Source organism: Seriola aureovittata, chromosome 1 (genome assembly GCF_021018895.1).
Source record: "Seriola aureovittata isolate HTS-2021-v1 ecotype China chromosome 1, ASM2101889v1, whole genome shotgun sequence".
NCBI lineage: Eukaryota > Metazoa > Chordata > Actinopteri > Carangiformes > Carangidae > Seriola > Seriola aureovittata.
The window spans coordinates 916,901-971,900 of record NC_079364.1 but is presented as its reverse complement, the minus strand read 5'-3'; the positions used below and the strand labels follow the sequence as shown (position 1 = coordinate 971,900).

Here is a 55,000-nt window from a genome sequence, read left to right as displayed (position 1 = left end):
CTGTTTCACAGCACTACAGAACGACCTGAAATGACTCTGAATACATTAACATGAAGGGGGTGGGGCTTATGAGCTATACTGCAGCCAGCCACCAGGGGGCGGCAGGGATGTTTGGGAGCTGTGATGTCATCCATCTTTATATCAATCCTGATCCAGTTTTTCAGACTAACACCCTGAGTCCTTTAGTACTGAGGATTCACTGATACTGAGTCTTTTTCTTATTCACATTTTATTTACTAATTTATTTTTCACGAGCTCTTTGATCCAAAAAACATTCATCAACATCAAGTGTTGATGTGATTTAGAGGGAAAAGGAAACTTGTGAAGTTGCTGTGACATGTTCAACTAAAGAGAAGACGTCTCACTCTGCTGCAGTTTCAGAGGATGTTACAGAGTGGAGCCAAATAATCGACAATTAATATTAATTAGTTATTTAAAACCTGAAAAGTTTTTAATACCTTTTTTATGTCCAACCCAGTGAAAGAGATGAGAATTATTTATGAATAATTATGTTTCTCTTAATTAATCATGACACACGACCTGGACCTGGACAAGCAGCTGAAACTGACAGATAAATGAATGGATGGGTGAACCAATTAAAAAATTACCTATTCATTTAACAACAGCCCTGAGGATTTCAGACAGTTTTTGCTGAAATGACGACAATGACAAAACATTTTAGAACTAAGATTCCCGCTGACAGAAAAGGCTAGAAAAGCTATTCAAGACTTTTAAATAACTTTAAAAAGCCTTTCAGCAGTTTTTTGAGGAAACTTAAATCAAGACTCACAGATACCCTGCAAGAGGAGAGGAGCTCACAGCTTCGTTGTCTTCGGAGTTTAGTGAATCTATTTTGACAAACTCTGGTGTGACCAAATAAATTCTCACCTTCACACCTTCTCTTCACTCTCATGCAGCAAAATGTTCAGTGTAGAAACTGAAGAAGAAGAACAGAGTTCAGTAAAGAAAGGATCAGATTTTGATCAGGTTTATTTTAGCCTTCAGTTCAAACATCGATCATTAGGATCAAGTCTCTATGTTTCGGACGGAAGCTGTTCATCCCTGCAGCAGAGTCCGGCAGAGTCCAGCAGAGTCCAGCAGAGTCCGGCAGAGTCCAGCAGAGTCCAGCAGAGTCCAGCAGAGTCCAGCAGAGGCCAGCAGAGTCCAGCAGAGTCCAGCAGAGTCCAGCAGAGTCCTGACCTGGAGCTGGAGTCTCATGGTGGAAAATGCCACAAACAGTCGTCAAATTAAAAAACCAGCGTTGAACGAAACACTCACTTTTATTTGATCCTTTCAGAGCTTTTACAAACAAAAGTCAACAAGAATAGAATAGAGTCTGTTCTGATATAAAAATATAACTTTTAAAGGAAGAAGCGACACGGAGGAGCAGCCAAGCACGGGGTCAGAGGTCACATGATCAGACAGGAAGTGCAGGTCAGATATTCTGAAGATAAAACACCAGTGATTGAAGAATCTGCTTCACGTCCACAGCATCTGTTCCAGGTAATAGTCCGTACCCCAGAGAGGGAATCCGTTCCCTCACCTGCCTCCTGTCACTGTCCTCGTATCCTGGCAGAGTCAGATGTCAGGTTGTAGAGGTCAGAGGTCAGGGTCCCTCAGGCGTCGCAAACTTCCTGTTTCGGACCTGAACGACTTCCTTCCTCTCCTTCAGGAAGTTTCCGAAGGCGTCGGTCTCTTTGCTTTCCTCCGTGACTGAAACATGGAGAACAAACGAGTCTGTCGTCTGACGTTCATCAAACTCAAACATGAACCTGGTTTCTGTTCTTAACTTTTATTTCTTGTTTATTCATGTGACTGAGGTTCCTGTGTTTAACGGCGTACACTGCCCTCTACAGGCAGAGAGCAGGAACTACAGAAACACTGCAGCTGAGTTTTCAGTAAGATAGAAAAGTTGTAATCATTTCATTTGTTTTCTTAAAGCTGATTAGTTTTACTTTGATTATTATTTACAGCCCATAATTTCTATTGAAATCAATATGACACTTTCATACAGTTACATCTGTGATTTAAAGCAGTTTAACCACCAAATCACAAAAAGTTTTCTTCTCCAACATGAACTGACTGAGCTGCTGCCTTTTTTAGTTATGTGGATATTTTTCATTTACAGATAACTAAATCAATCAATCAATCAATCAATCAATCAATCAATCAATCCCTCCCAATCTCTCAGCAGTGATGTTCTGTAGTTTAAAGAGATTAAATTACACATTTCTCTGACATAATATATTTAAAAATCAGATACATTTTATTTTGATCAAATATTTAGTTGCTGCATTTTGTACATCTGTGTTTTATTTTTTCTCACCGCCGTGGTCGATGTCGTCCGTGTCACTTTCCTCCCCCTCTTCCTCGCAGTCGTCAGGGTTACCACGTGTCATGATGAGGTCACTGGGTCCGGCGATGTCAACGTCCTCTGTGGACAGGAAGTCAATCAGCCAATTACAATGATAAAGTGAGTTCTCAGAAGAGACGCACAGATCTGATCTGACGGCTCGTCGTAGTTCAGGTGCGATGGATCCATTAATCTGAGCTGCCGACGCCACAGTAATCCCAGCCTACGGTTACCTTCAGGTGATAGTGACTTCCTCCACTGAACCATCAGTTAATTACTTTCTCATTTAATGTATTGATCACTTGGTTTACACAGAGTCAGAAAATATGGTCAAAAATGCCTATTTTCATTTCCCACAGCTCAACGTGACGTTTTTAAATTGTGTATTTTTGTCCCACCCACAGTCCAGAATCTTTACCATCACATATGACAATGAAAAACCTCAAACCCTCACGAGCTGGAACCACCTTGGTTTCAAAACAACTTCCAACAGTTACTGGACCGAATACAAGACGATATAAGTTTCAGCTGCTATTCAACGATATAAAAATGAATTTTTTTGACACCTAAATGATTTATTAACAGTGTTAAAATAAGGATTTAGAGTCATTTTAATTAGTAATTAACTTACTAAAATCACTGGTACATAAGAAAATGAATCAACATGTTGTAATAACATCTGTTCTTCACCCTCCTCGTCCTTGGTGTGAAAAAAGTAAATGAAGAAAAGTCTGAAAAATAAAATAACCAAAGTGGGATTTGGCGCCTCCTGGTGGCTGCAAGCTGCTACTGCCACAACAAATATTTCACATTTTATTTTATAAGTAATTTCTTTAATAACCTCAGAGAAAACTTTTGGGATGAACTTCGGAGCAGACGGACTCTTCCTTTTAAAGTAAAAACTATATTTCTTTTTACCAATAAATCACTTAGTTTAAGCCCTTTTATTTTATGTTGTGAGTATCTGTCGGCCGTACCTGTCGCAGGTGTGTTTGTCATGTCCACAGCTCCCAGGTCCTTCCTGAGACGCTCCATCTGCTCCTGCTGCTTCTTGCTCTGAGCCTCCGCCTGATGGACAGGAAGTCAGTGAAAACATGGAGAGAAAAGACAGAAAACACACTCTGACAGAAACACACTCACCAGCTGTTTGCGGAGTCGTTCATACTCGGGTCGATAGTCTCTGAGGAAGGAGAAGAAGAAGAGTTCAGTTTAATTTTCCGCCGTGACAAGAAAACAAACATGAAGCAGGCGACAGACGAGAAGAGAAACTCTGACACACCGACAGTCGTTTTCATCAACCTCCAGAGTGTGAGTCAGATTCTGTGATAAACGAGTGATGAATGAAAGGAAAAGAGCAGAGACACGTCTTCAGCTTGTCTCATCGCTCTGCTGCTCCAAGGTTTTTTACTTTCTTCTCCATCGTTTGGTTTGTGTGCAGATTGGTTGGTTTGCAGAGATTAGTGATGCTGCCGATACCGATCATTAGTCACGCACTGCGGATGGCACACGTTATATCAGTCTTTGTCTTTTGTCGTAGCAGATCCTAAATTTTGCTGCAGCTCGTCTTTAGCTGCTGCTACTTTATTGTTTTGTCCTAGTCTGGATTTGAACCCACGACCTTTCACACCCACAGAGAGGATCCTACCTCTCAACCAATCACCACACCGCTCAACAGTGACGAGCGTGAGCTTTAACCCCGCCCACTGACCTCTCATACTCCTTGGCTGCATCCTCCACCTGAACGAAGAGCTCGTCCAATCCGCTTCCTGTGACTGCGGACACGCCCACCACCTGCAGAATCACAGACGACAGTGTCAGGACAGATCTGATGGGTTCTACTCATGATTCTAGTGCAGGTTACCATGGTTACCGTAGTGATCTACCCTGGTTATGAGCCAGCTTTGTTAAATCAAGTCAGTATGTCAGTTACACGCCCTTAAAGCAGCTCCTCAGCTGTTTACACTTGACTTCGTGTCACTTCTATTTTATGTATTAAATATAAATAGTTATTTATTTACATATATACACATACAAGTCTGAGTTAAACCCATTTTCATCTGGTACAGGTCTCGGGTCTGTGCCACTCCTCTTACCCGCAGGCTGGTGTAGAACTCGTCCAGGACTAGACTCATCGAGCGAGTCAGGTTGCTCACATACGAGGTTTCCTGGTTCAGGGCGTCCTGGAAAACCTCAAAGTCCTTCATCCACTCCACTGCGAAGCTGTGGTCGATGATGTCGGTCTGCACAAACAACAACAACAACAACAAGTCAACGATGAGCCAACAGGTGATCGTGACTCAACAGCAGAATAAAGTCACGCGGCTGACAGGAAGTGACCTCACCTTGTTCATGACGACGATGAAGGGCAGCTTGGTCTTATAGAGAATACTGCGGGAGAGAAACAGCAGCTGAGACTGACACGACCTCACAGGAAACAGTGAGACATTTGTCCATTTGTCTTTCAAATAAATTGAAGTCCAAAATAAAAATCAAAAGGCTACTGATGCATCATGGGGGATGTAGTTTATGCAGGCAAAATAATATATTGTCCAAATATATCTGCATTTTCTTTTGGATGTATTCATCCAAACAAGCAGCAACCAAGGAGCACAGGCCCACCCAGGTGCATGCTGGTCCTAAACCAGTCCACGTACCTAAATAACCTCATGTGCCCATAGCGTTTCCCAAAACAAACAAAATACTAGTTAACCAAACTAACTTTGCTAGATAAGGAAATAATATGAAGAAACTAACGACTAACAAAAGAGGTTTTCGGACTCGTCTCATGTCTCTGTAGTGATGTCACTGTGATGTCATGTTGATGAGCAGTGATGTCATTACTGACAGACCACACTGCTGTACTGAGGGTGACGAGTTCAGTGTGGTACCTGCAGGCGTAGAGCATGTTGGACATGAACGTGACGGGGCTGACGCTGCGGGACGTGTCCATCACATAAATCACGACACAGGGGAAGGAGGAGGCCTGAAACACACACACACACACACACACACACACACACACACACACACACACACACACACACAATAAACAGAGTGTAATAGCATCAGCAAAGAAACACAAACAGAGACGTGGTGTTCAGACCTACCAGAGCCTCTGTGATGATGGTTCCAGACGCTGACCAGGTGAAGACCTCAATCTGACCTGGGGTGTCAATCAGCACGTACCTGCGGAGGTCAAAGGTCATCAGACACACCAATACACAAGAGAGACAAGGTGAGAGAGGTATCCTGCTCTCATACACCAACATCTCTCTTCTGGTTCTCAGTCATATTCTTATAATGCAAACTGGATTTTTCTGTAAATGTTGCAGCCCACTTTTGTCATTTCCTCATCTACTGATGGTGAATCAAGAAAACACAAAATCACTCATATTTGAAAAGGTAACACTTATTGAAAATGTGACGATCTGTCATTGGTTTACGTAAAAAAAAAAAAAAAAAAAAGAAAAGAAATGCAGCAAGTTGTTTTGCTGCTGGAATTTAAGACCAATCAGCTGCTGCTCCTGCACATTAGACTGAGGACGAGGGTGAGGACACATCTCCGGTCCAGCTGAACTGTATCTACCTGAACACACTCAGCTGTACAGACACACACAGGCTGATACTGACCTGTGGTTCTGCTGCTTCTTCTCTATGAACTGCATCACCTGGAGAACACACACAGACACACCTGTTATTCAGTCTCAGTTTGTTCAGTCTGTTGTTTCTGATGATTTCATCAGACTCTTTGCGTCTGGAAATTAAAACCAAAACTGTTTCATTCAGTTCCAGAGAACAGAGATTATTGTCTCATGTCCCATCCAGACTGGATTTCTGTCTGCAGGATGATTGTCAGAGATTTTAATCCAGTCCAGAGCGTGGGGGTCATTGTCAACCCCCCTACCAAGGTAATAATTTCAGCCCAGATGACTTCCTGCTTTTCTTTGGGAGCAGGAGCCACATCCTGACAGGAGGAGCAACTCGTCCAACTGTCTTCTTCAAATCAGTCCAGTGTGATGTTTGTCAAAAGTGTAATAGCTAAATGTAATAGCTATTCTAAAAGATGGAACCATGCTGACACCAACATACAGACCTGTATGTCCAGACAACAGTTCAGCGCTGTGGTTTTAAAGGTCTATAGTTCTAGATTAAACTCCTCAGTTCTTGACTAGATTATAATGTTCAGACCTTTAAACTAAAATAAACTTTGTGGCAGTTTAAACCAAAGCTGTGGATCATTTTAACAGTCTGGACATTTGCCTCAGATCCGTCAGAGCTGTGTTTTAAGGTTAAAGAGTTCACAGCTTTGGTTTAGTTCATTCAGAGCGTTGATCGAGTCACCTGATCGAAGCGTGTGGCGAACAGGTTGAGTGACGTCACGATGCCGCCGTTCGGTCCGAGACCGTACTGCTTCATCACTTCCTTGTAGTTCACAGTGTCCCTGATGTCTGGGGGGAAGACAAAAACAACAGAGCAATTCTCTACAACAGCACTGTTAAGAATATGTTGTGTGTCCAGGAAATAGACTGCTCCTCACCAATGTTTGCAGGGAAGGGGACTTCGTGGACGGCAGGGTCCAGGTTGATGACGTATGGAGGAGCTTTCAGAGTGTGAAGGTGAGCCGTCAGCCTCTGGAGAAAACACAAACACTCAGATCAGAACAGAGAGCTCCTTTACATAAAACAGACATGATCTTATTTAGGATCTGGTTAATTAAGGTTTCGCAGAAGGAATAATGCTGCGTTTTATATGACACAATCCTTACAGGCCTCGTCAGGAGGGGGAGATTTTTGTCTTTGTCTAAATTCAACATGTCTTTAATTTTAACTTCATGTTTGTTTACAGGTGCATTACTGCTAGATCATGGTGAACGGTTGGACACATAAGCGAGGCATTTAAATACACAAAGGTCATCCGATGTGCTTTAAGCAGTAAAAAGCATAGAAAGAAAACAGAATAATTCTTTTAAAAGCCAGATAGATTTGATCATAGCCACATCCAAAATATTCAACATGGTGTAAACAAAATGATCACATTTCTTTTTTGAATAAAAAAGAAACAGTAGGAATAGCTTCAAATTAAAATCACTCTATGGATAAACTGTAAGTAAGTGCATTTCTTACTGAGTATTTTCACTCTTTTGTCTGATAATGAACAAACTGTTATGGACACGAGTCACCAGTTTCTATAAATCATAGAAATATTTATTTGTCATCAGAAGATTTAGTTTTATCTTCCAGTTATGGTCATAAAGTCTCCTCCTGTCAGAGCTAAGAGAAGAGTAGCAGAGAATCTGTGTTCAGTTCAAATCAAGGTATAATACTAATATATTTATTTAATGTGATAAACTCTCCTCTGTTTGTTAGCAGCTCTGTTTTCAACATCAAAACGATTCGACTCATTTATTAAAATATCTCCTGGACGTTATTATCTAATAACGTAATTGTTAACTGTTTTGTCCCTGTCAGGATCCTGTAGGATTGATTACTCCAGTTCCAGTGATCTGATTGGTCCGTGGCTTTGATCCCATCCTCTGAAGTTAACCTGCTCCGGAGCAGGTCAGGAGTTCAGCGTTGAGTTACCATGGTGATTTACCTCGGTAACAAGTGAGCAACCGTCGTGGGACTGAAAACCCAGAGTCAAACCTGAAGTCATCTCGGTACCTCAAACCCAGCTTCGCGGTACAGGCCTCAGGTGAACAACAAGCCGCGGTAAGTGTTGTAAATCCTACGAGACGTGTGAATGTGAAACTAGTCTGTAAAAGATTCAAATGCTCTGATTAATACAGACATATGAAATGTCCAAACCGTGTTTACTGCAGCTAATATTAGCCTACAACGACAGCTAACGGTGGGAACTAACGAACACGGGGATGTAAACCCGCCATTTTCTGTTCCCAAGTGATGTCCAAGAAGAAGTGGTAGTTTTTAACGTCTTTTAAAACGTTTCCCTCTTTCAGCTCGTCACCTGTTACCCGAAGCAGCTAACTCATGCAGCTAGCCGCCGTTAGCCACACACGCTAACTAACCTGAACGAAGGTGGTTTTCCCGGACCCCGCCATCCCCAGCACGATCAGACACACGGGTTTGTCCCGGGCAGCAGCCCCCGGTGTCCCGCTGTCTTTCCCCGCCGCTGAACCCTCCTGGTTTTCCATCAAAACCTCCTCACGACCGGGACCGGTACGCTGCTCTGCTGCTGCCATGTTGTTTGGGTATTGCAACCGGCTGCCGTAAAGACACAGGTACTGTCGTAAAAATACTGTACACACTTAATACATCAGTGAGAGTACAAACTTGGCACCAGGAGGCGCACACGGGTTTATATGAAAGCTTCTAACAGAGAGAGAGACAAACAGAGAACTTAATAACTGGTTTCCTCAAACGCTTTGATGCAATTCAGAAACATAATTGTCACAACTTTTAATGCAGTTGTCAAACAGGTAATGCATTCCTCAGAAAACTAAATCACCTGTGCAGAGTCTAAAACAAGTAAGACCTTCTTCACACATGTCAAAACATGCAATCAGTCAATCACTTAAACATTGTCACTAATGAATTAAACCTTTTCACCAGAGGTTCAAGACTTAGACGCCAAACATTTGGTAAAAACCTGACTGACTTTAGAAAAAGAACTGCAAAAAATATAGAGTAAAAAATGTTCAGACACAACTCTGCACTCCAGTTACAACAGTAACATGTTGGAAAATAATTATATTCTGTTTCAACATTGCATTGGTGTTCATTATACTGTGTACATTTCAACCTCTCAACAGATCACTGCATGAAAATGAATATGCATATGTATATGCAAGCCTATGGAAAACAAGAGCTTTAGATTTATCACATGGTGCATCCAAACATTATTATACTGAAACGTGTTTGGCATTAGATGCAAATACTTGATTTTTAGATGTTTTTACATTATGATATTTATAATGCAGTGTTTCATTTTACAGCAGATTTGTGGCACTTTGTATTTTGTGTGCAATTTTTGGATTTGTGTGTAGTTTTGTAAAAAAAAGACCTAGTTTAGAAAATGTGTGAAGGCAGCTGAAAAAAACTGCATCAGTGAATTCACATGATTTGACTGCTGTAACTGAGGAAAGCAAAATGATAAACGTGGAGCTCCATAAATCTGAGACCACACGTGAAGACATTTCATTACAAATGATTATCATTTAAACAATCTGAGTAAAAAGTTTAATCTTTGAAAAATGTACATGATTTTCAGAATATTGTAGTATTTATTTAAAATGTTCAGGGGGGCATAGGTCATGTGACTGTGGAGGGAAGTCTGTGACAGTCAGGACTCTTCATAATAATAATAATAACCAGCTTTATTTTTATAGCACCTCTGGGTTACAAAGTGCTTTACAAGACAAGATAAAATTGAGGATGAACACTAAAAAATGAATGATAAAAACAAGTTTAAAATTGTTATAACATTAGGGGCAGGAAAAGTGACAATGAGGTTCAGTAAAAATGAGATAAAACTGTGTAAAACAATTAAATTAATCAATAAGACTTAATATAACAGATTTAAAACATTAGTAGAATTAGACCCCAAGCCCCGAAAAAGCACACCTATAAAATATGTCTTTAAATCCCTGAGATAATTAAAAAAAATTTAAGTGCACTAAAACAACCCTTCAATACATTACGACACACCATTGTATCATCCGTGAACTTTACCGAGGAAAGCAACCCATACCAGCTCTCCCAATGATCATATTTTTATTATGTCCTGGATGTTGAATCGACTCTACGTCACTGTCCACCATTGGGCCGCACCTCTGCGTAGTTCTTAACCAGCTGGGAGATCCTGACCACTCTGATGTCCTCTGGTACCTGATCGTAATCTGCCCACAAGTACTCTGGAGACAGCACCTTGGTTGGTTTGTTGTACAACAGGTACCTGCGTGACAGAGACAGAAAATACTGTAAATAAACATAAAATCACAATTTGAATACAACCCAGTCCCACGTCAGTTCCCGATTATGTGCAGGTACACAACATGTAAACTATTGATTTTGTTACATGAGCATGAATTGTCTTTTTTTTCTTGACAATCGAGGCAACTTAATGTTGTGATTCTTCTAAATTTACAGGATTTTTCTTTTGTTTTTGAGACAGAAAATATCTAATTTTAGTGACTCCAGCATTATTTAACTTTTTAATGGTTCTGTTTAGACTCTCACAGCACTTGGTTAATGTTAGAGAAAGAATATGGTTTGCTTTAAAACAGAGAAAGTTCCCAGTGACTTCAGACACAACGTGTTTATTTATATTTATCCTAAAACACCAACTTTCACTAACCTTAACCACAGTGCTTTTCTTGCCTAAATCGACCGCTGGAGATGAAGTGGTACAAAAATTGAATGTCATGATAACAGTGACCAAAATGATCACGGTTATGAGTATAATCACTACATTGTTAAAACAGATGTCACACCTTGTAGCTGCATCGCCTGATCTAGAGTTTGGGTGTCCTGCCTATTTTTAAGGTGTGACACACACATCTCCCATCAAAAAAAAGACAGAGAAAAGACCTGTTGATGTCATATTATATACATACCCACAACATCACATAAAACTGAATACGATACAGACACAAAATACAAATATATATTTTCAACCATTTTAGCAGCTGCATGTAGAGACAGAGACATTTTAGTGATGTTTTCAGTCAAAAATAAATCAGAAATTTATTTAAAATGAAAAGAAATCCAACATTCAAGTAACCTGAAACTCCATGTAGACGGTTCAGCGACACAGCTGCCACGCACACGCATCAACAGGTCTTTCCTCTGTCTATTTTTGCTGCAACATGTGGGTTGCGTATAGGCGAGGTGTCAAATCTCTAGATCACACGACACAGCGACAAGGTGTGGGACGTGTCAGACAGGTAGTGTGTCTCCCCTAACCTGTTAACATGTGTGGCGACGTTCTGCAGCCGCCACGCACATGCGATGCATCCAGTGGCCTTACAATATCTAACAAGAGTTAAATGAACCACAGTAATTAACCATGGTTATAATGATAGTTAAAATTTAAATGGTCATACTAACCATCTGGCATTTTTACTGTGATTTACCATGAAACTGTTTCATTCTACTGGCCACAGATCAAAATCTGGATGTTTATTTAGGCCTTTGGTCTGAAAGTTGAAACTTTCCACGCCCGCCATCCACTCCAACCTGCCTTCTGTTGACTTTGCAGCCGTTAATGAACGTAGCGCTTCATTCATTCAAAAATTAGTTTCCATTTTGTGCTGTGTCACGAAAAACATGAACAATTCATATCCAGGTACACAAAATCAAATTATTAGCTGCATGTTGAATCAGGGAAACAACAACAACAGAGAAATGAAGGAACTTATGTGGAAATCCATAACACTGTACCTGTTGAGGTGACTCTCTTCCTGCCACACAGCTTCAATATTATTCTTGGCATCTTCCTCTGACTGTTTGTAACAGTACCTGATAAAATAAAAGAGGTACAACTCTGAGACAAAGGTTTTTACCCTTCCACTATCTAAAATCTTACCATATTGTCCCCTCTTGCTCTGGCCTATCATTACTGTGTCTTTCCATTATTCATTGTCTTTTAACTAAAAACACCATGAAAATAACTCGAGGGATAATTTGGTTTTGCTTACTTGACTAGCTTGTACATTTCCTCCAGGTATCCACCCCAGACAGCAGCAGTGTAATAGTAGTCTCCTTCATCAGGAGGGATGTACGCCTTGGACGTGCCCCGACGCTCATATGGAAAATAATTCCTGGTTGTCTGAGGGGAAAAATATTAAATTATGGATTAAACAAGGCAATATCGTTCAACAATAACTGCTCAACACAAAGGTAAAACAAAAGTAAACAAACAAGAACAGACAGTAAGTGAAGACTTCCATTAACTGAAGATAAATACTGTAGGAGGAAGATTAAAACCTTGTAGTAGCCACGGTGAAGCACAGCAGATAGCGGGCTGAGGGACTCTGCTCCGAAGCGGCTGCGGAAGATACTGTCGACGTCCATCATAAAAAGATAATCTGCTTCATTACGGATCTGAAATCATGACAGATGAGATGTAGGGTAAAATCATTATGAACAGCATCGATTAGATAAACTAAAATAAATGATTAAATATAACCAATAAGCAATATGTGTGGGTTTTATTTTATGCACACAAATTAACACAGCCACTATAACCAGATTAAAGTGTCACTAAGTCTCATGCTGTATACAGCCTCCACATTTCACTTCTTACCTGTTTGTCGATGGCGATGGTGGCCCATTTCATCCGGCTCAGTACTACATCCTGCCAGCGGGTGGCACTAGGGACATCGAGAACTGTGATCTTCCGGCCCGTACCCAGTTCAATCTGATCAGTCAGGTGAACAAATAAAACAAATCAAACCAATTCTGATTGTAATTTTTTAGCAACATTGACTTACTGTCAACTATCATCGTCAGTTATCACTTACTGTACAGTACAGAGGTGTAACTAACGATCTATCTGACCCTCTGCTTTGCGTGCTGGGTTAGATGTTAATCTTATCAGAAGTTTGATATGAAAAAGTATAATCATGCAGTGCAGTGAAGAACTACTGTACATTATTAACACAAGCCACGTCAATGCACAATGGACCACTGTTGGTGACAGTAACAACAGAGCTAGACTGACCCTCTCTCTTAAGAAACACTGAGAGCAAAATAAACGTACAAAGTGACTAGAAATTTTATTTTGTAGTATTTACTGGTACATGTTGGGTCGTTTAGCAGTGCCAGGCCCAAATCTACTTTTATACATATTAACAAGCAACAACTCACTTTGGGAACATCTTGTTTATTGTCTGTGAAGATGTAGTAAGTGACCCGGAAGTCAACAAGAAAGTACTTTTCAGCCGACTCCAGAAAGCCTTTCAGGAAACGGGTGTATCTGTACAGATGGAGTGAAGACAAGACAAATACAATACAGATGTTAAGTAGGATTTATAAGGTGGCTTTACATTTTCAGGTTCATAAGGTTTTAGATCTCAGCATCGAGCAGTGGGTCAGGTCAAACCTCACTCCTAATAATAATAATAATAATAATAATAATAATAATAATATCCTGTGTACCTACTTTCCAACAGCGAGAACCACCACAGCCACTCTTGGGTCCAGCCTCTTATAGATTGCATCTATAACCACAGGGTCAAAGGTTCCCTCCCAGACCAGAGGAGCGTTCCAGTTTGTCACTGCGTTCACATCGGTGCGTCTGGGGAGAACAAATAATTGTGGATTCAATTACAATTTGTCCAAAAAGTAACAAAAGCTGCCTACCAGCACCTGTGAAGCACGCTAATAATCACATATATCATTTGTTTAATTGAACAAAATCTTCAGCGTAGAAACGACAGTTCCCTGTTGTAAAGGGGGCAACGTGCCACTGATAAGTAGTTATAGAAGTTATAAAGAGTGGTGAGTAGACCAACGTGCAGGATACTACATCAGACCATCAACCCTTTGCTATTCTGTCCGTTAATAAAGTCTCCTGTATTTCAAGGTCATCTCCCGACGCTCTCCTGTTTTGTTGAAGCCTAAATGTAGGCAGGGATGAATTGGGTTATCAGACACACTCTTTGGCCTTTCTCCCACAAAGACAGTAAAAAGTCTGGTCACTTTAACTGGCTGAATTTTAAGGTGGACTCCAGAAAAGGTTCTGTAATTCAGGTAAAACTTGTACAGAGGCAATGGTCTGTGAGACTGACACAAAGCTAACAGAAGGCACAATGCCGTGTCGTTGGGGGATTGGTTCCTTTGTATAGTGTTCTTCAAATCTCATTCTCACTTGACCGTTGTGTTTACGTGGTTAACTTCATTCTTCTTGTGTTATTTTAATTCCTGTGTGTGCGTATGTGTTGTGTGTTGCATGTGGCATGTTTGTGGATCCCAGTAGAAACCTGGCTTTGCTTCCCACACATTTCATCTTCATTGTAAATGGCCCCAATGCACACTGTGAAGTAAGTTTGCCTTTGTGTATATTTTTTAAATTCTTCTTATTTTGTTGTTTCTGTGGAATTTTAAACAAAATTAAACCCTAAAAGGAATTTTATTTTGAAAGGACATTATATGCTTATAACGTACAGAAATCGACAGAATTAAAAATGGAGTAAACAATGAGCACAGGGTGGGAGTCTAATAACATTAATAACTATCTAACTAACTAACTTAATTTTGTTTGTTTTATTATTTCTTTCTTTTTGGAGCTATCAGCTATCATTAATTTTGCCCTCTTTGTTTAATTTCTGTTTAGCTCTTACATTGGTGTATGAGCTGCAGCAACCAGAGTAAATGGCATTAGACCATCAGGGAAACTCTTACTCTGTTAAGCTAACCTGTTCGCTAGCTGGTTTTCTTCCAACAAACCACCAAGTGTCTGTCTGTCTGTCTCCGCCCCTCCTGCCACAATTTAAGAAGTTTCCGATTCGGCATGTCATTTCCTCATTCACACTGTACAGATCTAAGTGCAGCTCTCTCTCTCACTGCTGCTAAAATAAAAGCATAAAAAGCCCAAAGAAATAATTTTTTTGTTTTCAGTAGCTTACCCTTTCTGTGTGCTGGGCTGCTCATATTTCAGTCTGAAAGAGAAAAGCAAAAAATCAAATCACATTTTATTTCATCATTCAACAGAGGAAGCTCATTTGGCCAGAGGTGCATACAGAGGTAAACACAGCACAAAAAGATCACGGAAAATACATAATAAAACAATAAACTCAACAAAACAAGAGACCAGCTTGTGATGGGACCCGATCAGTGCTCCGACCCACGAGTACTCAGTAGTCATTATTACATACTACATGCGTGCTCAGTAATTACCAGAGGTGGACAAAATACACAGCTCCATTACTTGAGTCACAGTACTTCTCTCTGTTAGTGAATAGATTCTCACCCAGTTTGCATTTTTAGGTCTCCGATCGTCCAGCGGCCTTTTTCTGAGCAACCTTCTATCTCTACAAACTTCAGTTCTGGCTCACAGTTGTTATCACATGGCTTACAAAAGCTGAAAAAGAAAAACACCCAATAATTATTAAGGAAATGGAGAATGAAATCATTTGAAAATAGCTTCAGGATGAAACTTGGAATAATTGTGTGGTGACAGGATTAATTAATACCTTTCATTGTCTCTCACCTGGTGGATGGGATTGGATATCCTGAGTATATGTAGATGACTCTGTGAAGACACCCCAGTAAAATAAGATAACACTTTATCAATCAGAGTGTTCCAGCACCTTACGTTCATGATAGCCGGATACGAAGTCGTATGAGTTAAGCAAGGAGCACACTCGATGAGTGGCGTGTGCGTCATGGTTAAGGAACATCTTGGTTTTCATTTCGACGCCCATGTTAACAGGTTAGAGCATCTCGCTTATTTTTCACACATTACGCACATATCTCCCAGCAACAATACACCTGTCGCACCTGCAGCATCACATCAAACTAACACCTTCCTCGACAGTTGTCTCTGTCGAGGCTGAATCTTAATATGATACGAACACCAATAAAATATAAATATATTTTTAACCATTTTAGCAGCTGCATGTGGAGACAGTCGTAATTTGATAGATGTGATTTTTGTACAAATATACTGTAAATAATTTGTGTTCTGTACATAAATCCATAATCCATAATTAACATTGTCAGTTAAATACATAAAATTGTAAAAAGAAAGTTTTACACTTTTCCTTTAACCTCCAGTCTGGGGGGAAAAGGGGAAACTGTTTTTTTCACTGTCACCACAGATCACTCCATTCCATAAATTCAAAAGTTCAAACTTCAGTTTTTATTTGTTTTTTTAAATCTATATTATGCCATTTATCTTCCAATAGCTCATGTATTATTTTTCAATTCCTATTATTTATTATCTCTGTGTCTTGGAACATATCTTGAAATATGCAGATTGATGGGTTCAAGTTAAATTTCATCCCCAATACCTCTGATAACCAATGTTCTGAATTCAACAAAACAAAATCTTCAACATAATTCAAGTACATTTATTAATTTTCTCACTTGTACAGTTGGTTTTGTACATTATCTTATGGCTGAGAATGTAATCTAGATTACAGACAAAGTGACCGCAGGATGTGATTTCTGCTACGTGTCTTTGAACTTTACTGTTAATTTATTCCAAATGAATGTAAATCAAAGGTTAGGGATACATTGTTTATAATATTAATGTAGACCATCTTACTTTTGAAGAACTATCCAAGGATTATTCCATGAAGTTTTTATGGGACTGATATCAACTCTCTCAAAATGCTCCAAATTTTTCTCCAGGTTTCTTAATATAAAGTTTTAAACTTTGAAAATATATAAGAAAAAATGTTTTGACAAGAGACAGTTTCAACTTGAATCCATTGCTCCTGTACTGTGTTAGGTAAAGTGCTTGACTAGCAAGGTAATCTAATGAAATCCCTCTTTTTATAAGATTTATAAGACCAAAACAAAAAAGCCAGTGAAGACGATCAGATGTTTTTTCAGCATCAACATCTACCACTCATAAATCTCCATGGTAGTTTTTTGCGTATTGCATTACGCCAAAGCATTTGCTTGTATTTGTTTATAGGCTGAGTGCCTGTTTTAGCATTTGTTTAGGAAATGCTGCAAATTTGGTGGAGGGACAGGGAGTGGACCACATTCAAACGTTGGGGGAGACCTTTCTTTTAATCACTTCTCTGAACATTGGGAGAGTTTTCAACACTTTCTTAAATTTCTGAGGAAGCTAGTAGAGCACTCATGTTGTTCCTGGTCCACACCCATCCCTCCAGCAAGTTCGGTGCAAATCAGGTTGATCAGTTATTTCGACAAACAAACAAACAAACAAACAAACAAACAAACAAACATAATTCCCTTGCTGCAGGTAATTATAAACATGTTTATAATTTAATAAAAGTTACTTCTATAAAAGTTTATTTTCTCACTTCCATATCATCTGGATCTTTATTATAATGCAGTTTCATTAAAAAAAACCCACTTGTTGGTAATGTGATGTATTTTCTCTCATCAAAAACTTTAGTGAAGTCCCTCAATTGTCAGTTACTTTGGATAAAAGCCTCTGCCAGATTAATACATGTAAATGTATGTAAAAAAGTAAAAGCCTTTAACATATAACTTAGTATAATTAGCAGAGTGGTTAAAAAGAAAAGAGAAAGACTTACCCCAAAATGATGAGAAGGGAGGCACAACCACAGAAAAGATGGGTCCTGGAAATGGAGCGTAACATTACTCTCATAATTCACTGGATTACTTCCAAGCTACTGCCTGACCAGGCTGTTTTTACAAAGCCTACTACTGCACAGGTGGAGGTCCTCCTGATTGTGAGGTGAAACCATTCAACTATAAGAGAGAGGAGGAAGGGGGAAAGGGAGCCCAGTGTGAGACTAAAATCACTCTCATGCAAGTCTAGGCAACTGTATTTGTATAGCACATTATCATAAACAGAGGTCATTCAATGTGCTTAACAGAAATAAAATCATAAATCATAAATAAGAAAGCATAACAAGAAAGCAGTATAAAACAATAATATCTAAGAGATAGGCAGAGGAGAACACAGCAGTTTCAGCATCTGTCTAAAGGCTGGGGCAGATTGGATCTCCATTGGGGGGCTGGTTCCAGCAGGGGGCAGCATAGAGGCTGAAAGCCATGTCACCCTGTTAAGTTTTAAGTCCAGGCTCCACTGACTGACCAGCTCCTGCTGATCTGAAAGACCTGTTGGCTCATAAACATGGAACATTTCTGAAATATATCAAGGGCCCAGACCATTTAGTGACTTACAGACAATGGGTACAACTTTGAATTGAACTCCCTATCTGACTGGAAACCACAGCACAGACCTGAGAACTGGAGTACCGTTCTGTTTTCTTAGTTTGAGTAATAACCTGAGCAGCAGCATCTGAATAAGCTGTAGCTGTCTAATGGTTTTATTTGATAAACCAGTGAGGAGAGTGTCGCAGTTATGGACTCTGGAGGATATGAAGGCATGGATGAGTTTCTCTCACTCTTGGTCAGACACAGTCTCTGACCCTGGCTCTTTTTAAGATGCCAAAATGCTGATTTATTTATGTCTTTGATGTGGTCACTGACACTAAGATCCTCATCCATAATTATACTGAGATTTCTAACGAGACACACTAAGTTGTAACCTTCCTTCTTTGTTACCAGATAGAACAATCTCAGTCTGCTCTTTATTTAACTGCAGGAAGTTTTGTTGCATCCAACCATTCACTTTGTCAAGGTACCAGACACAGAGAGTCAGTGGAGCTGAAATCATTAGGTGAGACAGCTATATAAAGCTGTGTTTTGTTAAGTCATTGCTCGACAGAGTGGAGCTAATACTTGCTCTAATGTTTTTGATTTTCTGAAAAATAAGCAAACTCATTACACTTTCCAGCCGATATAAACTCTTGAAGTAACTGTGTTGGGGGACGAGTGTTGTTAGCATTCCCATGAACGTTAACGGGGTGGACAGTAACAAAGTACATATACTTACAGTATATTTTAGGTTTGTGGATAGTTCTCCCTTTCGCAGCTGTCCACGGCTGTTTTCTGTACAGGAGTTGAAGAGGACAATAATGCGATGCAAAGGAAGACTGCTTTGCCTGCTCCTGATATAAAGTATTTCCTTTTATGTTTTATGAGGGGACATAGGGCAGCCAACCTTTACAACCTTCCCTTTTGCAGTTTCTTTTTTGTACTGTCCACTTCGCTGATAACATTGCAAATTTCCCCACTGTGGGACTCTGCGCTTACTAAGCACTTCTTTAATACACTCTCCTTGTACTTAATAAATATATGTAGTATTTAATCTTTACAATAAGGTTCCTACTGCACTGAAGCTTTACTGATGTTGCTTTGGATAAAAGTGTCTGCCAAATGAGTAAATGTATGTAAATGTAAAGGACTGCCTTATCTTATTTCTAACAATACTAGGCTCTTATCTAAATGACTGGAGAGTCTCATTTTCACTTTCAATGGTCGGCAGGTCATCAACACTGCATGTATACAATCACCAGTCAAATGGTGCTTTAAGATGTTTGGTGACTTTGCCCCAAAATAAAGTTTAAAGGGGACATATTATGGTCCTTTTCAACAAGTTTGAATAAGTCTCAGAGGTCCCCAAAACATGTCTTTGAAGCTTCTTGCTAAAAAATCCACTCCGATCCTTTATTTCAGCATGCCTGTAAACCCCTCTGTTTCAGCCCTGTTCAGAACAGGCTGTTTCTGTAGCTTTAAATGCAAATGAGCTGTGCCTGACCACGCCCCTCTCCGGAAGGGGATGCGGCTTGGGCTTCTGGCACCATGCTCTAATGTTTACGATGACCGTGAGCGGCGACCTGGCGTCGGTAGCGATTTGGTTCAACCACACGACTTTTATCCAGAATCTGAGCCAGAGGGAGAGGCTGCTGAAGAAGTTCAAACTCTACAACTGCAGCAGGACGTTTCTGAATGGTTGGTAACCAATTTTGTGTATTTTGACTTTACATTTTCAGTTTGTTGATGTGTGCTGGCACACAGTTACTAACATGTAGCTAGGTAGCTAATGCTAACTGTTACTGTCTCGTCATTACTGGGAGCTCTTTTGGTAAATAAGCACTATTGTGAATTGTGTAATGTAGATGCTGACAAAGTAAATCATTTTGATTTTTATTAATTTTTCTCCATGTTTTAGCAGAGATGCTCATCATGACATCTTCCTTTATGTAGTAAACTTATTTTGTGTATTACAGTAAAAGCTGTAAATCAGCATAAACATGTCTGACAGCAACATTAATCTTAAGTCAAAGACTAAACTGCAGTTTTCTACACTACACTGTTGTCAAGCTCCACAGTATATGCAATAAGTGACATGTTATAAATTAGCTGTTATATGCGCTTGATATGTAGCCAAGCTTACTTCTTACCTCTTATGTATGGTAGACCGTCCTGGGTTGGAGCCGCTCTGCCTCATTGTGTTCTGCCTGCAACATGTACCGCACTGACTATGGTCCTTTACAGTTGAGAGGAATACACCAGTACGTTTTGCTTCTTTGTAAAAACATATAGTTTCAATCTAAATAAAAGATGTTAGGCGGTCTTGTTTTACTTCAGTGCACATAATTTTACAATGTTAATAACAGACCACAAATAGAGTAACACACCCTCAAATAAATTAGATTAGCTGCTCTTTGATTTGTAAAGTTCTTCTATCAGCAGATAGTGTGCATATAATATATGAATTCAGAGGAGTCATTTCTTTAGAAACGATCAAGCATTTATTTACATCAAATGAAGGACTTATAATCAGTCATAATAAAAAAACTGTAGGATTCACTGGATCCATATAAAAAATTGTGAGACACAACATAGATATATGTTTGCAAGACTAAATGCCCTGTCCAGTTGTTTTAGTCAGTACAGGTATCTAGCCTATAGGAGCTTTGTGAGCTGGTGCTTCCTTGGTCGCAGAATCTGGGTCGTCATTCCAGCCTGCGTGGTCCTACACATCTATGCCAAGTTTCCTGATGCCACATGCCAGTACGTGGGTTGTACGTGCCCCGAAAAAGCACACCTATAAAATACTGTATGTCTGTAAAAGGGATTTAACAGAGGCGAAGGAGCTTGTCAATCTAAGGTTGTTCCAGAGGCTGGGGGCTGAAGAGAGAAAGCTCAGTCACCCCTGGTTGAAGATGATATGAAAGTGATGACAACATTTACTAAGCAATGTAATTTGTCAAATAACATGTCTCAACAGATGCCATGATAATCACATCACGTGACAGCTTCTGCTCAAAAGGGAGACTTGGAAAAAGTCCCGTAAAAAAGTAACTGCTGAAATTTGGCATCATTTCGAATACCGAACGAACAACAAGGGAGAGCCAGCAAAGCTCGATGAGGCTGTTGGCATGATTTGCTAGTAGGAAGTGGCAGCCTGAGATGGAAATACTTCACTAAATGGTAATGGAACGAGAAAGCTCGAAATGTCTCTGCATTTGTTCAAAGGTGTCGCTCAGCAATTACAACTAAGCATTAAGACAGGATAAGTGAAATGAAGAATCGTACTTTTCAAATTAAATGGGAATTATAAACCTTAGAGCTACTTTCTCCTTGCTTCTGGGTAAAGTATTACCCTTGAGAGGTTTTGTCTCCAGTTTATTAGCTTGGTTTCAAGTTGAAAGAATGTAATTTGAAAATGGATTCTTTCAGCTCTGTCCCTTTTTAAAAAGAGTTAATTTATCTTCAACACAAAAGGATTCAGAACCTAAAGTACTCAAAATGCCCAGGTTACTTAGCTTAGTTACATAGCTTTGTTTTTGTCCTAGCAGCTAGTGTGAGTAAAGAGAGCCGTGATATAAGATAAGAAAGAGCTTTTATGTGTAAATTATGACATTAGGAAATATGCTTTTTGTAATTGTTGGAAAGATAGGCTCCCAGGAGATAAGCTGGTTTTCAGGTAATATGTTTGAGCACTGGGTGAGTGGTCAGGCACAATGAGACACCAAGTCCAATCCCATCCCATTATGATTTATTGCAGTCTCTTAGGCTCATACTGTATAGGTAGTAGTGGGTCTAGGCCAAGAAGGTGGACAACAATTGATGCTGGTTTTTTTATATAAACAGAAAATATAAATTTACAGTTACACAAAGAAAATATCTAAACTTATCAAGAGTTATGATACAAAACTAACAACATAACTTTAACATCACAGGTAAATACTGCAAAGTCCAAGGAACGAATGAACTCACACACTTGCAGTCAACTATTGCAGGAGAGTGCCCAGGCTTCTGCTGCAGGTGAGCAAAGCACCTGAACTCAGTCCTCTACATCAGTGGTCCCCAACCATCAGGCCATGGACCGGTACCGAGTAGACTGGACATACGAAGCACACTTCAGGTGTCACTCTCTGTCCCATCACCCCCACATGGGACCATCACGCTCAGGGTTCCCAGTTATTCAGCTCCATGGTGAGTTTCAGTTGTTGTGTTCCTATTATATGGTTATGTTTTGTAAGAGCCGATTATTAGACCTACTAAAACTAAAAGAACCAAACAACAACCGGTTCTGAGAATTTGTCTTTCCAAAACTGGTCCATGGTGCAAAAAAGGTTGTTGACCGCTGCCCTGTACAGCCTCTGATGAGCTTCTCCTCCAGACCTGCTCTTCACAACATAATAATTCATTATAATGTGAAGTTGAGGTGGCATGGCTTTGATAATCACTAATCTGGGTGATGGGGACCTCTGCTCGTGATTTATAGATGCAGATTTGGGCAGGGTATATGGAATACTGACAACAGTTTCCAGCCCTCCCCATTAATGTCAGTCACCTGGGGTCTTCAATTCACAAGGAAAAACCAAATACAACAATCCAAAAATAAGTTGTTTTTTTTTTTTTTAGACTTTATTTTGCTGTGGAGGAAAGTCCATGGCGGTTGGGACTCCTTGTTCGTCCCTGTTCTCCAAGTAGTTCTAGCAAAGCTTTGAGGTGTGTTTGTCTCGCTGCAGTATGAATCCTTCTCCACGAAGATTCAAACCAGAGGCTGCAGCATGTCTCTGAAGGATGCAGTGGTGCCTCTCCTCGGTCAGGGTGGAGTCAGTTTAGTGAAGGTGTGAAAATCCTTAATAGGCAGAACACCCCCTAGTCCTGTTCGTCCCCTTACGTACACCCTTCTGTTACTGCCATACATATCACACTTGACCTCATCTGAAAGTACGATTACCTACGTTTACATACACATGCTCACATAGAGTAGTTTTGGCCTGATGAAGGTAAAAGTAAACTAATAATAATAATAACAATAATAATTAAGTTAATTTATGTAGCAATGTAAAAATATGTTAAACCAGTTCATCTTTGAGTCCAAGTGAACATTTGTGCTGAATCTAAACAAATTCCATCAAATTGACCAGAATGGGACAAACGGACAACCCGAAAACAAAATGCATCTGGCCCGGGCCGTTGTCGTCACAGGGGTAGAAAAGTGAAACGCAATAAAAAGGTAATACACTGTTAATCCCTGAGAATTCAGATAATGTCAGTGCTTTAGAAGACAAGACATCATGACACCACATTGTATCGTACCTGTACCTTACTTGGGAAAGCAATGCATACCAGCTCTTCCAATGATCATTAAGAAAGGTTTGATGTCCTGAATATTGAATTGACTCTATGTCACTGTCCACCATTGGGCCGCACCTCTGCATAATTCTTAACCAGCTGGGAGATCCTGACCACTTTGATGTCCGCTGGTACCTGATCGTAATCTGACCACAAGTACTCTGGAGACAGCACCTTGGTTGGTTTGTTGTACAACAGGTACCTGCGTGACAGAGACAGAAAATACTGTAAATAAACATGAAATCACAATGTAAGTACAAATCAGTTCCAGTTTGTGTCCAGGTACACAAAATGGAAACTATTAATGATGATAATAATGATAATAAATAAATAAATAATGTATAGCACCTTTCATACAAGAAATCTTGCACAAAGTGCTTCACAACAAAGAAGTGCTTCACATGAAAAGACATAAAATGAACATTAAAACATGGTAAAAGCATCGATCTAAAATGAAAAACATTGAAACCTTAATGCAAATGAGATAAAATAATGGATGAAATAATAAATCATTAAATAAGAAGACTTAAGATCTTATCTGCTTTGAAACAGAGAGAGTTCACAGTGACTTCAGACACAATGTGTCTATTTATATTTATCCTAAACCACCATCTTTCACTAACTTCAACCAAAATGCTTTTATTGCCTAAATATAACCACAGACCAAAGTCTGGAATTGAACCCAGGCCTCTGGTCTGAAGGTTGTGCACTTTCTACGCCCGCAATCCACCCCAGCCTGCCTCCTGTCGACTTTCTAGCTGTTAATGAATGTAACGCTTTATTCATTCAAAAACATATTTGCATTTTATCATGCGTGTCATGAAAAACATGGACGATCCATTTCCAGGAACACAAAAACAACCGTGCGAGTGTATTGTGTGAGTATTAGCAGCATGTTCAGTTCTGACAAACAACAACAACAACAGAGAAACAAAGGAATTTATGTGGAAAACAGGAGGGGATGATCTGTAACACTGTACCTGTTGAGGTAACTCTCTTCCTGCCACACAGCTTCAATGTTATTCTTGGCATCCTCCTCCGACTGAATGTAACAGTACCTGATAAAATAAAAGAGGTACAACTCTGAGACAAGAGAGTAATGACAGAAACAACCTATGGAACAAAATGTCAGAAAGACTCTGAATCCTGACTAACAGTTTTAAAAATATGACGGATTTCAAAGGCAGTATCTAAAATCTTACCATATTGTCCCCTCTTGCTCTGGCCTATCATTACTGTGTCTTTCCATTATTCATTGTCTTGAAACACTTGAAACACCATGAAAATAACTCGAGGGATAATTTGGTTTTGCTTACTTGACTAGCTTGTACATTTCCTCCAGGTATCCACCCCAGACAGCAGCAGTGTAATAGTAGTCTCCTTCATCAGGAGGGATGTACGCCTTGGACGTGCCCCGACGCTCATATGGAAAATAATTCCTGTATTTCTGAGGTAAAGCATATTGAATAAAATATGGATTAAAAATGATATCAGTGGATGATACCTGGGAAGGAAGTTAATACTGTGGGTCATCAGAAAAAAAGACAATATCATTCAACAATAACTGCTCAACACAAAGGTAAAACAAAAGTAAACAAACAAGAACAGACAGTAAGTGAAGACTTCCATTAACTGAAGATAAATACTGTAGGAGGAAGATTAAAACCTTGTAGTAGCCACGGTGAAGCACAGCAGATAGCGGGCTGAGGGACTCTGCTCCGAAGCGGCTGTGGAAGATACTGTCGATGTCCATCATAAAAAGATAATCTGCTTCATTACGGATCTGAAATCATGACAGATGAGATGTAGGGTAAAATCATTATGAACAGCATCGATTAGATAAACTAAAATAAATGATTAAATATAACCAATAAGCAATATGTGTGGGTTTTATTTTATGCACACAAATTAACACAGCCACTATAACCAGATTAAAGTGTCACTAGCTCTCATGCTGTATACAGCCTCCACATTTCACTTCTTACCTGTTTGTCGATGGCGATGGTGGCCCATTTCATCCGGCTCAGTACTACATCCTGCCAGCGGGTGGCACTAGGGACATCGAGAACTGTGATCTTCCTGCCCGTACCCAGTTCAATCTGATCAGTCAGGTGAACAAATAAAACAAATCAAACTAATTCTGATTGTAATTTTTTAGCAACATTGACTTACTGTCAACTATCATCGTCAGTTATCACTTACTGTACAGTACAGAGGTGTAACTAACGATCTATCTGACCCTCTGCTTTGCGTGCTGGGTTAGATGTTAATCTTATCAGAAGTTTTTTCAGGTACCAGATTTTTCTGTTAAGCAAATGTCTGCTATGAAAAAGTATAATCATGGAGTGCAGTGAAGAACTACTGTACATTATTAACACAAGCCACGTCAATGCACAATGGACCACTGTTGGTGACAGTAACAACAGAGCTAGACTGACCCTCTCTCTTAGGAAACACTGAGAGCAAAATAAACGTACAAAGTGACTAGAAATTTTATTTTGTAGTATTTACTGGTACATGTTGGGTCGTTTAGCAGTGCCAGGCCCAAATCTACTTTTATACATATTAACAAGCAACAACTCACTTTGGGAACATCTTGTTTATTGTCTGTGAAGATGTAGTAAGTGACCCGGAAGTCAACAAGAAAGTACTTTTCAGCCGACTCCAGAAAGCCTTTCAGGAAACGGGTGTATCTGTACAGATGGAGTGAAGACAAGACAAATACAATATAGATGTTAAGTAGGATTTATAAGGTGGCTTTACATTTTCAGGTTCATAAGGTTTTAGATCTCAGCATCGAGCAGTGGGTCAGGTCAAACCTCACTCCTAATAATAATAATAATAATAATAATAATAATAATAATATCCTGTGTACCTACTTTCCAACAGCGAGAACCACCACAGCCACTCTTGGGTCCAGCCTCTTATAGATTGCATCTATAACCACAGGGTCAAAGGTTCCCTCCCAGACCAGAGGAGCGTTCCAGTTTGTCACTGCGTTCACATCAGTGCGTCTGGGGAGAACAAAGAAGTATTAGACATCACACTGCAAATCTGAAACTTACAGTATATTCAGCTTTGAATGAAGAAAACAATGGACAAAACTTGTCCAGGAAGTTTACATCTGGTGGTACAGACCATTAAACAACACGGGGGTCAGTGGTCTGATTTCACAAGTGCAACATATCTCCTTTGTGTGGAGTTCACCAGATTGTTGATAGTACCCTGCGAAATGGTGTTACTCTTCTTGGAGGGCCACACAGAGCTGGCAGAAGTTAGCAGGAAGTGGAACACGTTGGTGCGCACGACAATGCAGAACATCCCGAAGGTGTTCCATGGACAACATATCAGGGAGATATACAGGCCACCCGAGAACCTCTAGATTCTCGTCCACCAGAAGCTGCATACAAATTCAGGCAACGTTGTCCTGCTGGAATGTAAGGGGATGACGGCGGATTTACAGTAGGACAACCGGTTTCAGAATATTGTCCCAATATCGTCATGCATACAGGTTGCCCACACCATCACACCTCCATGGGCCAATCTGTGTACAATGTGGCATCAGCATAATAGTCACTAGTCATGCCATCTTCCATGTGTACGGTGAAGACGGAAACAGGACGGATCTGTGAATAGCACTGTTTTCCAGCAAGTAAAGGCCCCTCGGACATGTGTGTTAGCCCAGACAAGACGGTTGTGACACCAGTCAGCTGTCAGATCCAGACCCTGGTGTGGACGACGCGCATGGAGGATTGCTTGTCTGAGGTGTTTGTGGATGGCAGCAACCTCATTGTCTGTTCGTGCTGCCAGTCTCAAACGATCTCAACGGAAGGCGTATGTGCCAATTTCGTGCCAGTGTGGTGTTACGTGGTCGTCAGGTTCTGGTTGACATTCCTGCAATCAGCATGCTGACTGTACGCTGTGGCATTGTGACAGAATTCGACATCTTGTAGTGACCTTTCATTGTGACCAGCCTAAGGCACACCTATGCATTAATGATGCTGTGTAATCAGCATAATCATATGTCACACCTGTCAAGTGGATGGATTATCTTGGCAAAGGAGAACTACTGCCTTATAATTTGAGCAGCATTAAGGTCAAATAATCAGCGGTGCTTGTTGGTCTCACTGGGATATAGACACACAGCAAGTTAGGGTAACTGCTCTACAATTCCAGGAACAATGTCAGCTTTCAGAAAAAGTGACTTCACAGTCACTTAGCTTTAAATTTGTGATAAACAACAACCAGGTGGTCATGTATAAATGTAGAGTAGAATAATGTAAAATCTGTTTTCAGTAGCTTACCCTCTCTGTGTGCTTGGCTGAGCATATTTCACTCTGGAAGAGAAAAGCAAAAATCAAATCAAATTGTATTTTATTATTCAAAAGAGGAAACTCATTTGGCCATAGGTGCATACAGGGATAAACACTGCACAAAAAGATAACGGAAAATACACGACGCTAAACCATCTTTTGATGGGACCGAGCATCAATGCATCAGTGCTCCGACCCAAGAGTACTCAGTAGTCATTACTACATTATTACACGAGTACTAGTGTTCATGGCTTGGACTCAAGCATCAAGCTCCAAGGCTGAATAATTAAAGCGCTAAAAGGCTGCAGTTCCTCTAATGGCCACTAGAGTCTGGCTCCAACACTGAGTCAGTCCCCATAGACTCCCAAGTTAAAATGTCCAACTTTACAGCAGAATAAACATGTTTACAGCCTGGTACAAGAACTATTTTGGTCTCTAGAGCTGATTTCCTCCTTCATGACACCTGTTTATATAACTCACCTGTTTATATTTTATTAAGGACTAAAGTTATGGAGGATTGAGGGCGTGGCGTCTTTGAGTGACAGGTGGGTGAGCATATGCCTGCCACAAACCAATATGCACCAAAGCCTTATCTCCACACGCTTCTCCTGTTTGACCATTTTTGCATTAGCTGGGAGGTAGGGACGGAGTCAGACACTGCCAAGATGGCGACGGTGGAGCAGCTCACTCTGAGCTTCAGAATCGCTCTTCAGAAACCTGTGGGTGACATCAAAGAGGCTACGTCCATCTTTCCTCTTCATATTCTTTGATGATGGTACTTTTATGACCTGGCACCATTTATTATCTGTGTCACAGTGGTTGAGACTGTGTTTTATAACAAGAATATGAGGTAGAGTCACACCAAGTGTAAATAGGCAGCTGTATTTGAACCAGCTGTTGTGTGAAAAGTGGAATCTCACCCAGTTTCCATTTTTAGGTCTCTGATCCTCCAGCTGCCTTTTTCCGGGCAACCCTTGATCTCTATAAACTTTAATTCTGGATCACGGAAATTATCACATGGCTGGCAAAAGCTGAAAAGGAAAACACAGAGTGGTGGTGGCAGAGTTAATAAATACCTTTCATTGTGTGCAGTTTTACACTGTTTTCATACTTTCTGTTCATAGACTTTCGTGAGTTACTGTGGGTTTGGTCAGTGAGGTGGTTCATTGGTTTCATAGTTTCTTCACTGCATTTGAATTGGTGCATCATCTCTTACCTGTTGAATAGAGGTGGATATCCTGAGTAGACATAGATGGCTCTGTGAAGACAACAGGTACGAGTTAACCAGAGACATGATGAGGGTACAATGAAAGAATACAGTTTTTTTCCATTCAATTTTTTTATTTTTAACTACACTGGTCTCCTCACTGGTTTATCAAATAAAACCATTAGACAGCTACAGCTTATTCAGATGCTGCTGCTCAGGTTCTTACTCAAACTAAGAAAACAGAATGTTACTCCAGTTCTCAGGTCTGTGCTGTGGTTTCCAGTCAGATAGGGAGTTCAATTCAAAGTTGTACTCATTGTCTGTAAGTCACTAAATGGTCTGGGCCCTTAATATATTTCAGAAATGTTCCATGTTTATGAGCCAACAGGTCTCTCAGATCAGCAGGAGCTGGTCAGTCAGTGGAGCCTTGACTTAAAACTGAACGGGGTGATGTGGCTTTCAGGTCTATGCTGCCCCCTGCTGGAACCAGCCCCCCAATGGAGATCCAATCTGCCCCACCCTTTAGACAGATGCTGAAACTGCTGTGTTCTCCTCTGCCTTCATTTAATCTTTTAATCTTACACTTTAATTAGATAGTACCTGTTTTATAATCTGTGTCTTTATGCTGTTTTCTTCTTATTGGGCTTTTTACTTCTATTTTTATGCTTCTTTTATTTCTGTTAAACACACTGAATGACCTCTGTGTGTGATAATGTCCTATACAGAAACATTTGCTTTGCCTCGCCTGGTAAAAAGGGGCTTTTCATGATTTTGGAAAAGCCTGTTCAGTCAGAGTCTTGAATAGTGTGTTTGTCTTTGCTGACAGGCGTCCAATATATAAAACCCGTCAAGTTAGACTACACCTCCCAGTCTGACTCCCAATGAGTCACCAAACTACCAACTGGTTTAATAGTTAATAGTGAAATCTGTTAACTCTTGATAACACCCAGTGGCTGTGAGCAGTGACAGTACACAAATCTCCCAGAGAACCTTGTAAATGAGTTAACCTGGTTTAACATCAACATTTCCCCTTTGTGATCTGAGCAAAACCTCCATGTTTGTTGATGAGTGGAAGAGAGGATTGCTGTGGTGTGAGAGACTGTGAGGTCTAAATACATAAATCTAGCCTAACAAGACAACTGAAAACTTGGATGAGCGCCATGAAACAGACGCTAAGTGGACTGGATATATTTTACAGCAAGACAGAGGATTCGATTTTAACAGCGTGGTGCAAGTGCATTTAGGGCATGTCCATATCCACTTTTGCCATTTTAACAGCAGAAAAAAAGAGTCTCTGCTCCAGACGCATGGTTCAAAAGGGTTGTACTTAGTCTCTTAATTAATCTAATTCAAAACTCTGCCGCTCAGCCATTAACCAGGAGAGAGCACATTAGTCCAGTTTCAGCTGCTCTGCACTGGCTTCCTGTTACATTTCGAATTGATTTCAAGATCCTCCTCCTTATACCCAAAGGCCTTAATGGGCGAGGACCAAGCTACATCCCAAACTCAAGAACACTGAGGTCATCTACTGCTGCTTTACTGAAAGGTCCACAACAGGCGGAGGAAAATTGGGGATGCAGCCCAAAGCTGTGGAACACACTACATACAAGTATCAGGTATAGATACCTATAGATATCGGAGAAGCCAGTATTTTTAAAGCTCAAATCTTCACTTTAGCCTTTAACTAGCTCTGACATTTGCACTTTACACCACATTTATGCTCAGCACTTCCTTTAAATATCTGCCTATTTAATGATTTATTATTTTATTCATTTTACAATAATGTTTTTAATGTTTTTCATTGTAGATCGATGCTTTTCACAATGTTTTATGTTCGTTTTATGTCTTTTCATGCGAAGCACTTGGTGCAGGTAATTTCTTTGTTGTAAAGCACTTGTGCTACATTTCTTGTATGAAAAGTGTTATACAAATAAAGTTTATTAACATCATTATTATTATTGTTATTAATCATGATAGTATTTAGGGATAATATGCAATAAACCAATGGGAGTGCCATCTCCCATTCTCTTTTAAAACCAGGCACACTTGCACCTCGGTGGACTGCTATTATAATGGTGCAGTGTTCCATACAATTAGATCCTGTCTGTGGCGAGGCTGAGCGAATCAATGCTCTGCACACAGTTCTACAGAGAAGCAATGTTAGACATCTTTTATGTTAAATCACGAAAAGTACAAACACTTTAGGGTCATTAGGGAGCTGTGGTGGATTTACCAGGTAGTTAGAAAGAATGCTTCTATGCAGAGCCTCATTTATGTCCACATCTATTGTCAAACATACAACGCACAGTGCAACACAAAGACCTTCGAATGTGGTGTTGAAATATGACTTATCCAAACATGTTAAGCTTTACAGGCGGAACGTACACGCTTCGTGCACCTGCCCATGTCGGCTCATGTTACTGTCTTCATATTGCAGCCATAAAGTAACCCGACCAGGGTTTTGCTGGTCAGGTTTGACCACAGCTCATTTTCATACCATAACGACCCAGAGTGCTCAGCAAGTGTATTTGCAAATTAAACAATGCTGGGTGCTGGATGGGAAAACGTTCTGCATCGGTTTGACACTGGTTTTGTTTTACAGAGAGAATGAACGAGCAGAGAAGTTGGATTTAGAGAAAGTCGCGGAGTATCACAAAACTACCTCTCCTTCCCCTTTTTAGAATAAAATACAGTAAGGTTTACTCAGAGTAAATGTAAGTCATTTTATTTCTACCTAGTATAAACCACATAACTGGTTCATTGTTAGTATAAAAATATCATTAATGTAGGTTTATTAGGCTTTTAAAAAAGCAGCTACACAATGAGATAAAATGATGCTACAAAAAATGTCAGAACTGCAAATTAAGAGATGTTCTTTTTTAAAATGAACCGCTGTAAAAACAAAGAAACCAAATTTATTTTCAACCAAATTAGAGATAAAATTGAAATTTTAATCTAACATTCACATTAACACCATTGAGAAATTAAAATCCAGCATGACTAATCCTTCCTCTCTCTGTAAAGCCACTCCTTTGTTGTTTCCTGGTGACGTCAGGGAGACTCTGTTGATAAACCCTCAGTGACTCTGTTCTCTCTGAGGTTTTTCCTTTAGGATTAGTTATAATCATATATAATAATCAATAATCCTCATAATAATTAATGGTGGCTTAATGGTATGTGTCATGACAGTGTGACTGTGGGCGTGTCCACTAGTGGATCTTCGCTTTGCGTCGCCATTCCCGCCCTCCTGTCCCCTAGAAACCTCGACAACACGTAACTTGTTTTATGCCTCCATGCCGGCAACAGTCAGAGCGGCAGCCATGTTGTTTTCAAGTTGTCCGTCCGCCTCATTCTCACGGACACGATATCGCAGTAACGCCTTGAAGGAACATCTTCAAATTTGGCACAAAAATTCACTTTGACTAAAGGATGAACTGATTAGATTTTGGGGTCAGAGGTCAAAGGTCAAGGTCATGGCAACCTCACAAAATGCGGTTTTGGCTTTTTGATCGCGATATCTCCGTAACGCCTTGAGTGAATTTCTTCAAATTTGGTAAAAGCGTTCACCTGGACTCACATTCCAACTGATGAGATTTTGTTGGCTAAAGGTCAAAGGTCAAGGTCACAGTGACCTCACAAAACATGATATTGGCCTTGTGAATGCAACATCTTGAGAACTCCTCAAGAGAATAAATTCTGAAACTAAAGCAGCTAAATGGAATTCAGCCATTAATCATTGATTCAATGATTTACTCGTGTTTTTTTTTACTGTGACATGTCAAAATGTCTGCGGTGAAAAAGTCCTATAGTTGAAATGAACTGATATTTCACATATATTTATAATATCTGTACATTGTAATTAATTTGTTCATTCTAAAGTTATATAAAACTATAATTATAAGTCATTTTTAAACATAAATAAATATTTACTGTATTTATTTATATTTTATGGGGTTTTTCTTTTCTTAACTAAACTAAACATTATTTGACTTCCAGTCTTTTGTCACAACATAAACACTTTTTATGAAACGTCTTTTAGTTCAGCATTCAATCAGTCTTTTATGGGCAGCGGCCTATGACAGGTACAGCCAGGTAGTGTTCATGTTTTTATCTACAGTCTATGTGTCTATCTTACCCGTGCACCTGCTCAGTGCGCAACTCACCAAAAACCCAACCCACAACAACGCAAAGAACACTATCAAATATTACACAGCTCCTTTTCATGTATGTTTTATTCTAACTAATAATCATGTTAATACACGAAATAAATATTTTTATCCAAACATAAAATTATTCTAATTTTTAACTTAAATTATTAAATGAACTTGTATGACTATCTCTGATGGCAGCTACACTATGGACATTACAGAAAACACACCTTTCAGTTCAGTTCTGAATAAGACACAGACATGAAACATATAAATATAGATAGAGATTCATTTACAACGAAAAGAAAACCAACATTCAAGTAACCTGCAAACTGTATGTGGAGACAGAGCTGGTATTATCAGTGAGTGAACACACTCGTACGTGTGATCTGCAGCAGTTCAACACAACACGGAAAATGTTCTTGTAGTTAAGAAACAACAAGCGAACCGTCTGGTCGACACGCCTACGTCTCCTCCCTCATGTTTGTTAGTTTTTTCATAATCCTTCTAACAAACAAGCAAACATAACCTCCTTGGTGCATGTCATTATAAACGTGCCTCTTTATTATAATTCAGTTTCACTCAAACACTACTTGTATGATTTTTTCTCTCAACAAAAGCTTGAGTGACGTCCCTCACTTGTCAGTCACTTCAGATGAACACATGTAAACGCTGAAGCCTTAAACATACAATTCACAACTACTACCATTTTCAGAGTGGTAAAAACAACAACTCTTATTATTATAGGTGGAAGACTTACCCCAAAAGGATGAGAAGAAAGGCACCACAGCAGATAAAATGAGTCCTGGAAATGGAGCGTATCATATTTCTAGTAATTCTCCGGATTACTTACAGACTACTGTCGAACCAGGCTGTTTCAATGAAGCCCTCCTCTGCACAGGTGGGGCTCTGCCTGAAGAGAAACTATGCAGCTCTAAGGGAGAGGGGGGAGGGGGGGGAGGGGGGAGGGGGGGGAGGGGCTAAGTGTCAGACATCATAGTCAGGAAGTTGCAGTAATGGCAAGTAAAGATAAAGCCAGAGGAATAATGTACTCAGTGCATGTTGGTACAATATTACAGCAGCTTTATGGATTATGGTCTTGGCTAATTGTCCTTGTTGGACGTGTGGGAATAGAGAGCAAACCAGCTGAGCTAGTTGTGCAACAAAGCCATGAAATGAACATAAAACATGTCAAAACACATAAATGTCAAATCAGATGGAATAATAAGATAATAACACACAGAAACTCATTTGTGAATGCAATATTTTAGGAACGCGAATTTCATTACATCTGGCAGAGAGGCTGACACATTTTCAGCAATCCTTAACCTGCAGGAGTCCTGTGGCTAATGGTTAGTTTTTTATCTTCAACCCGTGTTCATGTAATTCAGTTAACTCTGTGTTCAGGCTCCAGGCTGCAGCTACAGAACACACCTGGAGCCACGACAGATGAACCACGAGCTCGGCGGTGGAAAACGCTTTTATTAGATGTTTGGAGAGATCGCTCATGTTTCCGGGTTAGAACACAATTCGTACAAATAGCAAAACACCATGGATTACCTGCAAAAGCCAGTCTCTTGCTCAAAATCCTTAGTTCATCTCTCAAAAGTAAATATCTGTGTCAATGAACATGTCACTGCCATCAGATGACAAGTCCTTGTGTTATTGTGTACGGATAAGAGTCAAATTGCTTAGTCGTGTTGTCAATATAACAGTTTACTCTGGAGGGATGTTCTGATGTAAACTGTGGCTAAAGTTTTGATGACAATTATTGTAAATTGTAAGTTACACCTTAGTGTATGTGGGAGATTGATTGCAAGAGACTGGACAAGATTCACATTTACGCTTTTACTGTTTGTACTGTATTTGTTGACAGACTTTGTCATTGTGATACAGAAAGGAAAAAGACAGCACTGCATAGCACAAAGAAAAAAACAAAAGTAGAAATGTGAACATAGGACAATCTCCTTAGGGAAAACTGTACATGCAGCGCTGTAGGAATTACAGTGCAGTCTTCCTACACCTCCTGACCTTCCTGTCTGTTGGGCCACAAATTCTCATCCACATCACGACGAATATCTTCTCTTGTGATGCAGCGTGGAAAGAATCTTTTAGAGTGTCTTATCCAGCCTCTGCAGGCGTCTGCTGTGATGTCATCACACGCTGTAACCATGGCAGCCAGAAGGGTCATCTGTGTATGTGGCTGGCGATCATTAACTTTCCATCTCCATGCTGAGAAAAATTCCTCAATGGGGTTAAGGAATGGGGAGTAGGGTGAGAGGAACTCCATCAGCATCCTGTTGTGGGTCGCAAACCATTGCCTGATGATGTTGGAGCGATGGAAACTGACATTGTCCCAAACTATCACGTACTTTGGCAAGTCATCTCCAATCTGACCCCTGTCTTGTTCAGGGATGAGATCCCTGTAGAGAGTGTCTAAAAAGGTGACAAGACGCTCCGTATTGTTTGGCCCAATAAAGGGAATATGCTTTAACACACCATTCTCAGAGATAGCAGCACCCATGGTTATGTTCCCGCCCTGTTGGCCCGGCACATCAACTGTAGCTCTGTGGCCGATGATATTTCGACCACGCCTTCTGCGTTTCGTTAGGTTGAAGCCAGCCTCATCCATGTAGATGAAGTTGTGCGGTGGTTCACTTGCTTCCAGTTCCATCATACGCTATATCCAGAAGACACAAAATGAGTTTTATGAATTACATGCATTTTCATTTTGGACAAGATACAGTTACATCAAATGTATACAGCACATATTGCAACTTCTTTTCTGCAGCCATAGCAAATGTGTAAAGGTCACAATTACTGTACTGTATATCAATGTTGTACTGTTTCCTCTGAGGTACAGTTACTGCATGCTCATACATGTTTTACCTGTACATACTGGTAGCGCAGCTCCTTCACTCTTTCACCATTTCTTTCAAATGGAACAGTGAACAGCTGCTTCATATTCATTTGGTGTCTTTTCAGCCTGTCAATGGTTGAGATGCTGACTGTTTGGATGTTTTCAAAGATGTTGTTGTCCTCTATAATGGCACTCTTTATCTCCCTTAGTCTTATGGCATTGTTTTCTATAACCATGGTGCAAATAGCCTCCTCCTGTTCAGGTGTGAACAGGGGCCCTCTGCCACCCCTGTGAAGTTGTCTTGCAGTCCTATGTGGAAAAAATATAGTAATGCAAAACACAAAGTTGAGTAAGATAAAATGTCACTGTATAAAATATACTTACTGTATATTGTAAAATGCAAGTGGAATACTGTAATATTGTATGAAGCATTACAGAAAGTCTACAGTATTACAGTACAGGTCCTATTGTTAGATTACATACCTGCTCTCTCGACGAAAAGTCTGAATGATTGAGGACACAGTTGTTCTCCCAACATCTGGCTGCACCCTTCTATATATATATATATATACTTGCCAGTTGATGGTTCATGAGATGCACCTTTGAGCTATTTCAGGAAACTATTTGATCATTTGTTGATCTAATGCTTCAAACATTTCCCTTCGTTAGAGAAAGTCAAGATTCACCTGGGAGCGATTTACCAATTCAGGACAGATTTAGAAAAATAAGTCTAATGGAAATGTATAGAGATATGTTTGACATATTATGACAACTTGTTCAACCATTTTGCATGTAAAGACTTATGGGATGAACTAATGCTTAAATGTTGTGGGGGGTGAGACTATTCAACAGAGACCCATTATAATACATTTTGATCAACATGACATAAGCAACTGATAATGTAGGAAACAGCAGAGAATTGTTCATAATCATTTGCATGATGAACCAAAGCATTTGCAACTTGTTCAAAGAAATGAGAAACTGCTTTTTTGATTTGCACAAGTGACACAATGATGTGAAGATTGAACAAGTAGTTTTGAGAATCTCAATTCTGATCTGAGAAACGAACCAAAGCGACTGAGAAAAACTGTGATAGGGTTAAGTGGTAAAACATTATCCCTGTGTATTTGGAAATAGCAATGTGTCCATGTTTGTGCCTGTGTGGCTGCAGATGCTTTGAACGTGGTGACAGAACTTTTAGTAATTTGTTGAATAAATAAACTCAAGACTTGCATGAAGAAGGTGACAACTAGAGATAGATAGAAGCATGGAAGCAGGGCGGAGTCTCCTCTCTCAGGACATAGGAAGCTATAGGTGAGAGGAGGTACCTGTCTGGGATTGACCACTCACTGTAATCCCTGTTTTAACCAGGTGTAACTAAGGAGTGACCATCACTTAACGATTAAATACAGCTGGCCACACACACACACACACACACACACACACACACATTAGCACACATTAGCACACATTAGCACACATTAGCACACATTAGCACACATTAGCACACAGATACATAAGTAAACAGACACATACACAGAGACACATCAGGTGACCAGGTAGCAGCATACCAACAGCCCAGAGCACCAGTCACCCATTAAACAATGTATTGATCCTTTGCTCCATCCACACATGAAACCGCACAGTGTAGCTGAGGAATGTTGTGTCTCACTATGTTGAGGAAAGTAATAAAAGAACTCCTGGGTCCCCATCCCCCACCCCCACCCCACCCCACCCCCACCCCCCTCTCAAAACAGGTTTTTGGCCTTGTGAACGTGATGTCTCAGGAACTCCTCAAGGGAATCTGACACAAATGTTCCCTGGGACTCAAGGAAGAACTGATTAGGTCAACAGTCAAGGTCAGTGTGACCTCACAAAACACTTTTTAGCCATCACTCAAGACTTCACAGCAATTATGACAAACATTTTCAACATGGTTGATATATGACTCTGGATGAACAGGGGTGTAGGGTGAAACCAGCCTGGGTGGCAGAGGCAGACAACAAGAAGGAGGAGATTCTAGTTTTTCAAGTTTTCATTCATATATTTCACGGCTACTCAACCATAACTGACAAGTTAAACCTGCTCTGGGGTCAGATGAGAAAGAAAAGGAGTCATGTGTAAATCTGTATTTGCAAGTCCATGTGAAGGGTTTATAAACCTCTCGCCTACAAGTATAAATCAGCCTGAACAGTCCAACCCAACTCCCGATAGAGCATCTTAAACACACCTCACACCTCAACTTCAGCAAATTTCCAGTCATGAATACAGATCATTTTAATGCTGGTTGTGAGGAAACAGATTGAGAAGCAGTTTAGTTGCATGAATTTATTGCTCCTGCACGTGTAGAAAGTTACAGGCTTGGCAGGTCAATATATCAGCCCACACAGGCCACACGTCATCTGATGACGTTTAACGTTTAATTACTTCATCAAAGCGATGCAACTTATTACTTTTGATATGTTTTCAGCACCAATAATTTAGTCTGGTGCCCTGAGGAGATTTTACAACCCAGTGATCTCTCCAACTCAATGAAAACACAATGGTGTATGAAGTGACAGTTAGTGAGTGTTATCTGTTCTCACACATCTGAGCTTTCTGGCCCACAGACGCCAGGAGTGGTTCCTGCTTGGCCAACATAAAGAGGAAGAACTGAAATACAAACGCTACATGCATTTTGCTCTTTTGAAGTTGTTTTCTCTCACATCCCTTTTTCTAATTCTCTCATATTGTCCCATGAAGTTTCAGCAGTGCTGTGCTTCGCCTACCACTCAGGATTTCATCCGATTACCTGCACAGGTGGGATCTAGGATGTACATAGGATGAACAATGAGTAATATTAATATATCTAATAATAATATACCATGTTCAGACTGATCTGTGGCTGACGGCAGTAAGCACGTTGGCTTCAAATCTACAACTTACAAATCATGTATTAGTATGTGAAAGTGCTGTACTGAGAGAACATGTTTATGTGCCACAGTGCTGCTGATAAACCACATTCACCATGTCATCCAGGCAAAGCTGCATCAAGGGCAACTTCTTCAGCTCCGGCTGGTGGGGAGACCCAGGTATTTAACCTGTGTGGCGTCGTTGTCACTTATCACAAGTCGTTTGAGCAGGTGGAGTCACTTGGAGCCAAGTGTGAATGAAAAGACATTGTATTCACCTGCATTGTAGGTGGGGGATAAGTGATGTCACAGACCTCCTCTTCTGTTGACCCACCTGTAATCCCTGTGTGAAATGTCTTGTGTCAGTGAAGGAGTGTCGCTGATCTGTCAGCTGCAGGTGAACCGTCGAGTATTGGCCTGTGGAGCTGCTCTTCCTGTGTTGAGCCATGTGTTTGTTTAGTGGTTCTTTGGTTTCACTGATGTATATCTCAGTGCATGATCTCATAAGTCCTAGCTTGTGCTTCAGTGGAGATGGAGGCTCCTGTTGTCTTCAATGTGCACGGCCCAGTCCAAAAATAGACTGGAGCCGTTTCTCGATACGTCGAGTCCGGACGTCACAGTTCGAACATCATAAGTTGAACTCAGAAGAACGGGCTCCGGAGGACAGGAGGACCATTTGCAATTGGAACAGCAGCGTTCTTCCTGAGTTGTTCTTTCCATATGGGAGACTGACAAAGAATCTTCACAGACAGTGGCCATCTGAGTTTTATATGGAATATTCCTGGTTAAATCACAATTTACTATTTACACAAGTCTGATGACTGTGATTACATTATGCCTTGTTTTTGCCATCAAAGCTGCCATTTGGTTATGCCTTGAAAAACTGTATACTATATATATTGTGTAGTAATTGATCCCTTTTTGCAGTTCTAATATTTTGTATTTTTATACTGCATCAATTTACTATTGACTTTATTTATATTTTTTATCAGTGTCTTTGTTTATGGAATACTGTCATGGATTTTACAATTTAAGGTGGAACTGTCAACATAATATGTCCCATTATATATTATCTCAATACATTATCAGAGCGTCTCTGTTATTGACACATTGTAATCAATACTGTGACATGTGATACAACATTTATTTTAAAAACTTGTGTCTCCTGCCACAGTAATTCCTGACATCCACACTACTCCAGAGTGTGTTTGGAAATGGACCCGTTTTATTTTGAAAACTCTGGGGTTGTGTTGTAGTGTGGACGGACAGAAACTGGACAGAGACCTTTGTAAACGATGAGGTCACAGCCACGGTCTCTCCTGATTGGCTCTCATCAGCCTGGACTACCAGTGGTGAATACAACATGATGATGAATGACAGTGTTACTGACCTTGTTGTCTTTACAGCTGTTGTTCACTTACATTCTCTGTTTTAATGCTACAACTGCAGGAGGAGGAAACAATCTACTTCCTGATCATTTGCATATTCATAGTGCCTTGATATTCAAATGGCAGCACAAATCCCTTCCGTTGTATATGTTCATGCTCAAGCTGCACGCACCTTGTTTCATCTTGGCTGTATATAAAACTCTGTGAAAGTTCATTTAATTCAATGCATTAGGTTTTATTGATTATTTTTCTTTTGCTTCTTTTTGTAGGATGTCTACAACAGAAATCATTTTTGCAAAAAGGCTGCAAGGTAAGAATATTGAGAGAGAAGTAGATGGATGCACTTTATGATCACTCACATACATAAGACACAGTGCGCCACCTGCTGGCCAGGAATTATCATCACTGTTTGGGATATGGACTGCAGTGTGTTCAAAGGGCAGTGAGATTTCTGTTGTTTCTGTTCTAATATGTTTATAAGAAAATTACACATTTTTACACCTGGTTGGTTGAATTTCATTCATATACTGTATCATACCACTCTCCTTTTTAGAGCGCGCTCAAACATGATGATATCGTCCATACTTCAGTTTATTTATTAATACACAAAGCATACAACACACTGCCCACAGCGTTGTCATGTGATGAGATGAGCATTGCCTCCATCAGAACTAGAGCGAGCCCTGGAGAACCCAAAGCCCAAATACAAATACAAAAGTAACAACACAAATACAAAAACTGCAACACAAATACAACAGCAACAATAAAAATGCAAAAGCCACATCACATATATCCAGGATCTCCACGTCACCCTGGACGTCTCTTTGCTGGATTCTGTCATGGTCTCAGCCTGGAGGCTCCAGGGTTTTGTTTTTTGGACTTTCTTGGTTTTTGGTTTTCTGGGTTTTGGGTTTCTGTTCTGGGTTTTGAGTGTTTCTGGTTTGGGAGTTTCTGGTGTCTAGTTTTGTCTTCCCTGTCTTGTGCTCTGTTTCCCCGTGCACTTCCTGTTTTATTTTGATAGTCATGTCACCCCAGTGTCTGAGTTCTAGTTTTGCTTCCTTTGGTTAATTCCCTGATGTGTCCCACCTGTGTCTGCTTCCCCACCTGTTCTCCATCACTAATCAGTTCTGTTCCTTTAAGAAGCCCTTGTTCTGTCTTGTCCTTGTGGGATCATTGTTTGTGGGGTTTGGTGTGTGTTTCTGTGACTCGTGTTTGTTTGGAATAAAATTGTTTGACACTGCTACCTTCTCTGCATTTGGGTCCACCCCTTACCCCTACTTAACTCAAACTTGTGACAGATTCTCTCTGCATCCAGGACACATGGAGACACAGAGGAGCCTCAGCTGCATTCAGGACCCAGCAGGTGCAGCTGTACAGAGACTGGTAGACTGACAGAGGGCGGGGTCAGCCTTCAGGTTTCCACCTTAACCACTTCATCCCAGGTACATGCGTGTGTCTCAGAGCTTGTGATTAGGTATAATGTGTATTATCATTTCATGCAAACATAAAATTCATTTTTGATCCAAAACCTTTTTCCTCAAGCCAGTGCCAAGTACGTCCAAGCTCCTGGCAACACCTGCCAGACAGAGCAGGAGGAAGAGCGAGTTGTCTTCCCTCCCAGAGACCAGGAGAGGCAGCCCAGGTGACAGTTCAAGGCAGCGACGGGGGAAAACACCTCCTGTCCTGGGAAGGAGAGTCTCCAGAGGTGAGATTCACTTCAGATATCACTGTTTCCTCTAATGAATATCAGATCTATATTAACACACACTGCTCTCTGATTATCTCTCAGCTGTCTTCTTGGACTGAACTCGGGCCCTGCAAACTGGGCCAGTGTTAGCCGCCTGGTGGAGGCCGTTTGCAACCGGCTCTGCGTCTTCACCCGGTGGCCACGTGGTCCAGAGGGACCGTGAGGACTCGCTGGTCATTCAGTCTCAAGGATCATGTGGCATCAGAGAGGCAGTGCTGGCCGGCCCCAGGTTGATGGCTCAGACCAACATCCAGCTCTTTGAATTAAAAGTCTCAACATGGTAAGAGGGAATTATTGGCTCTGTTGTACAAACCATATGAAATTTATACTGCCAAGCACAGACACTTTCAAAATAAGAGTCTCAAAAAGGTCATAAAAGTTTGATCTTGGGAAAATGGGAAATAAATGTAATTCATTATTATTGGCATGATGCTTAAAATAGAAGTTTGGCTTAAACAGGAAATTACTGTTAGAAAACCTTATTTTCTGTAAAATTTTGATCTTTTTTTACAGTGTACCTCAGATTAATGAAGACTTGAGGTTTGCATTTTTGTTGTGAGCTTTAGCCACAGGTCTGGGGATACAGAAAAATAGATTTAAAAATAAAAGTAGATACATAAATACATTAAATAATTGGGGGCAACGAACGAATGAATGAGTGAATGAATGAACTTTATTTATATAGCACCTTTCATGCAGAGCAATGCAACTCAAATTGTTTTACAATAAAACCACAGGTTTTAAAAAAGCAATATATAAATAAATGTATAAATAAATTACAAAAAATATTAAATGATATATGTAATGTGTATATATACATATATGTAACATAAATAACATAGTATTTAATTAACACAGCTAATATTACTATAAAATTGAGCTTTTAAAATAATAATTTATATCTATGCATTTAATGGAATATTAATTATAATAATAAAAAAAAAATTCTAGTATTTTCAGTCGTCCATATTAATGGACATGTTGGCCAAGAAGTACCAAAGATGTTTGAGATCATTCAGAAATCAGTTGTTTGTGTTAATTTAAATGAGGGTTTCTTCCCTCCGGAACAGAACCTGGGAGGTTCCACATATATTCTTTATATGCTTAATATCAATTCTGAAATATGTGACATTCTTATGTAAGAAAATAACAGTACTGTATATTGTCCTCATTAGATGGAGCAGCCTCCCTCACTGTGTACAGAGCCCTGAGCTGTTAGAGGTCGTCTCCGCCCACCCTCATGTTTCCAGGGTGTGGGTTCAGATCATATTTTCAGGCGGTGCTACGTGTCTTTTATTGAAGCTATTGGCACTTCATTTTTCATGTTTGAACATTTAAATCAACATGTGTTCAGGGCACCAGAGATGAATATTTAAGTGTGACAGGTCTCTCATCCAGACACGACGAGGAACAACACGTCTGAGGTGAGTCCTCATTGTCTCTGTAGATGTTTCAGGGAAACAGAAAAGTAGAAAACTGATATTGAAACAGGCAGTTAGCTCAACATCAGAAAAGTTAAATGACTGAGAGCAGAATTAAGAATCATTGTAACAGAGTTTCCAGCTGATATTCCTGTGCAGTGCTGTGAGAACCGCTGAGCCCTGAGGCATGACTCCTGCTGCGGTGACTGCCGTCCTCCTGGTGGTGCTGATGTTCATGAACAGAGTGATGTTCTGCTCAGACCACAGCACAACACTTGTTTCCTCTGTGTTGCAGGATATAGCTGGAGAGTGGCTGATCAAATGTGTAAGCTCAAATATCCACATGGTCTCCAGCAGTGTGGCCAGGGCTGGACCCGGCTGGACCACCGCCGCTGCATCAAGGCAACCAAGACCCTGGCACCGTTTGACATTTCACAGGTTACAAACACACACAGCAAATAAACCTCGTCCTGCTCAGACACTCAGAGTTTTATCTGATTTTCATAACAACTGTTTTAGAGGACTTTTTTTTAAATCTTTGTTTTTACTTCATCTTAGCATTTTCCAAATAACACTTTATTTATGTGAAGTTTAATCTTAAATGTCACATTTTCACATTAGTCATTTACCTGACAGTAGTGTTGTCACTGTCCTGTCACCTTTCAGCCAATCACAGGCCAACTGTCTCTTAAGCTCACAAAGTCAACTTTTACTGTGGAGCAAAGGATGAAGATACTTGATATAATAAGTGACTTTTTGGACAGGAAGTAAATTCCCTTAAACTGTTTCAAAAGCTCTTAAAACGTGTTGGATTGGATTCTGAGAACACTAGAACACTAGAACACTAGAACCCTGAACCCGTAAAAACCACAACACCTGAGATATAATGTGTTGATCATCGAGCTGTGGAGGAGCTGCTAGCTGCAGAAAACTGCTATTTCTTACCATCAATCTGCAATCAATCAATAATGGCCAAGTGAAAACATGTTTTTTAGAATTTTTTTTGCAAATTTCCTGACTTACACTTCAGTGAAAATGGCTCCTGTCCTGTTTTTTATTTCTATTTTTCCACTGGAAAAATTCATCAGCTACAAGAACGTTTTACGTTGGAAATTCAGCGAAGAGTGAAACAATAAAAACAAAAACCTGATTTGTAAAAAATGGCTGTGGTCTCTAAAAACTCTTTCCCTCTTATCGCTCTCTCCATGTTTTGTTTTGTTTAACTTTTACAAAGACTCAGACAGATCAGTTCTGAACATAACATTTCAACAAAAAAAATTTTAAATTTAGCTTTATGTTCTTGCTTATGTTGTTGGGTGCTACTGGTCAGCTGTCATGAATTGTTACCATGGTAACTTTGGTCTCAGGCCCAAGTTAGTCTGGAGGTAAGGTGTCTAATGTTTCTGTCTTAAAAATGAGTCAGTCTTTGTTTTAGTGAAACAGTCTGACTGACATTAGACTGATCTGGATCCAGACACATCACCATGAAACCAGAACCAGGTCAGAACCAGTTCAGAACCAGGTCGCTGTGGTGTGGATCTCTTCTGGACTCTGTGTTATGGATCCAGCCCAGTTCCCCCTCGACCTTCAGGGCAGTTTGTGTGTTCAGCCTCTCATGGTAGAAACACAGAATCACTTTATCTGGTGAATTCACACACACCGTCTGTGGAAGTGTGGGGGATTTTCAAAATAAAGCCACTAGATGGCAGCAACAGACCAAACAGTAAAACTGATGAACCCTTCAGAAAGTTCTCCTCAGCTTCCTCACTGCTGATGTTTGTGTCTCTTCTTCTGTGGTGTTTCCTGTCTCTCACCTTTTGTTGTTTTTACTCCCATAACATTGCTGGTTTATAGAGGGACGATCAAATAGATTTTATTTTATTTACTGTTTTTATTCTTGTTGTTTTACTGAAACTCAGTCCTTTATTTATCTTTATTTAGGTTTTTAATGTTTGCTTTAATTATTATCACTATTATTAATAATCATAATAATAATAATAATAATAATAATAATAATCTTGTTGGTTTTTAAATTGTTGTCTTTGTGGCCTCCTTGGAAATTGACCAATCAAAAGCAAATCTTGTGTCTGCATAACAAAGGTTTGTCCTCTTGTCTCTGGAGACATCCACACGCCCAAACTGTAGGTAGTCACATACCTCATGTGCTAAAACAGAACCGTGTGTGTGTCTAGTCCAGGTCCCGGTCCAAGTCCAGGTCCAGGTCATGGTCCAGGTCCAGGTCCAGGTCCAGGTCCAGGTCATGGTCCCGGTCCAGGTCCCGGTCCAGGTCCAGGTCCAGGTCCAGGTCATGGTCCAGGTCCAGGTCATGGTCCAGGTCCAGGTCCAGGTCCAGGTCCAGAGTGGTGAGGACAAACTGGTTCAAAAGTAAAAGCTTTAGAAAGGTGAAGAAGAAGAAGGTCCTGTCTCTGCTGAGAGATGACAGTGACTCTGGGTGTGATGATGAACATGAGGATTTTTACGACTGATCCATGATCCATGAACGTCACGTTTAACCCTTGCGGCTCAGACAGACCTGCCGGCTGCAGGTGACTCATCATCAGTGAGTGAAGGCGAAGAGAGAAACCAGCTCCTGCTGCTGCTGCTGTCAGCGTTCCTGTGTGATGGATGTGGCCTCTCACTGTTGTGAACGGCTGTTTGCTAATGAACAGATCTGTTTAGCCAGCCGCTCCTCTGACCTTTGACCCCGCTCAGCCTCTGTGCTGAAGGCAAATAAAACACAGCGGGGACGGAAAACACAATTATATTCAGGGAAATGATTAAAAATGATGCTTTGAATTTGGAGGGGAAATAAAGTGATGGTGTGTTTGAGTGTTTCAGATCCTCAGTCTGTGTTAGAGCGGGAAACTCTGATGATGATGGATTCACTCATTCACTCACTCACTCTTTGTTTTTTTGTTTTTTAACACCTAACTGTGAGAGGCTGTAGTTTTAATCACAGGAGTTAAAGCGTTGTGTCTTTTTCTTCTTGTCATGTGACTGAAAGGCGGGAAGAGAGGAAACATCAGCTGGCTGCAGGTGGAGAACAAAACGAGACGCTTCACAGGAAGCGACAAACGTTGGAGAGTCTTTGAAGATCCAGACATTCTTTTAGTCTCTGATGGGACAAACTCCCAAAACACTGGATCCTACATTTCCCACAATGCAACTGGATAAAGCATCTTTCAAACTCCATACCTCCAGTTCGTACGTCAGATGTTTGACCAGGACCAGTGAACTGGTTTGGATGTGGTTTCACTGGTGTCTGTGAGCCAATCAGAAGAGAGGAGGCTCTGAGCCTCTCTTCTGATTGGCTGACTTTTTCTGAGTGATCCAATAAAATTAAATCAGATTTCAGGTAAAAACACTCAGAGAAACCAAATCCTGCAAGGTTTGGATGGTGGGTCCAGGTGGGCGGGGCTTGGTGACTGCTTCGTTGTGACATCACAAAGTTCCAGAAGTCCTGACGGATCATTTATCCTTTATGTAAATAAGTCTGTGTTCATCTGGAAGATTATGACATAACATAATAAAACTGAAAACAGATTAATCTTCACTTCTGTCACATGATCGCTCCTCTTCAGATTTCAGAAGAAAAGAAGATGAAGAAGAAAGTTCAATCAGAGATGTGAATAATTCAGATTTAATTTAGAATTTAACTTTAACTTCTCTTTATTAAAGAACTTTTACACAAGAGGAAAAAGAGTTTCTGTTAATAAATAAAAACACACTCCTGGTTCAGACCTTTGATGGATAGTTAACAGTCGAGTGTTTAATTGCTGAGTATTTATCTGTGTGTCGGTGTGAGGGGGTTAAACAGCTGATTAATCGGAGGCTGAAGGCTGCAGCTCCTGCAGCTCTGCTCCATCTCTCACTGTTATGATAATGAGCTCATTCAATATGCAGATTCAGTCCTCAGAGGCCACATGCTATTAATTGTTCTCGTTGACTCGAGTAATTATTTGTTTGCAGATTTAATTTGGAGATTTAGACAATGTCGATGCCACATGATTTGTGTGAGCTGCTGTGTGTGTGTGTGTGTGTGTGTGTGCGTGTGTGTGTGTGTGTGTGTGTGTGTGTTAGACATTATGTAATCCAGAACTGCTGCAGAAACAATAGAAGTTGATCATGTGATTTGTTTTAGATTTATTCCAGATGTGTCTGATTGACATCCATTGTTTAAAGGAGCAGTCTGACATTTTAAAATCTGTCTTTTCTTGAGCCAGATGTTGAGATGTTTTTGTCCACCTCTATCTGAAAGCAAGTATTTGTGGAGTATGATGAGCTGTTGTTCGCCCATAGTCTCACCCACCTGTCACTCAAAGAGACCACGCCCTCAATCCTCCATAACTTTAGTCCTTAATATAATGTAAACAGGTGAGTTATATAAACAGGTGAGTTCTATAAACAGGTGAGTTCTATAAACAGGTGAGTTATATAAACAGGTGTCATGAAGGAGGAAATTAGCTCTACAGACCAAAACAGTTTTTGTACCAGGCTGTAAACATGTTTATTTCTGCTGTAAAGTTGGACATTTTAACATGGGAGTCTATGGGGACTGACTCACTGTTGGAGCCAGACTCTAGTGGTCGTCAGAGGAACTGCAGCTTTTAGCTCGATTTTTTAGTCCCGGAGATTCAAACTACAATAACTAACTTCCTGTTGTTTGTGATCACCTGTATACACCTGTCTCACATCACACAGTTAAAACCTCAGCAACACAGACAAAATATTCACAGGTGGAATCAGCTTTGAAATACATTTTTACTGCCTTGTTATAGAAAAAACTCGTCCAATAGGGAGTAAAACTGGCCAATCAGACAACACTGGCCGAAAGTCCGACAGAATATAAGCAGTTTTGACTATCAAGACAATGTCACTGTTTTCTATTTTTGTTAATTAATTATTAACCCTCCACTCATTATTATAAATGATTAATTTAAACAGATATTCACTGGACTGGTTTAATGATGTTTTATAATGTCATTTTTAAAATGACACATCTTTTGTCTTCACTGTGAAGCTGATTTTCACTGAACCTGCTCCATGTAAAAATATTAATCTAATGCTGAATATTCCTGTGTGTGTGTCGTCTGATGTTTTCTGACTCACTGTGTCTTCATGAGCGTCTGACTGTGTGTTTACTGACAGAAACCTCCAATATTTCCTCAGAGGAAGACAAACACACTGTAGTCTGTGTGATTTTGGTGGATTACTCCTTTAATCATGCAGCTCTCTGATCTTACAGAGCAAACATCGCCGCTCTAATTAGTGGCATTAGTGTTAATTAGCTCACAGTAATCTGAAGTCAAACACACTGAACTACATTGCCTTCTGAATCTGCCACTGTTTGTTCATGAGACTTTCATCAGATTTCATCCAGCAGGTGAAACACATGACGACACCTCAACACACCTGAGATCACACAGGTAACGCACATTCATTCACATTTCAATTTTTCAAGTCAAACACAAGAAAAACTGTTTTTACAGTCGACACAAGATAAAGACAAGAGGGTGTGTGTGTGTGTGCGCGTGTGTGTGCGTGTGTGTGTGTGTGTGTGCGCGTGTGTGTGTGTGCGTGTGTGTGTGTGTCTGTGTGTGTGTGTGCGTGTGTGTGTGTGTGTCCCACAGGAAAACTGTCCAAAAAAAATTAATTACTGCAATCCAGCTTTTTAAAATGTGCCACTTAATAAGAACTGAGACATAATTAAATTTGCGGCCGAGCGACCTTGAGAATTAAAACATAAAAACATGATGGATGGAAGGAAGACACACGCACACACACACACACACACACACACACACACACACACACACACACACATCAATGCTGGTCAGCAGCTCGAGTTAAATCTTTTAGTGAAACAACTAAAACATTTGTGGTTTTATTTATTAATTATTTATTTATCTTCAGCACCTGATCATCATCATCATCGTCATCATCATCATCATCATCGTGGTGGTGATGGCACAGTGAGGAGGATGAGGAGAGGGAGCGAGATGAAGGTGAGGGTGGAGGGAGAGTAGGACTTGTGGTAAGCAGAAGCTGCCTGGGTCAACAATAGCCTGTGTTATATGTTAGCATTATGCTAAGCTACGCTGGAACCCATCCAGATCACATTGGTAAAATTTAGCAAAAAAGTGCAAAGATGCGTTGGTAACATTACTTTGCTCTAACTTTGGCTAGCTTTCTATTTTTATGAATGCAAGTTCAGCTTTCTTAAGCTCCACCCATTTGTCCGTGTAATTTGCATTTTCAAATGAAAAAGCTTATAACTGAAGGACTGTGAACTGTGTGTGAAAATGCATTTATGAGACATTATTTGAAAGGTAACATCTTCTAGTTTCTGGAAATGTGTTTCTTTAGCATGGGACTAAAATCCAACCTAAACTACAGCTGCTCATACATGGTATTTTTTTGTATTTCTTTGCCCTTGTCTAAAAAATAATATTTGATGACAATAACTAGGATGTACTTTATACAATAACTATGAAAATCACCATATTCCTTCTACATCTTGTCAAAAAACACGTGTGAAGTTTCAGGCCTCTGGGTCTAATATTAAGAGAGATAAGGACTTTATTTTTTTCACTGGCGCCTAAAAACCTGTGGCTGTTGAGAAATGTGCTTTAAATCTTAAATATGAAATAATAAAAAAACAAACTGAAGCATTATTAACCCGAAAAAAACCTTTTTACGTCATTCAGAACAGCTGATCCTTCTTTTCTCTCACCTGCAGCCTCTCAGCTGAGAGGTGGGACATTTTGCACCTCTCACAGCCAATCAGCATCGGCCCAGAAGTGATCAAACCCCATGGCCGGCTCTCATTGGACGGGGCAGACGTTTGTCTTCAACCTAGAATGATTGACAAAGGCAGTAACCAATAGCAACGCTCTCTCCGACTCACAGAATGCGTCATCGTTTTTTCGCGCTCGCTGTTTCACGCAGGCCTCCTGTAGTGAAATCCCAACAGATCTTTTCAGGCCGATCTCCATTTTGTAGCTAGGAAGGTAAAGAAAACAAATAGACCCCTTGACGGAAGCCGGAAGCCGGGAAAATGGACGGACTTCTCATGAAGATATTCATAACTCGGAATACTTTTTTTTTTTTTTAATGAGAAAACACTTTTGATTTTTTTTTGTTTAATCTCTGGACTCTTATTGACTAAAGGAATATAAACAGTGGAGGACTGGACAGACAACCGGACTTCTAGCCCAACTCAAAGGTATGTTTGCTGGTTTTGCTGGTTTATGATGCTGGTATATATTGATAAGTTATATTTATGTGCTGTTACTGAGAAATGACCTGAATATTTGAATTGTGGAGACTCTAACCGAGCTAACCAGGTATAGCATAACTGTACTGTTAAATGTTCTAGCTACACCTTCATAACTGCGTTTTAGAGCCTAGCTAGCCAGCTAACACAGCTAGTAGACACTTGCTAGCGGCTAGCAAGCTAGCGCTAACCTAAAGTCGGTGTGATCCTCGTTCACCCTGATTCCCTCTCATTACACAGCTGTAGAGGTTTAAGTGAGTGGCATGGTTGATATTCATATTCATGACAGTGGACATGGGCGGTGTGTGTACTCTTATGCAAGGATTGCACTGAATGAGTCACTTGATAATATGAAACAAGCTTCTTATTTGATGTGAACATTATTTTTGTCTTATGGGATGCCTGTGTTGTATTCATATATAAACTAGGGGTTAAATCATTGAATTGGATATGGATTTTGCTCATTTTCAATTTTGCCTTTACTACAACTACTGTGAGGGCATACAGTCTTGTGGTGTGCACTGCTTTTATTTATATATATTGTATTGTGATGTACACACACTAGGAAAAAAAAATAGGTAACTTTTGTATTGGCGGCTGTGAGAGAGCCTGTCACTGTGTGTGTGTTAACTTAGAAATCATAATTAGAAAACCTTTAATGTCATTGTAAACTCTGTGTACAATGAAATTAGGTGCATAGTAACAAAAAGAAGCAGATCATTTTCTGTACAAAATGTTCAGATAATGTATAAATAATATATAAACATAGTATTGTACCTGAGTAAATAGCAGTGTGAGATGAATTGCAGTAGATTTGGTGATTATTGCAGAATGACAGTATTGCACAATGTGCTAATGGGGTAGAAACTGTCTCTGAGTCCGGAGGTGTGTGTTTTGAGGGCAACGGTTCAAACAAGTGATGACCAGGATGTGTGGAGTCCTAGATTATATTATTGGTTCTGCTGAGGTAGCAGGAGCTGGCGATGTCTTCCAGCTGAAGATTTCCTGTGCTGTGTTTATTATCCTCTGTAGAGCTTTCCTGTCTGCTACTGAGCGACTGTACCTCTTGCTGCTCGTCTAGAATAAATGTGCACATCCTGATTCTTGGTGTGAGAGGTGTTCTTCAGTCAGCTGTTGCATGATTAGGATCACAGGAGGAAGTAAGGTGATGTTGTTGTGGTGTGGTGTTTGTCGTGGTGTTGTAGTAACTTCTTTTAAGCAGTTTTGCTCCTAAACTAAGCTTTACTTTAACCACAGTGGAGTCAGGTCAGAAAACAGCTTTATTTTTGAAACTGTGATGTTTTCATTGCCCAAACTTTTGCACAAAAGTGTGAGGAGAAGGACGAGGTGGTGGAGGAGCTGCTGAGGCTAAAGATGTTGGAGTGTGTCAGCGTGTGAGTGTGAGGAGAGTCAGGTTTTAATGGCTGCACTGTACACCTGCAGTACACCTGTCAGCTGATCTTATGAACAGGCCACTGATTGAGAAGCATGAATGAAATGTCTAATTTCAGTTCTCCACCTGAGCTAAAGCTATGATCTACTGATGCACCAGAATCAAGCTGAGAACAGCGTTCTGATCCCGGGTACAGACACTGGCCCAAAGCTGGTCCAACTGGCGTCGATTCTCTGCTAAAAAAAATGCCTCCAAAACCTGGTGAGATCAATTTATACATGGACCGGAGTTGGGTCATTACATCCAGTGTGACAAAACTCTACAGTAATCTGTTTGTTTCCATATCTGAAGCAGTGAAAGCATCACATACTGACACTGGTAAAGTTAAATACAGATCAGTTTACCATCAATAATCAACAGATTACAGTGACATGATAAACCTGTAAATGAGTTTCTGCATTTCTCTGTCGTCACCGTCTCCTCTGAGTTGTGGTCACCTAACAAACCGCAGCAAATTACATATTAACTTTCTTTTACGCTACGCTCGGCTTTTGTCTCCGTAATAGCAGCGACTCCGCTGCACAGTCAAATGTCCCGTCTGATATAACTGGAGTTGTAAGTCATTTCTTCACACGCAACACCGGCGACCTCCTCTCAGAGTATTTTATGAACGTAATCAGACGCATCAATCACAGCGAGGCAGCGAGGCCTGTGTTAATCCTCTCTGTCCGCTCACAGTTTGGAGTTAAATGGTCCTAAAGACTAATGAAAGAGCAGACTGAGCTGTGCTGCTGCAGTCTGACAGATTAATCTCCTGTCACTGCTCAGTCAGTGATGAGCCCATAGAACCATTATTCAGCTCAACGTTAGATCACACTTTCAACTTACAAACCATTTTCATGAAAAGTCACTAGGCTGAAATCAATGAGTTTAAACGGCCAGAGGAAACGGTTCAGATTTTGATAACCGGTGGTGAAGTAGTTTACAGTCTTTAAAATGTCTTCACTTCACGTCCAGCTCCAGCTGCAGGTCCAGATTCATCAGGTCTGGTAGAGTCTTGCTGTAGGTCTCTGGACGGAGATGATGAAGTGTAAACGTTTTTAATGTGTCAACTTGTTAATCGCACAACTATTGAGGCAACTGTGGCTCAGGAGGTAGAGCGGGTCGTCTAGTATTTAGAAGGTCGGGGGTTTGATCTTTAACTCCTCCAGTCTCCATGTGGAAGTGTCCCGGGGCAAGATACTGAACCCCAAATTACCCCACATGTATCATCAGTGGGTGAATGTGACTAGTACTGTGAAGCGCTCTGAGTCAGTCTAGTCATTCAGACCAGTCCATTAACCATTTATTTACAACTATGACTTCAACAGACGAACATAAATTCATATTCAGTCAGACCTCAGGATTTCAGAACAAGGATTAGCAGTTTGAGTTCAGTTTGACCTGTGAAGACCTTCACCATGAACCTCGTAGGACATGGTGCCTTGTATGGGAGTTACTTTGATTATTGATTGATTGATTGATCCAGAGGAGTCAAACAGCTTCAGACAGAACAGCAGTGATTCTGAACTTCTCCTCAACTGAGGCAGCAGCTAATCTCTTAATTCTCATCATGTGTTGATTATTTTTTTTATTAATTAACTGATAAATTATTTAGTTTATAAATTATAAGAATATAAATTAATAAGTTTCTCTTACTATTTACACTTTATTGATTTAATTAGACCCTCATCTCTTTAATGATGATGTTTCCTGTGTCAGTTCATCTTCTAACAGTAAAACAGTTCAGACGTGTGACTTCAACAGACTCACACACACACACACACACACACACACACACACACATGTTATTAAATTACACGTGTGTCTGACAGTGGGTGGAGTCTGATTCTAACCCTGCTCTTTATTTAAATGGCTCTCAGGTAAATATCATCGACAGTCAGGTTGTGATGATGGCGGCGGCGGCGGCCTCAGTCACGCCTGTCATGGTGAGCGAGTGCTCTCATTGAACTGTGACTCAGACGATCCGTCTTTATCTGAACCGGCTCATCCTTCAGAGGAAGCTCCAGTCACAGAGAGCGACCCGCATCCGCTGGGACTCAAACACATCTGAGGAAGAGGAGGAAACGTCTGATTGGTCAGAGTCAGGAGAGACTGCAGACGAACTGATGCAGGATGCAGCACACAGGTCCTCACTGGTCCTGCAGTCTGGACCTGGTCCTGCAGTCTGGACCTGGTCCAGCACAAACCTGCCTGAATCCAGCGTGCATGAGACCTCATGGTCACGTCTGGTCCAACATAGAAACTAGACCCATCCAAAGGTGAGAGGACCACAACTGACTCTGTTGGTCACATGATGCTCCACCAATTAATGAGCAGCTTCAGTATTTCAGTATTTATTTTAGTTTCTACGACCACCATGACTCCCAAACCTGGACCTGGAGCTCTGAGACAAAAACCATGAATGATGATCTGAACAACAACTCCTCCACCCATCAACCCATAGCACTGTCTCCTGAAATAACAGCCCTACAGCGGTAGGTGTATTGGACCTTGGTTGTCATGGTTACAACAATAAACACGCAGATGTTACCGACAGTGATGTACCTACCTTCGTTGCCATGGTTACTATAATAACGATTATGGCTTGGTTCGGTTTAGGAGAAGATCGTAATTTGAGTTAAAAGTAGTACTTCCTCAACATTAGACGATTTTTGTTGTCATGGTAACAACATCAATGGCTGGTTTCATATGGGAATCGAACACGTGGCTCTCCTGTGTCACATTCATCCATCCACCACCTCCTCCTCCTGACATGGACTCTGTCTCTCTTTATACCACCTCACTGACACTTTTCCCTTCGCTCCTG

General features: G+C 40.4%; 3 protein-coding genes and 1 long non-coding RNA gene across 4 annotated transcripts; 1 reads left to right on the top strand and 3 right to left on the bottom strand.

The window, feature by feature from the left end:
- Positions 1–972: 972 nt before the first annotated feature.
- gpn1 (GPN-loop GTPase 1) lies at positions 973–8,594 on the bottom strand. Its single transcript, XM_056373227.1, has 13 exons — positions 8,382–8,594; positions 6,891–6,984; positions 6,695–6,801; positions 5,984–6,021; positions 5,461–5,539; positions 5,242–5,336; positions 4,696–4,741; positions 4,447–4,593; positions 4,062–4,144; positions 3,494–3,533; positions 3,331–3,421; positions 2,327–2,434; positions 973–1,713 (listed from the first exon to the last, which is right to left on the bottom strand). Exons 1-13 carry the CDS (start codon positions 8,553–8,555, stop codon positions 1,607–1,609), a joined length of 1,209 nt encoding a protein of 402 aa, XP_056229202.1. The 5' UTR covers positions 8,556–8,594; the 3' UTR covers positions 973–1,606.
- Positions 8,595–10,119: 1,525 nt separating this feature from the next.
- On the bottom strand, positions 10,120–15,728 carry LOC130169488 (globoside alpha-1,3-N-acetylgalactosaminyltransferase 1-like). Its single transcript, XM_056376300.1, has 10 exons — positions 15,632–15,728; positions 15,287–15,362; positions 14,943–14,975; positions 13,478–13,612; positions 13,183–13,291; positions 12,620–12,733; positions 12,194–12,417; positions 12,012–12,134; positions 11,755–11,832; positions 10,120–10,267 (listed from the first exon to the last, which is right to left on the bottom strand). Exons 1-10 carry the CDS (start codon positions 15,726–15,728, stop codon positions 10,120–10,122), a joined length of 1,137 nt encoding a protein of 378 aa, XP_056232275.1.
- Positions 15,729–21,878: 6,150 nt separating this feature from the next.
- Positions 21,879–34,058, bottom strand: LOC130167257 (globoside alpha-1,3-N-acetylgalactosaminyltransferase 1-like). Its single transcript, XM_056373254.1, has 11 exons — positions 33,916–34,058; positions 29,017–29,058; positions 28,721–28,831; positions 27,792–27,824; positions 26,367–26,501; positions 26,072–26,180; positions 25,473–25,586; positions 25,154–25,270; positions 24,804–24,934; positions 24,468–24,545; positions 21,879–23,689 (listed from the first exon to the last, which is right to left on the bottom strand). Exons 1-11 carry the CDS (start codon positions 33,978–33,980, stop codon positions 23,542–23,544), a joined length of 1,083 nt encoding a protein of 360 aa, XP_056229229.1. The 5' UTR covers positions 33,981–34,058; the 3' UTR covers positions 21,879–23,541.
- Positions 34,059–40,539: 6,481 nt separating this feature from the next.
- LOC130167358 (uncharacterized) lies at positions 40,540–42,310 on the top strand. Its single transcript, XR_008827283.1, has 4 exons — positions 40,540–40,604; positions 41,610–41,736; positions 41,837–41,999; positions 42,084–42,310. It is a non-coding gene; the product is annotated as an uncharacterized LOC130167358 (long non-coding RNA).
- Positions 42,311–55,000: the final 12,690 nt, after the last annotated feature.

Coding starts and splice junctions, on each gene's coding strand:
- LOC130169488 (XM_056376300.1), bottom strand. CDS start 15,728: ATGAAAACCAAGATGTTCCTTAACCATGACGCACACGCCACTCATCGA. Junction 15,363..15,631: donor CGTATCCGGCTATCATGAAC/GTAAGGTGCTGG, acceptor ACTGTGAGCCAG/AACTGAAGTTTGTAGAGATA. Junction 12,135..12,193: donor CTTTGTGTTGAGCAGTTATT/GTTGAACGATAT, acceptor TCAGACAACCAG/GAATTATTTTCCATATGAGC.
- gpn1 (XM_056373227.1), bottom strand. CDS start 8,555: ATGGCAGCAGCAGAGCAGCGTACCGGTCCCGGTCGTGAGGAGGTTTTG. Junction 5,337..5,460: donor CCATCATCACAGAGGCTCTG/GTAGGTCTGAAC, acceptor TGTGTGTTTCAG/GCCTCCTCCTTCCCCTGTGT. Junction 2,435..3,330: donor GACAAACACACCTGCGACAG/GTACGGCCGACA, acceptor TCCTGTCCACAG/AGGACGTTGACATCGCCGGA.
- LOC130167257 (XM_056373254.1), bottom strand. CDS start 33,980: ATGATACGCTCCATTTCCAGGACTCATTTTATCTGCTGTGGTGCCTTT. Junction 27,825..28,720: donor GACCTAAAAATGGAAACTGG/GTGAGATTCCAC, acceptor TTTCTCTTCCAG/AGTGAAATATGCTCAGCCAA. Junction 25,271..25,472: donor CCATCGCCATCGACAAACAG/GTAAGAAGTGAA, acceptor TCATGATTTCAG/ATCCGTAATGAAGCAGATTA.